The sequence below is a fragment of the Castanea sativa genome, chromosome 12 (assembly GCF_040712315.1).
Source record: "Castanea sativa cultivar Marrone di Chiusa Pesio chromosome 12, ASM4071231v1".
NCBI lineage: Eukaryota > Viridiplantae > Streptophyta > Magnoliopsida > Fagales > Fagaceae > Castanea > Castanea sativa.
Window position 1 is genome coordinate 48,591,867 of NC_134024.1, and position 52,272 is coordinate 48,644,138.

The window sequence follows — 52,272 nt, forward strand, 5'->3', positions numbered from 1 at the left end:
GATAATACCTTGTAGAAAAGAAAACAAATTGGATTATAGTAAATAGAATTTTACCTATTCATTGACGTATTATTTCTATATCTTCTTATGCTTCACTGTTTTTTCCTTTTTTGTCTTTTTAGAGTCGGTGGGCAAATGGACATCCCACTATAAATTGTCGCATAAAGTCTTCTCTTCTTTATTTATTGTCAAACAAACTTTTGCTTTTTTGACATGGACTTGGGCTCCATTTGCGCAAACCTCCATATGCACAGAAAAATACTTAGAAGCTATCCAAAAAAAAGGAAAATGGAAAATGCTAGGAAAGCACCTGGAAGGTAAGGGAAACTTGCACACGGAATCTAATACAAAATGCACTTACTTCATATCACAATTTATTAAAATTGAACAATAATGTCACTTTGTAATCTGGGATACTTAATTGAACAATAATATCTTTATTTTTTAAAATATTATTAAAAATAATAAAAATTTTAAAGAAATTATTAATAGATGTGATAATGAATATGATTGGTACTAGTTCAACAAGATAATAAATAAATATTAAAAAAAAATTTTGTGATCGGTAATTTGTAAAATTTCTTCTTCTATTTTCTTTGACCATCAAGCCCAACTTTAGCTGCTTTTTCCACGTGGGCTCCATATGTGCAGACCTCCATATGCATAAGAAAATACCTAGAATCTAAAAAAAATAAATAAATAAAAAAACATAAAAATGGAAAACACTCAATTTTGTATGAGGAACCACATTCTCATCTTTCATTTTTTATAGAGTTTGGAAACTCTAATGCTCTTTTGAGTCAATTTGTAAGGACTTAGCTTCTTTAATATATGCATTTGTTTACCCAAAAAATAAAAAATTGCACATTCAATTTCAAGATTTCTTAAAATAATTTATGCGAGTTGTAGAAGAAAAAATGATAAGTTCATATAAAAAGTTGTGAACAAAACATCTCCACCCTACCATTTACAATCAACTACTTAAACATGTTCTAAAGTTGAGTATACAATTGAATGTATTCTTGGATTAATATGAATGAATTACTTGTGAATTTTGATCCCTCCATCTTATTGTGTCCATTCAAAATACAAGTTATTTCAGGATGATATAAAATAAAATATAAAATGGATTACATGTGAATTTTGGTCATTCACATTGTAGTTATAATTTCTTCAATATAAAATTTTACATTTGAATACAAATAAGTAATCTGCTTAGTCTTTACGATGAAGTCTCTACCCTCTCTTTGTAAAATTACACATGACCATTTCTAAAGACAATGGTTATGGCAATTGGGCCAGGAGTAGATGCAATTATGCTGCAGTGCCAATATGTGGGGTTTTAATATGATAAGTATTGTGTAGAAAAGACAACGTATTAAACTATATTAAGGAGAATTTAATTATATTCATTGAAGTAGCTTTCCTATATATTTCCAATAATTGTACCCTTAATTTTAGGGCAATTCACACACACACACACACACACACATGCTGTTGTATTATAGGCCCTTCCATGTCCAAGTCCTATATTTAAAATATTTGCCTTATTACTTGTTGATATTATATCATATCAACATCTAATGTCCATGACACTGGTAGGAATACATTATCTAGTGTTTCTATTCAAACATTTTTGTCCATGCTCTGTGTATCCATCAAGTGCCAATTAAGTTCAAAATGTTGTTACAACACACTAAACTAGTCATTGTGGAGACATTTGAAATTTTTTTTTAATTAATCTACGTCAATATTAGTTTTTTCTTAATTACTCTTCCATTTCTTTTTCCAGCCTCTCTCTCTCTCTCTCTCTCTCTCTCTCTCTCTCTCTCTCTCTCTCCATTGCCAAATTGTTTTTCTCATTTCTCCTTTCTCACGTTAAGGTCCAAACAAGTTTTTAAATATTCACATGTAAGTACCGTAGTTGGTTAAGTAGTGAAGTTTCACATTGAATAATCATAACTAGAGTGAATGATTAATATGACATAATTGGGCTTGAACTCATTGGCTTAAGATTTTAGGTTAAATGATGTCCTAATATGTTGTGTTATCTTACTGATCAATTGGAATCTCCCCAACAATGAGCAACTTAAGAACCTATAAAAAACATTGAAGAATGTGAAGCATGGGGACTCAAGATGCAATGTGAAGTGTGGGGACTCAAGATGCAACATTAATCAACACTCATGCATAGAAAGGTTTGATGTGGCCCACAAAAGCTATATTCTTACTCTAATTGAGTGATTGCTTTGAAGTTAATAGTTTATAATTCCATTTTTGTTGGGAAATTGTCTCAACATCCAATTCTGAGCTGGAAAGTTAATTGGATTTCCTAGTTGAAGAATGAAAAAATAAATTGATTATTTTCAAGTTGTCTTGGTGTGGAAGACAAGGCTATTCCTTGAAATGAGATTTTTGCTTGGGAGATAATGCAAGGGGAGAAACAACAAAATTTGGGTGTTATTGACAACAAATATTGTAAAGCGCACAAATTAATGAGAATTTGTGGGACTTTGATTAATTTTGCAAAGTGAAAGCAAAAAGAAAAAAAGAGAACTCGCAATGTGCATAGTAGCGAAGAAAGAATAAGGTTTTGTGGTATGTGCACTCAAAAAGAAAAATAGTGTGAGAGAAAAAAAAGAGTGATTTTTTTCTTTAGCTGTGAGACATACATAAGGTTAATAAATTTGGAATTTTATAATTGATTTTACAATTCTAAATTTTATTTAGAGTATTTCTTGTGGTTTTTTGCCTTTAAGGATAAATGGATTTTTCATGTAAATTCTTGTGTTTGTGTGTGATTGGTATTTTGTCTTGGTAATTTTGATGATAATATTGAGTAATTGATTGTCTTCATTTCCTAAGTACTTCCTAAAATTTATGCTATTTGGCAAAAAAGGCCTTTTCTTCTTCCTCTTCCTCTTCTACTCTTTTTATTTTTAAGCTTTACTTACTTTTATGTTTCCTTTTAGCGGTCCTAGTCAAAAAGACCTATCTTTTCTTTCTTGAAAAAATTGTATGTCATTACTTGAAAATTTCTAAAGGTTGGATAAAACTTGTTATTTATTTTAAAAATTTGCTAAATAGCATAATATTAGGAAAAATTTGCTAAATATCACTGACTAAACTTATTTAGTTAAGTAGTTTTTTTTTTTTTTTTGAAACTCGAGTTTATCAAACTCGAGTTCCAAGTGAAACTCAAGTTTACCAATCTCTAGTCCCAAAAAAAAAAAAATGCTACATAACTAAATAAGTTTGACTCAGTGCTTTTTTCCTAAATATTTCCTAAAATTATGCTATTTGGCAAAAATGGCCTTTTCTTCTTCCTCTTCTTCTCTTTTTTATTTTTAAGCTTTACTTACTTTTATGTTTCCTTTTAGCAGTCCAAGTAAAAAAGACCTGCCTTTATTTGATGTCCACCACCAACCCTTCCCTAGTCCCCACCCTCGAAAGAAAAGAAGAAAGTGGGATGAAGGTGCTAATGTGTGAAGACAATGACATATGCAACCATTGAACATATTAAAAATTATAGCGTTAAGTGTCTGGTCTGGGTGCTTCTCCTTACTCCTTAAGGCTCAGAGACTAAAAGATTGTTGCATTCTTGCATCCACACACACCCAAAAACAAAAACAAAAAAAATAAAAAAAATGGTCTTGTTATTTATTTGTGTGTGTGGATAATTCAGGAATTTTTGATGATATGAAACAAAACAATACAAAAACACTTGAAACACTAAAGGTCTGTTTAGATACCGCTTATTTTGCTGAAAACAATAAAAAATAAATAAAAAGTTATTGTTCACATGCCTAATGCACTGTTCATGGACAATGAACAGTACAAGAGGCGCTCAGCTGAAGAAAAAAAAAATGTGGCTGCAGACGCACTACCCAAACAATACCTAAGACTTAAACTATTCCATCAGAAGGGCATCTACCCTAACATAAACTCCCTACTCAAGATAAAAACAGTGTTAACATTATTCCAACCCAGTTCTACACAATCTAACACAAAGACACGAGTCTTCAAACTGAACTACAACATCATACTGAATTTGCAGCTAATCAGACCCAATATCTTGCTTTTGCAAACAAACCAATCACAAACCTAGAAACTAGCAAACTTGTAGGCAGAAGTCATGAAGGATGGAATGAAGTATACCCCAGTTAGAATGGAGAACTTGTTTAGGATAGAGTTACAGCCACTTCATTTAAACATCATTGTAAACTTGACATCTTTTCTCACACTCTTCGCTATACTTTCCTTTGTTTTGATTTCTCCTCCATGAACTCTTGCTTTACACAGAAACCATAATGATAGACAGTAGCCCAAACCACTCTGCATAAGGAACTTCTGAGGCTCATTCATTTGATACGGGCAAACCCACATGGGTGACTATTTGGCCCAAGCGCATGGCCATTGCCAATAAAAGGCATTTTTGAGATTACCAGAGATATTAGCAGTACAACATTTAATCATATTTCATTCTGACACTCCTACCCAAGTATCCTATGTACTTTCTGCCTACTTGGCTGAAATTTCATCAGCAAATGTTACAAAACTGAAGCTGTCTGATAAGTTTTTCTTTCATCCTGAAGCAAAGTGCATCATGATATTAGTTTTCTAAGAAGCCAACAACATATGGGCAAAACCCAAAAAGGATGTGATAAATGCTAATGTATAACAACTATATACAGCATACGCAATTACAGTAAAAAATAGATTTCCATGATGTGCAAATAGCATTGTTAAACAACCATGCAAAACATAGTAATTGCCGATGTAGAACAAGGTCAGGAAGTAGCACCAATTCCCAACTATTGAAATTGGTTACACCACTCTTTGTTTCATAGCGAAGTACAGAATTCTAGTTATCTATAATATGTGGCCCGCAATACATGTAAAACAAGAATTCTTAATTGAAATATTAAAAGTAAGCAAAAGTGACAGTTTTATGCTATTTAATTTATGAATCACTTGAGAAGAAATAATGGAGACCTGTAATTCACTTTTATTAAAAAAAAATTTACAATATAATTGGCACCTTAGACTTTAAAACATTAAATTCATCTAGCATTTTAGCAGCCCTGTGAAGAACCAAATGCAAGTTGTATTACAACTAGTTGTCTATTCAATGAGAAGCACATTCAAGAACACAACCGTCAGTATTTATAGCCTATCAATAGCAATGGTTTTGAAACCTAGATTGTTCAACGAACCGTAAAAGGAAGAGGTTCAAGGTTTTTAAGGTTTGATCGAGTTCCGACTGAGGGTGGACCGTAATGATGTCATAATTAGTTTCATAATTAATTAATATGAAATTAAATAAAATAACTATGAAAATGTTAACAATCTTAACAAAAACAGTATTTAAAGATGTTAAAAGTATATCTTGATTAAAGATTAGATGATATTTCTCATAATTTACTCCAAAGATTAAATAAATATCCCCATATTATTTAAAATATTCAATTAAATTTGCAATATACTAATGTAATTAGCCAAAACTAATGCATTTAAAGTTTATTTCATTCATTCGTACTTCACACAGTTGAAACTATAAGTTAAATTACATCGTATTATATTTATATACATTCAAAGGCCTTAAAAAAAGAAGGATTAATTTCCCAACAACAAATGTCTTAGGAAAATCAATCCAAATGAACAAGTAGGTTCAAATGCAAACCTGTATTAATCTAAAAAAATGCAAACCAAAGGTGGGCTTACATACAAAATATTATGTTGTGTGTGGTTCTTCCACTATCTTTGTGGAAATTCAGAATTAACATGTGGAAGAATCTTGATGTTAATTCATATAGAAAGTGAATCACATACCTGTATTTGACCTTTATTCCCAGCAGTGATATTTGAGATCGTCCAACAGGCTTTTTTCTTGATTTTTTTTTTTTGGGTGATTTTGTGTAAGAATTTGATAGAAAACAAGAGAGCACTTGGTTGTCAATTACAAACTGGAAAATACATAGCAAAGTTACTTTGTTGCCATGTATAGGGAAGAAACACAGCACTTTCATTCAAAATGTATACATGAGAGAGAGAGAGAGAGAGAGAGAGAGGGCAATATGGCCTGTTTATTAATTAATATGGTATTTCCAATACATGCTTATCAAAGAAAAAATTTTATTTTCTTGCTTATCCTAGTTCAACTACAGGAATCTAAAATACAATGGCATGTATAGGCAACAGAGCAAGTCTCCACCATTATCACAGATCACATACTCAAAGTAATACTAAAAAGTGGAGACACAATTATGCAGAGCAAAGGTCCAAAAATAAAAAAAAGGCTACTCTTTTCTAGATTACAGGTGCTATGCATATGGGTGGAGAATTAGCAGAAACTGTACAGAGCCTAAAGTATCGGTATGTTCATCATTTGAAGGGACAGGTTAATAGTCAAAGAAAGGGAGTAGTTGCAGCTCTACTCTAAAAATTCATATTATATTTTACCAAGAGAGAGAGAGGGAAACCAGGCAAGCAACTTCCAAAAGGAAGTTCAGAAAAATCAACTATAGAATTATAAGAGGTTAATAGAAAGAAAGTTAAGAAACCCATATCAAATCCTATCCAAAGCTCAGAAAAAGAAAATCAAATGACAAACACTAAATAGCTCTTGACATATAAATTCTGGATTTCCATAAAGAAAACATAGAAGATGTCCACATTTGATTAGAGTGGATATTATTATTTTTACATGATTTGTATCTTGCAGATGTTATTAAGTCACATAACAATAAATATGGAATCTGTGAACTATTAGAAAAGAAGATATGAGGGTTTTGTCCACAGATCTACCAGACCTTACTTTCTTCCTTGAGCATTCTTTCAAAAATTTTCATTCCATTATTTATTTTTTCAATTTTAAATTAAAAAATCCAAAAAAAACTGAAAGGAACAAATTTAAAGAGTACCCAGTTGGGCACTTCACAATTCCCATTATTTTATTTGTATTTATTAGAGGCAGGGAGAGAGAGATGAGAGAACCATGACACTTCTGAACAAATTGCAAATGAACAACTAATCAAGCCATTCTATATGCCATATCTTGCCACAAGTATTTTCCAACCAGTAACAACAATAACGCGAGAATTCTTATAATTCTTAAAACGCAATAGAAGAATATTTAATGGAACAATAAGTTAATAGTCTTTTGTACATTGTAAGGATATACCTTCATAGATAACTCTAAAGATGAAAAAAAAAAAAAAAAAATTCCCATTGCTATCAAGATATGAATTACAGGTTTCTCTATTTAGAATTCAATCCCCATTTAATTTCCAACATTGAAGAGCCATTGTGATTTTGTAACCTTGGACTTAACAGTTTTAACTTGAAAATGCATAATTATGTACACAATACAAACACTGAATTTCCAACAACTACATCTCAACCTCAAACAAGAAAAACTTTAAACCCAAACACATATTCTTCAACTACTAAAGAAGTAGCACAAAGAGGTGATGGAACAAAAAAAACCACAATCAGAAGCAGAAAGTCATTAATATAGCAAAGCTTTGCATAGGTTTACCGCTATAATACCATGAAATAAGTGAAAGCCTGAAACAAAACTCACATTCATTAATATAGCAAAGCTTTACATCGCAAACAGACACCCAGCCTGAGGCCCCACCATGTTTGTCCTCTCAACCAGCTGACCGAACAACATCACAACCTTCTTCTCCATCTCTCAAAACCACTCAAGTACAACAAATTCACAACCTAAAATTCAAGAAAGCTCTCAGCCTACTCCCACTTCTACTCAATCTCCATCTCTCACAACCACTCAGGTACAACCAACTCGTGCTACAAATTCACAACCTAAAATTCAAGAAAGCTCTCAACCTACTCTCACTTCTACTCAATCTCCATCTCTCATAACCACTCAGGTACAACCAACAGGTCCAACTAATTCACAACCTACAGTTCAAGAAATCTCTCAGTCTATTCCCACTTCTACTCAAACCCCATCATCCGTATCTGAGCAAGAACCAAAGCCAGTAGTTGTCTCAGCCACCATCACAAGAACCTCAACCAAAGGCATAACCTTAACCTATACATACCCCGTTTAATGCAATAATAATAAAAAAAAAAAAAAAAAAAAACCATCAAACGATGCAAACCGCAATTCAAACTCCAATCTTCTTCCATGGTTTCCAAAAGGTGATCAAAAAACACAATCATAACCCCATCCCTTCAAATCTTTAGTTATTTACTGTACCACTTAATGGGCCCTGCTAGCCCATCTTTTGCTTCTCTCTCATGGAATTCACCTTCTCAAGCCTCCAACCATCATGGAGCCTAGCTATGAAGCTATCAGCCTCGATGTTCACATCAGGGCTGGGGTAGAACACGGACCAACCAACACCAATACCAGCACCAACAACAAAACCATCATGAAATTCAATCCCATAGCCCTCATGACACTAACACAAGAATTCTTATAATTCATAAGTTCCTTATGCACAAAGGAACATGAAGCAATATTAGCTAATTCACAAAAATAAATGGCAAGCACCAATGCCAAAACTCTATAAACAACAAAGTGTTTTTATTTGTTGCAATGAAGTTTTCAAGAGAAAAAGACATTATTGATTGTAAATCTTAATTTGCTTTAAATTATTATAAAAAAAAAAAAAAAAAGCAGAGAGATGCTTCAACAAGGAATTGAAAATTTGATACCAAAGCATTATACCAAAATTTTCCAGTCAATGCAATGACTTCAAGTATGCCTTCGAACTATTCAATCTCAATTGTAAACAATACACCAAATATAAACACATAAACAAACAGAGTATGAACATTTGTTAAACACTTTAATAGTTGATGAATTTGAAAGGAGAGTGAAATACAGAAGGAAACCCTAAGTTTCGAGAACTTGAATCTGAAGCAAAGCGAAATCAATTTGATGGCAAGGATAGCCATAACTCTGTTTAGCTTTTATTAACATTTTTTAGTGACCGTGGATAAAAATATGTTGAAAAAACTCAAAGTTGTTTGTAGTGCAAATTGCCAATAACAATATATAACAATAATATACAGCATTTGCAATTATAATACAAAATCAATTTCCATGACACAAATCAGCTACTTTTACCTTAGAGAGATACACGTCCAAAACATTATCAACTCTAGCTTCAATTGCAAAGCCATTCCGCCGTAGATCGTCGTATATCGTCGACCAACGAAGATCAATCAAGAGAGAGAGAGGGAAAGCGATAAAGCTTTCTGCAAGAGACAGAGCAAGCGGAAAAGAGAGAGAGAACGGAGAGAATGTTGTAGATCAAAAACAGATTGGTTGAGTTCCATTTACCTTTTAACCCAAACAACCAAGCCCGAATAGACATGACCCAGCAACCCAACCTATCACAATAAAGCCCAGATTGAAATTTAACCCAACTCAAGCCAAGCCCACAGCATAAATATACCAACAGCCTAACCCAAAAATAATTCTACTATATAAAATTCCCAAACCCAATATCAGAATTTCCTAACTAATAATAATAATATTAATAAACCCCATGAGCGCATAAATAATTAGAAAATTTCTCCAAACTCCTTGACATCACATAAATATTTAATTTTAGATATGTTTTCAAGCTTTTTTTTTTTTTTTTGTTATATAATTTTTAAACCTAAAATAAACATAAATTATGTCTAAAAATATTTAAATTATACATAAAAATAAATATTAAATAATCAATTAATATTTATTTGGTCCTGCCATTGGGAAAAGTGGATATGAAATAGGTTTGTTTTTTTGGTTCATGATTATTGAATTTTTAGTTAGAACACCTCAATGTTGTCCTAGTTGATACCCACTATTCTTCTCTTTCAGTTTTCTGGAAAAGATATTATTATTTTGTTTACTAATTTTTTTTGTGAGATTAAATATTACTCATCTGGGGTTTGGTAATGCCTCAATTAAATTGGGCGTTAGTGACTTCACACAACAAATGCAATAGGGAGAACAAAAAATGAAAGATAAATGCAAATAAGCAATTGAAAATAAAGGAACTCACTTTCATCAAAGGAAGAAGTGATTATAGTAAATTTTGAGCCCAAGTGTAGATCGATTGCAAAAATACTTGAAAATCTATGCTTTGATAAGGGAAAAATCTTTGGTTTTTTTATTTTTTGGAGGTATGACATTTACTATGTGATTAAAATTTAAAATAGTATCTCTTCAAATTTTTTTAATTTTCATAATCTCTTCATAAACATTAATAAAAAGCAAAGATTAAATTTTTTTTTTTTGATACACAAAGATTAAAAACTTGAAATAAATAATTTTGAACATATTGGGCACCATACCCCAGAGGTACCGTTGAAGAACCTTTTGATGACTAGATATAGATACAAGAAAATGGCTGTACTTTTGATGATGTTTAATGTTCTCTCTCATTTTTTAATATGATTTTCTGCAAAATCATCTAATTAGAGTTGCCAAGTTTTTTCATGAAATCCCCAAGTACAGGAATAGTTTATCTTCAGTTGCATAGCATGTTCAGGGCCAAGAGCCTTATAACTCATGCCATAACTTGCTCCATTTTATTAAGAGACCAGCCTCTCCCCCATATATATAGCATGTCTAGGTGTTATATTATGTATTGTGCATCCTAGCTTCTCCAGACAATTAATTGACATTTGATATTTTATTTCTTTGTCTAAGTTCTTGATGTTGGAAAATTAAAGGAAAGTTAATGGAAATAAGAAAGGAAGAAAGAGGTTTAGTGACATGAAAAGATCATTTTTTTTTTAAGAATGGTATTTGTCTCCACTCAGAGAAGTTTGCTAATGGGTTTGCAAGAAAATTATCTCCTAAATTAAATTAAACAAGATTCTACAAGTAGCAAGATTGGAGAATTATGTGAATTCTTTATTTGGAGAGAAAAATTAAAAAGAGAAAACTTAAATATGGTAGTTTATTTATTAGCAACTAAGAGTTGCCAAAGAAAATAGACATTTAAAGGTCACTTTTGCTTAAACAAACACGCTAAAATGTTGCCAAAACTCGTTTTGCAAAATTTTCTAGAAAACATGTTTTATTGCAGTTGTTGCTTGAGCGAACTACCCTTCTAACTTGAGTAAGTTCTTCAATAATAGAAACAAATTTCACACTAAGAATCTCACCTTTCCCTCACTTAAGCAAGGTTTAGACAGAAAGTTTGCTTGTCCTTTGCAGCAATCAAACCTAATATCGCTTGAGAAAAACTAAATTTTGCTTGAGAAAAACTAAATCTTGCTTGAGCAAGACACTGAAATTCAATTTAATTTAATTTTTTTAAATACTCTATTTTAATTACAACCTTCTGTGTACAAGTTCAATGTGGTAAAGGGTTGGAAATATCTGTGCAAGATAGATTGTACAACTCTTTCATGTGATTATATAATTAGCATGCATTTGACAACAAACAGAAGAAAAATACAAACTCTATCACACTAACTTTATCATGGTCCAACCCGACAGATGTGAAGCAAACTAGTTAGGTTACAAGGGAAAAAGTATATGGTTCATAATCAATGACAATGCTTTTCTTCAGTCTACCAATCCAATGATGGCCCTTGCCAGCAACACTAACAACTGCTCTGACTTCAGGCCTCCCTATTGCAAACCAGCAGAAAGAAAGAAGACAAATTAATAGACAAATGTGGGTCTAGAAATGGACTTGCATACAATTACAAACATCAAGTTTAGATTGATTTGAACTTAAATGCATATTGACTCAGCCAGAACCACTTCTTCTTAATTAAAGTGACACATATGACATCAATCATAAGTCCAAGATCATGTAGGATAGAATGCAGACTTTGGAAGATTTGATCTACAAGAAAGTTAAACAGAGCAAATACATCAATTTCATTATAATAAATTTTTGGTTACTGTTAAAAAGTATTCATCCTTCAAAATTTTGGATTTTATTTTTACATATTTAAGATTATACATACTCAATATATATATATATATATATATATATATATATATATATATATATATATATATATATATATATATATATATATATTTATACAAAAGATTTTATAAGAATTTTTTTATCTGGCCCTTACATGGATCTGCCAATACAGACCATTGCCGCAAATTCTGGAAGTGAGACTAAGTTTACTGAAAGAATTCCAACAAGCTGACATGCAAGGCCAACTGCAATAAGCCCAGCAGGTGGTCCTGATATGGTGGGGGCTAATGAACGAAGAATATAGGAACTTTTACTTTGTAGCATGTAACAGAAAAGGGCTGTAATGCTATGGTGTGGAACAGAGTATAACAGTTAAACAACAAATAATTAATGTAAAACAACAAATAATTTATCACCCAATTTTCGGCTCAATGCTAATAAAAGCAATTGATGCGATGACCTAAGGTCCAAATAAAAAAAAGCCCCCAAATTTCAACATATGGGGTTTTTTCTATCAATGTAATAGTAATAATTAAGCTCAAATATTAGCCAACAAATAAAATAATATTTTTTTATCAAATAAAATACAAACAAAAAAGAGAGAAAAATGCAACGTCCACAACATTTTTCGCAACACTTTTACAACAAATTTTAAGTAGCAAGTTGTTATTGATGGCAAAAAAATAATTTTAGTGTTGAGTTCAAATTAGAACCAGTAACAACTTAATATCTAGGATTTGTTGTGAAAAATATTGTGAATGTAACACTTCTAAAAAAAAAGAACAATACACAAAAAAATTCACAACATTTTTCACAATAGTTGAGTTGGCAAATTTTTACTAGTTTTTATCTAGGTCCACCATTAACATCACTCTTTTACTTACTGCTATCAATCTGTAACATCAACAGGTGTAAAAAAATTGGTCAAATTTTTGTGTCTATAGACTTTCAAAAAAAAATTTTTGTGGTTCATGTTAATTAGTTGTAATTTTGCATCTAAAACAAGATAATCAATTTTCGTTTTAGGCCCCCAAATACATCAAGCCACCCCTACCCATTTTACAAGTTAAAGCCTCCACCCTAGTCTATAAAAATTAAATTGAAGAAGCAAAATTAAAACTCTCACGAATAAATGGTTGATGTAGTGGGAAAAAGAAATCACATGGCTAGTGAAAATGGCCCAAATTTACTTCATTCCATTTGATTTAATAGTTAACGAATTTGAAGGGAGGGTGAAATACAGAAGGAAACCCTCAGTTTTGAGAGCTAGATAAAAAAAGAGTAAATTTATTGAATCTGAAGAAAAGCAAAATCAATTTGATGGCAAGGATAGCCATAAATCTATTTGGTTGCCGAGAAAAATAGAAAGGTTTTCTTAGCAACCAAATAAGAAAAGCAAAGTAATTGCGGAGAGAGAGAACTGATTCGTACCTAATCAGAGGAGTTGAAACCACCGCGTATTAAAGTAGAAAATTAAAGCTTTTATTAACATTTTGTAGTGACCGTGGATAAAAATATGTTGAAAAAACTCAAGTTGTTTGTAGTGCAAGTAGCCAATATCACATGGGCAAAATTGGAAAAGGATATACTAATACTAATATATAACAATAACATACAACATATTCAATTATAATACAAAATCAATTTCCATGATGTGCAAATAGAAACATTTAAAATACTTGCAATAAATTAGTACCAAGAAAAGTTATTACTTTGCAATATGCAGCCCTGAATGAATTTGGCAGAATATCTCATCTCTTTTCCAATTGGTGCTACCACTAAGTTTTTCATCATATGTTCATTTTCCGTCTTGTAGTCATATCTCAACATCTTGATTTCAGCTATTACTAGTGCGGCACAATATTGAGCTTGGTATATAGATAAGGTGGTAAAAGCATTATTAATCTGCAAGCAAACCCATTTAAAACCTTGAGCAAACCCAAACTGGTTTAACAACACATCTAATTACATGTTGCATGGCCATGGGATGAAGTTGTCAAGAAAAAAAGATGTGGTAACCATTCTCAATTAAACTAGATACAAATCAGGTAATTTTACCTTAGAAAGATACACATCCAAAACATGGCCAAACTGACAGAAATGCGACCACACATTATCAACTCTAGCTTCAATTTCAAAGCCATTCCGCCGTAGATTGTCGTATATCATCGACCAACGAAGATCAATCAAGAGAGAGAGGGCGAGATTGAGAGAGGGAAAGCGATTGAGCTTTCTTCCATGGACAGAGCAAGCGGGAGAGAGAGAGAGAGAGAGAGAGAATGGAGAGAATGTTGTCGATCAAAAAAGATTTGTCCAATTTCATTTAGCTTTACCCAAACAACCAAGCCTGAATAGACATGAGCCAGCAACCCAACCTATAACAATAAAGCCCAGATTGAAATTTAACCCAACTCAAGCCTAGCCCATAACAAAAATATACCAGCAGCCTAACCCAAAAATAATTCTACTATATAAAATTCCAAAACCCAAAATCAGAATTTCCTAACTAATAATAATAATAATAATAATAATAATAATAATAATAATAATAATAATAATAATAATAAACCCCGTGAGCACATAAATAATTTGAAAATTACTCCAAAACTCCTTGATACCACATAAATATTTAATTTTAGAAATTTTTTCAAGCAAATTTTTTCTTGTTACATAATTTTTAAACCTAAAATAAACATAAATTATGTCTAAAAATAAATTATACATAAAAATAAATATTAAGTAATTAATTAATAGCCGTACCCCAGACATGTCGTATCCTAATTTTTTAAGAATTGTTGTACCCCGTACCCATACTCGAGTTTGTGCAACTTAGCCATCCTCCTCCTCCTCCTCCTCCATTGCTTTTGTTGAGCGCCAACAACTTGGTTGTGTTGGAAATAAAACCAATTGTGTCCTGCATAAAGTAAACCTCTAGCCTTCAATTTCTATTCCACCAGGGAAGATCAAAAGCTATGGGGAAGTGAAGTATCAATGTCCGGGATAGTTTAGATTTAGAAATGAGTTTTCAAGGAAAGTGGGTTTAGATTGGTTAACTATCAAGACATTAGGTATCACTATTGTAACAATAATGAGCGTTTGAGTGTTAGAGGTTTAAATGATGAGAGTGTAAAGAGAATAACACAATATTTACATGAAAAACCCTTCTGCATAAGCAAGAAGAGTGAAAAACCACAGGTGAGGCAGGGAATCCCTTACACAATCAGCCATCAAGCAAGAGTTCCACTTGAATTTCTTGATGTTGCCTAGCATTTCAATGAGCACATCTAGAAGCCACTTGAGCATATACCATTCCCCCTATCCATTATTCCATGACTAAAATAAGAAAAGGGAATTGTACCCTTTGCATAATCTCAGAACTCTGGCATTCTTTCACAAAACAAGGAAGAAAATACATTGAATCTGATCTAATGAACTCACAGCCTCTATTAGCCACTACAATCAATTATATTATACATGTAATTGTTTGTAATGTATGTAGCCACAAGTGATGTACTAAAATGAATTGCAATTGCAAAATGGCTGCTCTTCAGGCCATTTTTGTAAATGGTCTGTGTAGGGACAGAGGGGTCAAGATATGTCCTTGGGCCTGATTCGAGGGTATTAACTTGTCTGTATAGTGTCTTGAAAGCCCACAAGCCTACTATTGTTGATGAGGTTGATGAGAATGGTCCGAGGAGGGGCATCTCCTTGGCTAAGTCAAGTGAAGTTGTATGATGCACCATGATGTATGGAAGGAAATTCTGGAAGGTCTGGTGGATGAAGATGTGTTCCATAAGAATACAGAGAGAAGGAGTGAATGAGAAATATCTTAGGGAAAGCTGCTACCACCGCATTAAAGACTCTGCACCTACCTCTCTGGCCGCATTAATGGGGAAATGACATCTGAACAGTGGTGATCAACCTTACAGCTATTGTTTGAAGACTTCCAAAGGGCGATGGATGGGACAAGTATTTGGGTCATTGATCTGGTCCAAACGTGGAAGATGGAGGGAAGAAGGAGAATGATATAAAAGGAAAAGAAAGGCATTCTAAGAGGGGGGGGGGATCGAAAAAGAAAGAGAAATAGATTGTATACATCACCTAGAATTGTACTTTGTCTTTAGAACAAGGAAAGGCAATACAAGTCATCCTCGGCTTACGTCCGAGGAGAGTTTCTTTGGCATAAACAATTCGTTGCATGTGAATCACAGGTATAGCCCATCATCGTTGTTATCCAATATCCAGAAAACCTAGGTTTCAAGCCCACGCTCTACAAATTTCATTGTATTGGGTTTTTTGGGCCTGTTCCCTTCACACTGTTGGGTTCGGGTGCAATTGTGGCCTTACAATTGGCGCTGTCTGTGGGGGATCTTATGTTTGAGGAATTGGAACATTATGGGGACCTCAAGTCCGCATCATACAGGAGCAAGGACGAGAAGGTAGCATGCATACCAGGCATACTGATGGGAGTCGTTTGCGAGGTGGAAGTAGAATTCCTTACGAGCAACATGCTAAGGCCATGCAGAAGGAGATTAACCACCTGAAGAAGAAGTTGTGCCACTACAGACGAAGGCGAACGCCCTTTTTTCTAACTCTTCTTCTAAGGATAGCCATGGTAGTGGCTATAGGTCCAGATCAAGAACTCCTTCTGATAATCTTCATGGTCATAAGTACAAGGAGTCTTCCTCTAAGGGTTTGGGAAATGATGAGTAGGGCGTTACATGAAATTTCCAAGTCGCCTTTCACACGTAGGGTAGAGAAGGAGAAACTTCCACGGTGGTTCACCCAACCCACGTTTACCATTTATAATGGCCGAACAGACCCTGTGGAGCACATGAGTCATTTCAATCAAAGGATGACTGTACACTCTAAAAATGAAACTTTGATGTGCAAAGTTTTCCCTTCTAGCTGGGGACCTGTTGCGATGAGATGGTTTAATGGCCTGAAGGCAGGTTTTATTGATTCCTTCATGGAACTCACTTAGGCATTTGGGTTCCGCTTCATCACCTACAGTAGAGTTCCTCGGCTTCTGGATTCATTATTGTCCATTGCCATGAGGGAAGGGGAAACCCTGAAGACATACTCTGACAGATATTGGGAGATGTTTAATGAGATCGATGGTGACTTTGATGAGGTGGCGATCAATACTTTTAAGGTTGGTCTGCCAACCGAGCATGATTTAAGGAAATCTCTGACCAAAAAGCCTGTAAGGAGTGTACATCGGCTCATGAATCGAATAGACAAGTATAAACGGGTTGAGGAAGATCAACAGTAGGGTAAGGGAACGATGAAGGTTATCCCTCAAGAGAGGAGGGATTTCAAGTCGGACAGATACAACAATAACAGGCCCCGAAAAGATTTCGCTGGGCAATCTGGTCCTATTGTTCCACATGTGGTTAACACTATTCCGAGAACCGGTGTATCAGCTGTTGGAGAAAATCCGGAATGAACCATACTTCAAATGGCCCAACAAGATGGCTGGGGATCATACGAGGTGAAATCAGAATCTCCATTGCCACTATCATCAAGACGCAGGTCATACTATTGAGAATTTTAGGACTCTATGGAATCATTTGGAGCAGTTGGTTAAGAAGGGTAAGTTGAAGCAGTTTTTGTATCATCCCAATGAGCAAGGAAGCCATTCAGGTTCGGTGAGTCAAGGGAATAATTCATCAAGGCCTCCTCTGGGAACGATCAATGTTATTTTTGCTGCTCCTGGCAGAACTGGTTCTGGTCCTACCAAGGTGATGTCTGTGTCACGAACTCTTGCCGAGGAGGCTAACTCTGGGCTGAAGAGGCTAACTCTGGGCTGAAGAGGCTTCGGGGAAATACTCCACCTATTTTAGGTTTCTCGGAAGAAGACAAGATTGGGACTATCCAACCGCATGATGATGCATTGGTAGTCACGCTTAGGATAGAGGGCTATGATATGAAAAAGGTAATGGTTGGACAGGATAGTGGTGCAGATATTATGTACCCTGACTTATTCAAGGGGCTCAACTTAAAACTTGAAGATCTTACGGCTTATGATTCGCCACTAATAAGCTTCGAGGGAAAAGCTGTCATAGGGAAAAGATGTGAGTTTGGTTTAAGGTTAGATTAAGTGTAGTTGTAATCCACATTGTTGATAGTGAATTTTTTTAGCATTGCTCGTGGACATAGGCTTGGAATTGGCCAAATTACACTAAATATTGTTATTTTGTGGTTGTTTTATATTATTTTTCGTGTAAATGTGCTTTTGCTAGCCCCAAATAACAACTATTGGTAATTAATTAATTATTGTTGTGATCACAATCAAGGAAGGCGAATAGTTTTTACATAGGAAGAATAACAAACGATGAAATACTATATTTTAGAACTTAAAAATGTAGAGAAGATAATATAATGAATTATAATATGTGACATATATTATACAGTAGTCACAGACCCAAACAATGAGTGTGAATAAATAATTATTTTATATAGTAATATATGTATAATTTATTCTCTAAAATTTGTTGAAAATAATTGTTCTCTCTAAAAATTAAACAATTTCTATTCAATCCAATTAGGTCTACTTCGGTCCAATTTGGTCCATTCAATCCAATTCTCTCCACTTGCTCAATTAGGCTATTATAGACTAATTAAGCCTTAAGTTGATTCTTTTTGTAGGTTGTCTTTTCAAGTTTAGCTCAAAAATTCTTTTCTTTTTTTTTTTCTTAATTTTTGGGTTGAAAAGTATGAAATTTTGAGTTAAAAAATACAAAGAAAATAGACATTAGAAATTAGAAATATGAGCCCTAAAAATGATAAATATTCAAAATTCTTATTCAGTCCACACTGGTTCTATTCAGTCCAAATTTGGTCACATTCGATCCATATGATCCTAATCGGTCCAGTTGATCCTATTTAGTCCACTTTATCAACCAAAGTTTTGTTCAGTCCACTTTAGTCCTTTCAGTCTTCTTCTGTCCACATTGGTTTTATTCAGTCCATTCTATCCACTTTAGTCTTATTCGGTTTACTTTGGTCTCATTCGGTCCATTCATTCCACTTTGGTCCTATTTGGTCTTATTCGGTCCAAATTAGTCTTATTTTGTCCATTTTGGTTCACTTTAGTTCTATTCAGTCCATACTGGTTCAATTTGTCATATTCGGTCCATTTTGGTAATATTCCGTCCATACAGTCCTAATCGATCCATTTTGTCCTATTTAGTGACTCTATCCACTAAAGTTCACTTCGGTCCATTAAATCTTATTCAATCCACATTGGGTCTATTCGGTCCACATTAGTCCAATTTTGTCCACTTTGATCTTATTCGGTCCACATTGGTCCTATTCGAAATGATACTGGCCTGTTTGGTTAGAGGATTTTTGTTTTTGTTTTCAAAACAGCATGAAAATAATTGAAATTAAAACTAGTTTTCAGGTAATAAATTTTACATTATGTGTTTAGCTCTTACTTTTAAAACAATTTTCAAAATACTAACAAATAAAAAAAAAAAAAAAATTGTTTGAGAGACCATTTCTATTTTTGGAATTTAAAAAAAATTAAAAAGTAATATGTGGAATCTGTAGATTACTTTTGATTTTATTTTATATAATGATAAGAGAATAGAGCTCATTTACCTTTTTTTTTTTTTAATAATGATAAATTTCAAATTTGAAATGTGACAATATTTTTGTAATAAAAATAAGCTTTTTAATTTAAGAGATAGAAGAGTTTAGAAAAATTTGTTGGGTCCACTAGTTTCAATTTATTACTCTTAGCAAACATGCTAGATTTAGTTCTATATTTCCAATGTACTAGAATGGTACCCCTTTTTGCACTTTTTAAATGAAATTTAGTTACTTATAAAAAAGGGCAGAAAATTATTTTCATCTTTGCAATATAATCAATGTTTTTCATCTCTAAAATTTAAAAATTTCTATTTATGTCCTTGAAAATTTAAAATACCTGTGATTTTGTCATTTCGTCCACTTTTGTTAAGGTTTTTATTACTGTGGCTAACAAAATACATGTTCTAGGGTTGGAGATAGAAAATGAACCAAATTTCAGAGACAAAATGTAATTTAGGTTTTATTTTTTACCCTGAAATATCATCAAGGTTATAATTTCATCCCTTTTGTCAAACATGTTGGCAAAAAACTTAATGAGAGTGGACGGAAGGATGAAATGTAGAACAATTTAAATTAAGGATTAAAATATAGCATGAGCTATATTCCAAGGGTTTTGCTTACCTCCGAAACTTTTTTAACTGGAGATCTCTTTTTGTTTTAAATACACATTAACAAGTGGTAGTGGGTTTTAATCTCCACCTTTAATTTAATTAGTGGGTGATGTGACAATTTCTTATTAAAATAAAAAGAAATTCAGTTAAAAAAGTATTAAAGGTAAGCCAAACCCATATTCCAAGGACAAGATGCATGGTTATTTTAACTGGAAAAGAAAAAGAAACAGGTCTAGTACTAATGCTTTGTTCTTAACTATTATAAGATTAGTAAAGCTTCTAATTTCTAACCAAAACAATTAAAGCATAACAATTTGGTTTTTTCTTAATAGGCGAAAACAATATTTTGGTTCCTACATTTTGAGGTCACAGTCAATTTGGTCCCTACATTTTAGTAGTAGTCAATTTGGTCCTTGTGTTGTAGTCAATTTGGTTCCTATCGTTAACGGAATGCTTATGTGGCAAATAATGTGCACTGCTCCCATACTTAAACCTGACATGACTAATAAAAAATCCTGAAGCTGGCTTTTGCTCTGTGTGAATAGCACACAGTTCAGTGGCTAAAATTCTTCACCATTGCAGGGAAATGCAGAGGAATTCAAAGGTGACACTGAATTTCACCAAAAAAAAAATTGCAAGAATTACAGGGAAAAATCACAAATTCTTGGCATAGTAATTCATGAAAAGTGGTAGTATGAATTAGAGTTTTGCAGGAAAAGGAGGAGAAATAAATAAAGTGAAAAAAATAGGAAAAAAAAATTTACATATGTAATTAAATATTGTGAATTTGATTAATAATTAATATTTTAATTGCAATATTCGAAGTATACATTTTGGTTAATAAAATGGTTCACGTCCGTCTTGGAAATTCAATAAAGGTGATTTAATAAATGAAGTTACTGTCTACTGCTTACTTTTGGACGATTGCAATCCTCAAAATTCATGAGGTTTACATACCTAAAATCTTGTTTGAATAATGCTGGTTGTTTTCTTTCGCCATTCGCTAAGTGATTGAATAATGCAGTTTCATTACATCTTTTGATGTAATTTCTTAACATCCATAAAACAAAAGTTGTGGTTAGAGGCAACTGTTCTTAGTTTTGAGCGTTGTTTGCCAATTTGAGCTTCTCTGGTTTTGTACAATCACCAATCAGAGCATGGCACATGTTTTGGAGCACACTGTTCTTATTGACCAAAATACAGTGAGCAATAAGCTGATTGTAAATTTTCCTTCTTTAGGAAGAAATGCTTCTCTTGTGGTGATGTCTGCTTTAATTTCCTTTCAGATTGGTCCGACCAGTGTTTTCTGAAAGCTTGAATTTGATTTGCAGGTTTTACCCTATTTCTTGGAAAGAAAGAGTAGGAGGGTAGAAAGAAATATGAAAACCTCTAACCTCAAAACATCTACTCCTTGATGGCTTCCAACAAACCTTATCAGGGCCAACCCTCTGCACTTTGGAAGAGTAAACAATGTCCATAAACCGGTCAAAAGATTCTTCCTCCCAATCCTGAGGTGAATGACGAAAATGAAAATTCCAATGAATCCTCCCACTAGACCAACACATAACCTCTTCCACTGAAGAGTCTCTTGCCTTACTAAGATAGTAAAGATCTGGAAAAGCGTCTTTGACACCACACCACACATGCTTCCAAAACTTGACTCTAGTACCATCACCCACATCATACCGCAAGAGTTTAGAGAAGTTCAACCAACCACTTCTAACCACTTCTAATAAATCTCTAGAGGCTAACACCATATGCACTTGTCACCTTTTTCGTGCACCAACCACCCCAAACATTCCCATATTTCGCCAAAGCTAAAGCTGAAAAAATTGAGGCTAACACCATATGCACTTGTACTTAAGGTCTTGGTTCTTCACTTAGCCAGAAATATCCCTGTTGATTGTCAAAAAGATTTATGGAATAAAGCAGTTGAGAATTGCTGCTAGATCCACATTTTTGTATTGATGGTATAGTAATGATCTGTTGATTGCTAGAGAAAGAAACTTTGTCCAGAAATAGAGTAGGCAAGAGAGTAAAGAATCATAAAAGCAAAAAAATAAAAAAAAGAGAAAAAGGAAAACAAAAAAGTAAAAAAAATCTTGGGAATTAAGAAACTGTATTTTTATCTGATGAAATAGCACAAGATATTGATTCCATTCTTAGGCCGTGAGTCTGCATGCTGGTTAGTCATTTGCTGGAATCAATGAAATACTTCACCTTGGGGTTGTGGCCAGACCCCAACTTCTCGTGTCCATAGACAGTCCTGTCTTGGAACGGAGTACATCAGGCCAGTTTTCATTATTGTTATTGATTCCGTTCCGTTCCGGCCGGAACGGCCGGAATTTTTCGTTCTGGTATGCAAACCGGTACCAGGATACCCAACGTTCCACCTCGGGCCAAATTTCGGGCCATTCCGGTCCATTCCGGCCATTCTGGTCCATTCCGGCCAATTCCGGCCGAGATGTGAATTCCGGCCGGTACATGATTTGGCCTATGGAAAAAAAAAAAAAAAAAAAAAAATTTGATGGCTAATATTATGTTATAAATTTTGTTGGCTTATTAGTTATTAATTATTATGGGCTTATGTAATGAGTAATGACTTGTTATAAATCTTCTTATTGTTTGATGTTGTATTGAGGTTTAAAACATAAAAGTTAAGACTAAATATTTTGTATTATTTGATGTTTAGTTATTGTCTTGTAAATTTTCTTATTGTGTGATGTTAAATAGATGTTATATTGATGTTTAAGACTTAAGAGTTAAGACTAAATGATTTGTATTATTTGAAATTTAGTTATTTATTTATTAGAATGGACAATTTTATGTTTTACAAGAATATATATAATTTAATTTTTAGGAACCCGAAACACCTTAAAACGGTACGCCGAAATCGGCCGGTACCGAAATATTCCATTCCACTGGACAAACCGAAACGGGGTCCGAAACGGTATTAATAACAATGGTTTTCATCCTAAAAAGCCAATGTACTATCCTCTCTTGATAATGTTCTATTGGTGTTTCTAATTCTTTTGTTTATACGTAATTCCTTAGGGCTTAATGTGGAGCAGTTGGAGAGAGGAATGTATGCACTTTTGAGGGAAACAAATTATTGATAGTGCAGCTGAAGTTACTATTTTTGAACTCCCTATATGAGCTGCCAATGAGCTCTTGATCAATGGGCACCTCTTCCCCTTGCAAGTCTAGGTGGAGGGTGAGGTCGTAGGTTCAAGACCCACTAGGTCCGTGTGTAACTTACCAATAATAATAATAAAAAGAAATCCCTATATGAGTGGACATTGGCTATGAGTCCTTTCTCTTCCCTGAACTTTATTGAATTCCTATCTCATTTGAATTTTAGATGATAGTTTACTTATATTTATTACCTTTTGGCTCTTCTGTTCTATACTTCCAATGTACATAATGGTACCCCTTTTTGCACTTTTTAAATGAAATTTATTTACTTATAAAAAAAAGGCACAAAATTCTTTTCATGTTTGAAATATAACCAATTTTTTTCATCTCTAAAATTTAAAAAGTTCTATTTATGTCCTTGAAAATTTAAAGTGCTCATGATTTTGCCATTTTGTCCACTTTTGTTAAGGTTTTTGTTACCGTGGCCAACAGTATACATGTTTTAGAGATGAAAATAGAAAATAAACTAAATTTCAGATACAAAACGAATATAATTTAGGTTTTATTTTTGACCCTGAAATACCATCAAGGTTCTAATTTTATCCCTTCTGTCAAACATGTTGGCAAAAAACTTAATGATAGTGGACGGACGGATGAAATGCAGAACATTTTAAATTTTAAGGATGATAGCATGGGCTATATTCCAAGGATGAGACATATTTTAACTGGAAAAGAAAAAGAAACAGGTCTAGTACTAATGCTTTGTTCCTAAACTATTATAAGATTAGTAAAGCTTCTAATTTCTAACCAAAACAATTAAAGCATACAATTTGGTTTTTTCTTTTTAATTGCGGAAACGCTGGGTTTGAAATTGGTCTCAAGTTCCTAGGGTAGTATTGTTGAAGCTATATATATGGGTTTTGCTTCTAGGGATTTGCTGGCATTGGTCAAAAGCTACAAGGGGTCAATGACATAGGAAGTGTGTTTAGTGAGCCTTTTGGTTGGAGTGTATCTGCAGTAGCAACAGCTTGTGCCTCCCGTGAAATTTATAGTAAATCCTAGGAATATTCCTTCCCCATAGTACAGTGGTTTCAATGTTGTCGAGTATGGGATCTTGACTAGCCTGGCTCTCTTAATGTGATTCATTTATAAGTTCTGCTTGGTGATGTATTTAATTGGTTGGAATTGGCTTTATGCTTAATCCTTTTACTTATCCATCCAAGCTTGGTTTTTGTTTGAATCTTTGTGAATAGTGAATTGTTTGGTATCTTTGTCCGTGGAATGTTAAGTGAACCACGTATACCATGTGTTTTGTTTCTTCTGTGTTCCTAGTTTGTTGAATTCTCTTGATTTCCATGCTTTTTCTGGCAGGACATGGGTGTTTTTGTTCTATGTTTTAGAAATTTAGTTAATATTAAATGTATGATTTGGAAATAGAGGCCAGAAGCCGTAACCTGACTAACTTAAGTTATGAATTTGACCATGTAATGCTCCCTTGTACTTGCAAGTTATGTTATGTAATGACACGTGCAGTATGCTATCATGTATTAATGAAATTGTTTTAGATTAAATGACCAAATTCACCATTTTGTACTAGTTTAATTATTTAAGCAATTGGTAATTTATCATGGTATCATTGGGTTATGCCGTGCGGGGTTGTGGATCTTATAGCAAGTTGGTCAGGCAGGAGTTGTAGACTCAAAACTAAGTTGCTCTGGAGTATGATCCCTCATTTTGTTATGTGGGTCATATGGAGGGAGAGGAATACACGTACTTTTGAAGGGGATGAAAGGTGAATTCATGAGTTGAAGCTTTTCATCCTTTAGACTTTGTTAGAATGGGCAAATGCTTTGGGTTTCGTTACCTTCATGTCTCTACCTGACATGCTTGATATTTGTACCTTCATTACTGTTTTGATTTTTTCTTTGTTGCCTCCTAGCACACTGCCTGTGTGCCCTGTCCTTTTTTTCTTTTTGACATTTTTCAATTTGAATAAAGTTTGTTACTTATCAAATTTTTTTTATCATGGTATCAAAACAAGAGGTTTTGGATTCAAATCCTGTCTCCACCTTAAATCCCATTTATAGAATTCCCATGTGTTTGGCCCCATTTAATAAGGCTAGTTTAGGCCACATGGAAGGGGGAGTGTTAGATTAAATGATTAATTCACCATTTCCTAACAGTTTAAGTTTTTAACGCAACTGATAATTGATCAGAAATGGTGATGTAACCATGACTACATGACGTTATACTTCGTATTTTCCACTTTTGTAGGCTGTGTTCCTGTGTTGCATCAACTTGAAGTGTGAATAAATGGAGAAGCTTGAGTTAAGCTTAAAACCCTATGAGATAATCAAACTCTCTTTTATTTTATATACTTAAAGCAAGCCAAAAATAAGCTTCTCAAGTAAATATATGATTGTTTTATATTCACTTCAAGCAAATATCACTGCACTAAATTAACAATTGATTTTATTTTTGAGAGCAAATTAATGAGTAATTTAGGATCAATTTATTCCTTATAATTATTTGAACTTTCTAAAAAAGAAAAAAGAAGTTGTTTGGATGTTCTGCTTATATTATGGAATGTGTTTGGTTTTGCCACATTCTTGTGTTTTCTGCTTTCTGTTTAATGGCTATGACAGTAGAGATTTGAACATAAAAACATCAGTCATAATTATAGCACAAGTACCATTAAATTCTTATTTCCGCTCGCCTCCCCTGCCTCCCCCCGCCAAAAAAAATCTTTTCTCAACTATGTAAATTTGATTGCTATTTCTTAGTATTATCTGCTGTTCCCCAATTATTATATAAATTATCTGTCACACTTTTTTTTTTTTTTTCTTTCTTTCTCTCGGACACTGAAATTCAAAGAGGAACTATTATTTCTATGATTGTCTTGAACTACTTCTATGTACCTGTAATTCTTTCTTCTCCAAAGCATTAATGTTCTTTCATAAATGTGTTTTAGTCATGGTCATGATAGCCAGAGTGTATGAATAATTGGATCTAGGCTATATAAGTGATTAGGAGGGGTCTCAATTGTAATTTGACTAGTTCTTATAGGATATAGCACAGATGTTAATATTTTCCTAGAATAGTGACACATGGTAGCAGGATGAACCTAGTAATGCTATGTGGCTTGGTTGCATTACAACGTGACGTGAGCCCTGACTAGAATGCCATGGATTTTAAGTGGGGGGAGATCATGATATCCTAGATTGTTTGAATTGTCTGGATTGATTTGTATCAGTGTGTGTTGTGTGGCCGTGTGGTGAGTCCCCTATTGGGCATGTGCTAGGTAGATTTATATAAGCGATTATGAGGAGCCCTTTTTGTGATGCTCTAAAATAAATGCTAATACATTGTTATTCTAACATCTTAGCAAGATCGCCACACATGTTGTTTGGGAGGAGTCAACCAAAAATTTTTTATCAGCCCATTACACGGTCATGCAGTGGGTGTTGAATCCATGACCTCATTCATTAAATGTTCCTTCGAAGGATTCCACCAGAAATTTCATACCCTTTTTTTTTTGGTTGATAATTACCTTATAAAGGAAAAGTTATTTATCTTACTTCCATCAGTTTGATGTGAGGGTTCTGCAGTCACAATATGAAAGGCCAATAAACATTTACAAGAATGTAAATGCTAAATGTTAGTTTGATGCTATTCGTTCATCTGCATGTCTTTATACAAGGCATATGTGTGCATATATGTATATGTCTAAGGAGTCAATAGTCATTTGGTGCAAAAAAAATTGATAGTGAAGATGCTACCCTACATGTGCAATCTTAATGATCTCAAAAATATATATAGTAAAGTAGGAGCTAGGTGGGGTGTCTTGTTTGACATTCTAATATTATAGAAGCTATACAGGGAGGGACTAGCCCCTTCTACTTGTGAGGATTTAAATTAGGTGGCCACCTATATGACCATATGCTCATCTAGATTACAAATTGATTGTTGGTGGCTTCTGATTTATGCAAACTATTACTTGGCTTTCGAAAATGACTAGTTTCAATGACGTTACTATCTACTTCTTACTTTTGGATGATTGCATTCCTCAAAATTGATGAGGTTTACATACCTAAAATCTTGTTTGAATAATGCTGGGTGTTTTCTTTCGCCATTGGCTAAGTGATTGAATAATGCAGTTTCATTACATCTTTTAATGTAGTTTCTTAACATCCATAAATTGTGGTTAGAGGCAACTGTTCTTAGTTTTGAGTGCTGTTTGCCAATTTGAGCTTCTCTGGTTTTGTACAATCACCAATCAGAGCATGGCACATGTTTTGGAGCACACTGTTCTTATTGACCAAAATACAGTGAGCGATAAGCTGATTGTAAATTTTCCTTCATTAGCAAGAAATGCTTCTCTTGTGGTGATGTCTGCTTTAATTTCCTTTCAGATTGGTCCGACCAGTGTTTTCTGAAAGCTTGAATTTGATTTGCAGGTTTTACCCTATTTCTAGGATTCATAATTGACCGTATGCATCATTATCTCCAAAAGCTTATTGGATTGAGGAGTAGCGTGGGAGCTTCAAAAGAGGAAGTTGAAAGGCTTCAGATGGAAAAGACGGAACTCAAAGAAAAAGAAGAGAAAGCTTCCGAGGAGATAAAGCGGCTGCAAGAAGAAATAGCTTCTCTATCAGAGAATTTGAAGAAGGTGAAGCTAGAATCTGAAGAGAAAGATAAGAGAGTTGAATCTGCTGAAAGCCATGTTGCTGCCCTTCAAAAACAAGCCGCAGACCTACTTCTTGAATACGACCGTCTATTAGAAGACAACCAAAATCTTCAGACTCAGGCTATGGGATATAGATAGGACTTAATTTTAAAAGACACCAAGGTTTAGTCTTGGCAGTTAATTTTGGTCACTAGTGACGTTGATGAAAGGTCCCATGTTTCAAGGAAATGGTCTTTATTTATTCGGCCCTGCCATTGGGAAAAGTGGATGGAATAGGTTTGTGTTTTGGTCCACTGTTACTGAAATTTTAGTTAGTCCACCTCAATGTTGTTTTAGTTGACAGCCACTATTCTACTCTTTCAGTTTTCTGGAACAGATATCATAATTTTGTTTACTAATTTTTTCTGTGAGATAAATGTTACTAATTTGCGGTTTGGTTATGTATCAGTTAAAAGGGTGCTAGTGATTTAATACAACAAATGCAAATAGAAAGAACAAAAAATGAAAGATAAATGTAATTAAACAATTGAAAAGAGTGAATTCACTTGCATCAATGGAAGAAGTGATTATGGTAGATTTTGTGCTTGGACCTATCGGTATCCAAGTGTAGAATGCAAAAAGTACTTGAAAATCTATGCCACCAGACTTATTCCTTTGATAAGAGAAACATCTTTGGGTTTTTTTTTTTTTTTTTTGGTTGTGTTTTTTGAGGGTATGATATATTTTCAAATGTTTAAATTTTTATCACATCTTTATAAATATATATTTAAAAAAAAAAATTAAGACTAAGAACTTGAAATAACGATTTTGAACAAATTGGGCACCCTACCTCTCATAGGTACTATCGAAGAGCCTTCTGATGAGTAGATGGAAATACAAGAAAATAATTGTTTTGATGATGCTTAAAGCTTAATGTGTTCTCTCTCTCATTTTTGTAATATGATTTTCTGCAAAATCATCTTATCAAAGTTGTGGTTACTAACGTACTATCATGAAACTATGAAAAATATGAGTAGTTTATCTTCAGTTATATAGTATATATTAGGGCCGAAAGCCATATAACTCCCTTAACTTCTCTTAGGAGACCAAGATGTTTATAGCATATTAGCATGTCTAGGTGTCATGTATCATGCTTCCTAGCATCTCAAGACAACAAGATTCTACAAATAACAAAATTGGGGAATTTTGTGAATTTCATTATATGGAGAGCAAAATTTGACCCCTAAAATATGGTTGTTTATTTATAAGCAATGAAGAGTTGTAATAATAATAATAAAAAAAAAACAAATTTGAAAGGTGACTTATACCTTCATTGCCAAAGAAAATGCACATTTGAAAGGTCACTTATGCTGAAACATATACTCTAAAATGTTGCCAAGGCTCCCTTGTTTTTCTACAAATTTTCTAGTAAACTTGTTTTTTTTTTTTTGCAATTGTTTCTTGAGTGAACAACCCTTCTGACTCGAGTAAATTCTTCAATAATAGAAAAAAAAAAAAAAAAATTTCAGACTAAAAGTCTCACTTATCTCTCACTCAACCAAGATCTTTACAGAAAGTTGCTTGTCCTTTGCTGGAGCAGAACTTAAATCACTTGAGCAAAACTAAATTTTGCTAGAGAAAATTTAAATCTTGATCAAGTCAGATTTTGAAAAATTCAATTTAATTTTACATTAAAATACTCCTATTCTTCTAATTACAGCCATGTATAACTTCAATGTGGTAAAGGGTAGGGAATATCTGTCCTAAGATAGATTATAGTATTATACAACTCTTTCAAGTAATTACATAATTAGCATGCATTTGACAACAAACAGAAGAAAAATACAAACTAAATCAAACTAAATTTATCTTGGTCCATCCAAACAGATTTGATTACAAGGGAAGAAGTATATTGTTCATAATCAAAGACAATGCTTTCTGTGCGTCCAGTCCTTGCCAGCAACACCAATAACTATTACAACTTCAGTCCTCCCTATTGCAAACCAGCAGAAAGAAATAACACAAGTTAATAAACAAAAGTGGCTCTAGAAATGGACTTATATCTAATTACAAACATCAAGTTTAGATTGAATAAAAACTCAAATGCATATTGACTCAAGCAACCAATGTTTAGTCCAAGGTAATATAGGATACTAAGGATAGTATGTAGACTTTGGAAATTTTGATTGAAAAGAAAGTTAAACAGAGCAAATACATCAATTTGGATATGATAAATTTTTGGTAACTACTAGAAGTATTTGTCCATCAAAATTTTGAAAAAAATTCTAAATTCTAAATACTTAATATATATATATATATATACGCACACACACATAAGATTTTATTAGAATTTTGCCCCCTGGCCCTAACATAGATCTGCCAACGCAGACGCCATTGTAGGAAATTCTGGAAGCAGGACTGAGTTTGCTGAAAGACTCCCAGCAAGCCAACATGCGAGGCTAGCTGTGATAAACCCAACTGGTTGTCCTGATATGATGGGGCTAATGAACTAAGAATATGGGCAGTTTTAGTTTGTAGCATGTCACAAAGAAGGGCTGTAACGCTATGGTGTGCAGCATGGTATATTAGTTCAACAATCAGTAGCCTAATGTTATATTCACACATGTAATCTTTCCTCAATACTATCAATCATCAATTAATAAAGAAGCCATGTAGTGCCTTACTGTTTGCTTGAACTCTGTGTATTATCATGCTGTTATGAGATGAAGCCCACACTTCTGCACTGCCAAGCCCAGGCAACAGCTTGCAGCTTTCAGCTTCAATTTAATAGCCACATCCATTCACCTAGATGGAACAACATGATATTGATTTCCAAGTGACAGGCAAATAAGAGATGAAAGTTTCTAATTCCAAACTGTCATCAAGAAATACCTTAGGCTCTATTTTTCTTAATACAACAAACTTAAAAATAAATCAAACAAAAAAATTGGGTCCCTTTCCCTTGCCCCTGTTTCTTAATACATTATTCTTATTCATCAAACCAAAAAGTTGCATTAGTTTAACTATTGATTTAATTGCGTCTTTACTTCACATATGTATTCAAATATAACAGCATAATGAATCAAGGTCTATTGTATTCAACAAGAAAACTTTGCAAATAATTTCATCGCCTGAATCTACCCATTTCTATAAAAACTAATTAGAAGAAGCAAAAGGAAAAATATCTTGAATCTACCTTTGAAATGATTGATGAAGTGAGGAAAAAAATAACACAAATACATGGTTGGCCTGAGAGAAGGCAACCTCTGGTGAAAAACAACCCTAATTTTCTTCTTTCCTTTTGAATACCAAGAGAGCAACAAGAGTATCTACTTTACCCCACAAAATTAATAATCATGAGTGTGCTATCTGTTGCACATATCTTCTTTGATCCAGACAATGCCACAGTTTCTCCTCACCAATAAACTACAAAGTCCAACAACTTCATCGTATCCAGTATGGGGAAACTAGCAGAAATAAGAATCACAAATTACTGAACTGAAATGAAAGCATATATGCCAATGAATTTAAAAACGAAAAACGAAATACAAAGCTACAGAAAAAAAATCTATAAAAGGGAGAAAGATATCAGTGACTTACAAAAAATTCAGCTATATAGATTCATCAAAGCCACCGCTTTCACTAGGATTTCTCTTCCTCTCAATCAATGTTACATTACCCATGTGTGCTTAAATTCCCAATCCAATTTCCCAAATGTGGAATGAATTTTTCATTTAGATTAGAGGTACCTTCTCCATTAGTTCCATTCTCATCCTTATCATACTCATCATGGCTTTCACTAAGTTTTGGTATCTTTTGCTGAATCTTCCAAATCATTTTCATAAGGAGTGATGCTACAGCTGCTGTTGCTGCTGCACCCACGCATAGTTTGGTTCAGATCTTCAATGTCTTGCTCGTATGCCAACGGGCCCCACATTTTGTAACCTCTAATCCTGGACCTTCAATTTCAAATCCAATCTCAATTTGACCAAATCCATTAGCATCCATGAACAAATGATTCATGGTTCACCCTTTTCCAATGTTAGTAATACTAGTGGCTAGAGGTAGAGGATTCCCTGCCTCATGTATGGTTTTTCACTCCTCTTGCTTATGCAGAATGGACATGAGCATGATCTGAAGGAGAGGCAGTGTCAACAGCAATCAGCAACACCACCCCCCCCCCCCCCCCGGCGCCCTAAAACAAAAACAATTGACAGCTTAAGAGCCAATATATTAGCATAACATTGTAAATATTTTCTAATTTACAACACAGATATCAATAATGACAGCAAGCAGAACCATTCGATGTCCTGTAAAATGGAGCACCAAACCAGAAAACACAAAGATGCTTGGGAAATTAATTGTAGTTATAATATATATATATATATATATATATATATATATATATGCAACAAAGTTTCTTTGGCTTTTTCATTGATGCAGGAGCATCAAAAGGTCTGGTTTCAATTACAGCAGTAGCAACAATAATCCAGCAGGAAGGTTAGTTCAGCAATACATTCAGTCAGCCAGCAGCCTAGCCTAATGAAACTTGTTATTTGCAGCAGCCAGCTGGTGATCACTTAAGGAGATTAACTGAGTGTCTGAGTCTTTGCCAATTCATGTGGAAGCAGTTGGAAGGAGCTTGGAGGGCTGGAAGTCTCAGCTGTAACAGTCAAGTTAGAGGCAAGTTATTTAGGCTTGTAATCAAACAGTAGGCTAAAGGTTGCTAGAGAGCAGCAAACATTGAGAACCTTTTGTAATATGTTAGTTAGGATGTTAAGTGGTTATTTAGTCTAGTTCAATAGTAGCTATGATCAGATCAGGTTGATTTTTTGGCTGCACTCTGATACAGCCTGTATAAATAGACATTTAACCTTCTGTTGTAATCAGTAAGTTTTGAAGTTAATGAAATATGTAGCCTTGAGTGCTATTTGAGAGAGCTAGGTGTTTTTTGCATAGGTGCTGTCCACCTATAAGCTCCTCTAATCAACTTGCATCCTAATTAATCAACCAAGCCAAAATAGCCACCCTACTTATCATTCATTTACTGAAGTATGTTCAATAAACCATGAAAGAACCAAAACATTAAGAATATTAAGAACAGTAGTTTTACTAGCATCAAGGCTAGTATAAAGCTTCTCATTATGTATATATTTTTTACCTACTAGAAAAAATCATTGTTTAAGTTTAAGAAAATTAAAGAATAAAAAGGGCTCATTTAAATCTTGAGGATATATTTTCCAGTGCAGGTTGACATACAGAGAACAACATAAATCATTCACATGAGACCAATCAATCCAAATTGGGATATTGTCCCATAAAATGTTTGTGGACACTATCACACAGATCGTATACACAAGTAGTATGCTTCTCTCACACAGATCATGTACAAAAACGGTATGCTTCTCTCATTTGTTACTTCCTCTGACCATTCAAAATGAAGTGAAGTGCTAGTAATTATGTATTCTAAATTCATTTTCTTTTATGTCCATGCAAATCTAATTCAACTATAACCTACAAATAACAATGATCTCAAACCTCTTTAAGTTTTCAATGTTTATCCAAAAGAATAGAAAATATATAAATATAGGCAATATTAATCTATCTAGTTTGGTTACCCATTTTGCAATAAAATTTCCCATTCTATTAAACTTCTTATCTTAGATAACCAACATCCATATCCTACCAATGATTAATTGATAAGGCAGAGTGCTGGAGTCTATGATCTAAAATCAAATTGTGATGTCCATAACAGAAGAGCACACATATATGATCTAATCAAAACAGAAAATAACAGATCATGTAGGACAGTTTTCAACTTTGAAAAATTTGATTGACAAGAAAATTGAACTGAGCAAACGCAAATTTCATTATATATATATATATAGGCATTGCGAGAGTAACAAGAGTGCAGATTTTACTCACCAACCTAATTGAACAAAAATGATGAGCACACAATTTGTTGCACTCTTCTTGTCTGCCAGTAGTTTGACAATTTTTCCTCCCGAACAAAGTCCAGTAACTTCATCAAAGCTACCAGGTTCACTGGGATTCCTCTTCAGCACAAATAGAACTACCTTCTGTGCAAAAATTCCCAATCCAATTTTCAATTAGATTAGGGTGCTCTATCCACTTTTTGAAAAAGCCACAACCAGTTTTTTGTTTGTAGCATGTCACAGAGAGCTGTAAAATCTTACCATTCTACTCAAAAAAAAAAAAAAAAACTGTTTTTAATAAGTCTATTGACAGAAGACTAGGAGGTGGATGACATAACATTAACTTAAGAATAGCTCAAAAGTCACAAAGGAAGCAGTGTAAGTAGAGGAAAAATTATTCTTGTTTTCCCCTTTCCCCTAAGCATGGGATCAACGGATATCTTCAGTCTTTCAAGTTATAATTCTCGATTACAACTTCTAGTTCTACTGGGTCTTATTACACCATTACAGTTTTGCTTATTTCTTTCCCTAATATGAATTATAAAATAATAAATGAGACCCCATTTGTAAGATAAAGAAGCCATGCAGTGCCTTACTGTTTGCTAGAACTCTGCATATCATCATGCTATTATGACTTATGAGACAATGCTCACACTTCTTTACTACAAAGCTTGGGCAAATACTGGCAACTGAAAGCTTCAATGCAACTGCATTGATTCAACCAATCTGAAAGTGATGCACACCCTATAATATGATATATAGGACACCTACATCCATTCACCTAGATGGAACAGCATTACATCAGTTTCCTAGTGACAGACAAGTAAGACGATGAAAAGTTTCTAATTCCAAATTGTCAACAAGAAATACCTTAGGCTCTATATTTCTTAATACAACAAACATGAAAATAAAACAAGGGTTCTTTAAATGGACAGAAATTTTTGGAACCACAATGCAAATGCTCTTAACTCTTTAAGCCATATTAGTTACTGATATGGACAAAAAAAATATTTTGAAAACAGAATCAGATTTTATAGACAAAAATTAAACCAAAAATTAAAACAATGCCACACTTGAATAGAAAAAAAGTGTAATTTTTAGAAGTTTAGAATAGCTCATATTCTATCCAAATTGTAAATGAGTAGACCCCAAGCCTCCAGCAAAAACCAATCTCACTCTCCCTCCCTCCCTCCCATCATGATTACCATCCACAAACAAAAAACAACATGTTCACTCCACCATCATGGCCCGCTCTTTAACACCCCAACCCCAACTCCTCCTCTCCCACCACCACCCTCCTCCTCCTCTCCACCTCAACCCCATAATCACCCGCTGCTCCCTCCTCCTCTCCACCATTTCACTAGCCTCTCCTCCACTTGACACCACCATCACCGACCATATCTTCATGGACTTCAGCCTCTGCCCCACCACTTTCCTCCCCAACACCAACCCAACTCTCTCCCCTGACCCCTCCACTCCTCTCTGCACCAAATCCTTCCTCTTAGGCCGCCTCATTCTTGGCTTCTATGGCCACCTCATCCCTCTCACTGTCTCCAACTTCAAGTCTATGTGTTCCTCCCCTTCCTCTTCCTCATACAAGAACACCCTCGTCCACAAAATCTTTCCACTAATATGGCTTAAGAGTTAAGAGCATTCGCATCGTAACATTATTCTTATTCATTAAAAAATCAAAAATCAAAATGAAATAAATGGGGTGAGTTTTCTCTTTATGGCATTTACTACATTTTTCCAATTCCAGTATTGTTGTAAAATCAAATGGAAAGAAGTAAATTTGGGCCATTTTTCACCAAAGAGTTCAGTCTTTTCTCAGGCCAGCCATGTGATTTCTTTTTCCCACAACATAAGTGAACAAAAAATAAAAAAATGCAGATGGTTGAAATAAAAAAATGCAGATGGTTGAACTCAAATGAAAGCATATGCCAATGAGTTTAAAAAAGAAATATATAGCTACAAAAAAAAGATCCGTAAAAGGGAGAAAGATATCAGTGACTTACAAAAAATTAAGAGGAAAAAGATTATCAGCTGTACAGATTCATCAAAGCCACAACTTTCACTGGGATTTCTCTTCCTCTCAATCAAAGTTACATTGTCCTTGTGTGCTTAAATTCCCAATCCAATTTCCCAAACGTGGAATGAATCTTTCAATTAGATTAGAGGTACCTTCTCTGCTGGTTCCATTCTCATCCCTATCATACCCATCATGGCTTTCACTCAGTTTTGGTATTTTTTTGCTGAATCTTCCAAATCATCCTCATAAGGAGTGATGCTACAGATGTTGCTGCTGCTGCACCCACGCATAATTTGGTTCAGATCTTCATTGTCTTGCTCGTATACCCAGCAGGCCCCGCATTTTGTAACCTCTAATCCTGGACCTTCGGTTTCACATCCAATCTCAATTTGACCCAATCCATTAGCATCTACTTGACTCCGATTTTCTTTCAATTTCTGATTGAATGATTTATAGGGATAGTAACCCAGGTAAAGATTATACGATTCAATCTTACCAAATTGTTCCGAAAAAGGAAATCCACCGAGTATCGATTTGCTTTCATCTCCGTTGGCTTTCAAGTACCACCAAAGCCTATGCGTATATATATAACCTCTAATAGTCTCATCACCTAACGGAAGTTGGTGAAGTGGATGATGTTGGCGGAGTACAAAAACTGCACACATAGCAACTCCTTTCAATTTATCTGAAGGCACTTGCAAATTCACTGAAGTCCCCACACTTCGATGCCTAAACCATTTCGGAATTGCTCTTCCAGGAATTGTAATAAAATAACTGGATTCATCTCCTTGAAACATACAAAATTACAAAATCATTATATTTAGAACCTCACAAGCGAGAGAGAGAGAGAGAGAGAGAGAGAGAGAGAAGAGAGAGAGACCTTAAATTGAATGTGGCGTCTTAGCGTTGTTAATAACATGTCACCGTAGTCTTCATTGTTAATCAATTTAACACAATTGAGAAGACAGAGGAACGGATAAGAACCATCTTCCGGTCTTAATGGTAATATTTCCAGTGAGGTACAACCACATGCAGCAATAACCCCAATATTTAATGGAAGCTCTGGCAAAGATCGAAGATGTATGCAACCACACAGAAGAAGAGTCTCCATGTTAGATAGTCGAGTGGTACTCTCAGGAAGACAAACAAAATTATTTCCCCTAAGATCTAATTCTGTTAAAGAGGACAAACAACCAAGACCCTCAGGGATTGCTTGAAGATTGCAATAACTTAGATTCAATTCGGTCAAAGACCCTAAATTAGAAAGAGAACGCCCTAACATACCCGAGGGGTCTACTCTTCTTTTTCGCATTGAAGGAAAACTGATGAGTTTATTTGATGATGCGGATGATAAGCCTTCACATCCACGAAGAGATAGTACTTTGAGATTTTTTAAGAAAACAAACGAAGAAGGTAATTCTGTTATAGCAGTTTCACTAACATCTAGCTCCTCAAGACCTTTAATATTCCCCAAATTCTCTGGTAGTTCATTAATTTTTGAGCAGCCAGATAAGGTGAGAATTTTTAGAGACATCAAACAACAACAAACATTTGGAAGACTTGAAAGGTTTTTGCAGTCTCTTAAATCTAATTTAGTAAGGCCAGTTAAGTGCACCACTGACAGTGGTAGTTCTTTTATGGCAGTCTCGTTCAAATAAAGTTCTAACAAACTTGACATATTTCCCTCAACTTCTGGAAATTTCTTTAGGCTTGAACAACCTGAAAGAATAAAAATTTTAAGAGATTCCAAGTTGATCTTGGGTGGAAGGCTCTCAAGGCATTTGCAACCACTTAGATCCAATCGAATAAGCCATTTGAGATTTTCAAGAGATGCATGAATCTTAGATAGTCTTATACAACGTTGAAGAATCAACTGCTTCAAATTTGGGACTTTATTGAAGTCCAAGGTCTTGATCAAGTTTTGAGAGTCACTGAGATCTATAAGCTTTAATTCATCAAAAATCTGTTATAAATAAATAAATAATTAGATAAAGTCAAGCCTTAATGAAAAGGAATATAATACACATTTGCATAAGTAATAATCTTACCAAATTTCCTTTCCATAGTTGTTTGATGCTGCTACAATGCATTCTCAATTCAACAAGTTTGTCCGGTTGGAAATTGGTTGGTAAGCATTTTAAATGATATCCATGCCATACAATAACACGTAACTCATTAGAAAGATAACTGAGACCTTCTGGAAATTGCACCTTACCCCTATTGAGGTCTTTTGGAAGTTGCATAGTACCATTTATGAAGTCTTGTGGAAATTTCTCATTACCAATTTTAAGCAATCTCAAATTTTTCATCTTTGAGAAAGCTTCAGCACGCAAGTGTTCCATTTTTTGAATAGGAAATTTTAGCATTAGGCCTTCAATTGCCTCTGTTCCCTAATAAATAAAACAATGAATTTAGAATAATTAGTAAATTCTTAGAAAATTTTATAGTAACATATAGACTTCTTGAAGTTCAGGTTTATACTAGTCTAACTTACAGTATTATTCTTCAATACACGAATGACATCCTCATAAATCCACAACCTACTACGTCTACCAGGCTCTGTAGGGGATTCACGACGAATGATTTCTTGACCCATATCTTGCAGCAAATCATGCATCCCTAAAGCACCATTTTCACTAATGGTTATGAGAGATTTTTTCATAAGAACACCAATATTGTAATCTGGATGGTAACCAAAACTTTGTAAAACATCTCTTATGCAATCTTTGTTCTCTCCTTTGAAAAAACATGCAATATCTAAAAACAATCCTTTCTGCGTATGTGTAAGCCCATAAAAACTTATTTGAAGTAGAACCATAATATTTTCATCAAATTCTGATTTTAGATTATTTAGGGCACTTTTCCATTCATCCATTGTTTTATCAAACAACAAAGAACCTAAAACTTTAAGAGCTAAAGGAAGGCCTTTAGCATAATTCACAAAGTCCTTAGACAAATTTACAAAATTTTCTTCAGGATGAGGTTTATGGAAAGCTTTCCAACTAAAAAGCTTCAAAGCATCATTGTCACTCAACCCCTTGGATGTATATATATCTTTCACACCACAACTTATTAATATTTGGCTATCTCTGCTTGTTACAATGATTCTACTCCCCGCACCAAACCAATCATGTTTCCCTGCTAATGCTCCTAATTGTTGTTCTCCATCCACATCATCAAGAACAATAAAAACCTTTTTATTATGTAGTGTATTCCTTATAACATTGATTCCCTCATAAACATTCCATATTTTTATTTCACTTTCCATGAGGATCTTAGAAAGAAGTTGTTTTTGTAAAGAAACTAGACCTTGATTTTTAGTTTCTTCTCTAACATTAGCAATAAAGCTACTAGCTTCAAAGTTTCCTGAAATTCTTCTATAAATTTCTTGTGCTAGAGTTGTTTTGCCCATTCCACCCATCCCACATATCCCAACAAAGCGAACACCACCCAACCCTTCACCTAAGTATGAACCCAACATTTCCTCCACACACGAGTCCATTCCAACAAGGTCCTCACAAACACTTGAGAATTTATAATACAACTCAGTGCATATCCTTCCAATGATTTCTTGGATAACTTTTGATTCATACCTACAAAGAAAATTGCAAAACAATAATTTTGATGAAGCAAAGCTAGCCACATCTAAAGATAAAACATTCAGCATATAATCATAATCTTAGCTTCGTTCAGCCACATTGAGAATGCCTAATTATATTTAGTCCTCTTTGTTTTACATTTCTTGGAATGCTATTTTCAGGCGCCCTTTTTTCATAAGAATAAAAAAAATAAAACAATTGAAGTATTAACAATATAATTCGACTTTTCTCCTAACCACTTGCTTTGGACATTTTTACTTGCTTATTTTTTTCTTCATATAAAAAAAAAAAATGATGTATTAACTGTATAATTCTACTTTTCGCCTAACCACTTGCTTTTGATATTTTTACTTGCTTATCAAGACAATTCTGCCAAAAACATAAAGTAGCAATTCGAATGAAAACATTACGGGTGGGCGGGTAGCTTATATAAAGCAAAGCTATGTAGAATCCATAAGTTACATGTAGAATGAGGATTACCAAGTTCGTGACTTTTTGCTCATATTGGGTAATTTAGGGACTACCATGCCAAACTATGCAAATCCAAAGTCCAATTTGAGATTATAATTTCCAAAGTTTGTAATATACATGGGACAAAGAAATTCATTGCAAGATGTATTATGGGGGAAATTTTAGAGATATTAGGGGTCAAATTTGTTGCAAGGCCCAAGTCTGTGTAATTTTGTACTTGCATGACACTGATTTAGTACTACTAGGATTAGAATAGGGTTAGTCTAGGTTATTTTAAAAATAGTTGAATACTGACGAAGTAAAAGAAAAAAAAACAAAGGAAAGAAATGATAAATAAATTCAAAAAAGAAAAGAAAAGAAAAGTTGACAAAAAATAGCATTATTTTAAAGAAACTCTTACTTATCCTTTAAATCCCATCCAGCAAGATCGGCAACTTTTGTTAGAGCAGCTTTCCAATTTTCTATATTTCTCATGTTATCCTTGAAGCTCTCTCTGTGTTTATCAAAAGCTTCTGCAAAAGTCCCCCTATGATTCCGCACATCACTAGGATCTACATAGTGAAAAACAGGTAGAACTATCAATCCGGTCTTTTTCATGCACTCAACGATTTTTGTTAGTTCAATCAAGCACCACTTTGAAGAAGCGTAGTCCCTTGATAAAATAATGACAGCAAACCTTGATTCTTCTATTGCTTTCAAGAGTTCTGGGGCAATTGATGTTCCTCGCTTAAGTTTTTCATCGTCCTTAAAAGTGGATATGCCTTTTTGTTTCAAAGCTGTATATAGATGATCTGTAAATGTTTTACGGGTGTCCTCGCCTCTAAAACTAAGAAATACATCGTATTTCCCTCCTTTGGAAGAAGAAGAAGAAGAAGAACAACAACAACAACAAGATGATGGAAGAAGAGCCATAAAAGAAATGGAAGAGCTTGAATAGTGAGGTTAGAGATTTAGGAAATTGCAGGTGTGACTGAAAAAAACTCAAAAAAGCCTCTTGCAATAACAGTGAGAAGATGGGTCAAAAGTTTTTATATTCTATGACCCATTAACTCATTTTTTGTTAGAGTTGGTGGGCAAGTGGGCATCCATCTGAGTGAGTGAAATTTCTCAATTTCTTCTTCTTTTGCTGCTTTTTTCACGTGGGCATGGGCTCCATCTGAGTAGACCTCCGTATGCAAAGGAAAATACCTGGAAGAGGAGGACCACTTGCACGCGGAGTCTAATAGAAATCCCACTCACTCAATATCACATTTTATTAAAATAGAGTCTACAGTGAGTAGTGAAAAAAAAAGGTGGTTTTTTTTAAAAAAAAAAGAAGAAAAAAAAGGTGATAAGTTGATGAAAAAATAGTGAACAAGTTTCTTTGAATAGATTACCTGTGAATGTCAAAACCTCTATAGGTTATTTTTTGTTAAATAATGGTTTTTTTTTTTTCAAAAATAAAGGACAAAATCGCTACAATTCCTAATAAAAAAAGTTAACAAGATTATATATTTTGAAAATCTAACTACTAGAGTATATATTTTTTATGTTTTTAACAATTATATCAAATTTCATGTCAATCAGATGCACAATATAATAGACCATAAAGGATGAAGTTCCACAATGGTCAATCTTCCAAGCACACCTTAAATACTGTACTTAGTTTAAAATCTCTTTATTAAATTAACGCATAGGGAAGAATGTGGTTGTTAACTTGTAGTAAGAGTGAGTAGATGGGTCAACAGTTCATTTTCTAGGACCCATCAATTAAGTTGTCGCATTCGCATAAACTCTTTCTTCTTTATTTAAAAGAAAAAGAAGACACTTAAACATATTGAGGAGGAAGACAAGGGCCAATATCACAATTTTTCAAAATGGTCTACCGTGAGTCGTGGAAGAAAGGGCGATAAGTTGACATAAAAAATGGTGAATAAGTTTTTACCTTATCAACAACTTAAACTTATTGTAAAATTAAATTTTTACTTATATTTATTTGAATGGATTATTTGTCAATGCCAGTCCCTCTCTAGGTTATTTTTGCTAAATAATACTCTTTAAAAAATAATAATAATAAAGGACAAAGTTTATTTGTAGCCAATGGCTACAACTCTTATTGAAAAAATTAACATGTTTATATATTTTGAAAATCTATCTGCTAGAGTGCTTATTCTTTATGTTTTTAATATACAAATTAAATTTCATGTTAATCAGATGTTATTTATTAGTTGATCTATAAATTTATTTTTAATGCATAATTTTAGATTACAAAAACTTAAAATTTAAACATTTAATTGATGATATAACTATTGATTTTTAATCTTTTGAAAATTTTGCAAATATAAAGAACATAAGAAGAAAATGTTATCTAATGGCACATTAATCAAAATTCATATCTAATAAAAAAATAATTAGTAGAGTTAGAGTATTTGGCAAACTTTGTCCTAAAATAAAAGGAAATTGTTAGCAAGACAAAACTATAAAGATGAAATGATATATGTACTTCTTTATCAAATAAGACATCTTTGGAGTCATTAAGTACACAACAACTGTAGAGCATTTAAGTTCATGTGTTTCAGACATTATCCGATCTACTAAATCTGTAAACGGACCAAGCAATACCATGGCGTTAAGTGGAAGACCAATTTGTGTACAGATACACAACATAGAATACATACAACAAAGGGTGAAGTTTCACAATAGTCAATCTTCCAAACGACACTTTAAACACTGTACTTAGTTTAAAATCTCTTTATTAAATTAACACATAGGGAAGTATGTGGTTGTTTACTTGTATTAAAAGTGAGCAGATGGGTCAACAGTTCATTTTCAAGGACCCATCAATTAATTTTTTTTATTAGTCGTTGGCCAGGGCATCCCACTATAAGCTATCATGTCACAATTTAATATTTATAATTGAGAAGATGGGTTAATAGTCGCATAAAGTGTTTCTTCTTTATTTAATATTTATTGCCAAACCAACTTTTTGTTTTTTTTTTTTTGTTTCTTAGTTTTTTTTTTTTCAATTTTCACGTAGATGTGGGCTCCATCTGCGCAAATCTCCATATGCATAGGGAAATGCTTGGAAGCTATCCAAATTCCAAAACAAAAAAATACAAAAGGAAATCAGAAAATGCTAAGGAAAACACAAGGTAAAGCCCCTTGCACACGTCACAATTTATTAAAATTGAACAATAATGTCACTTTGTAGTATTGGGATACTTAGCTCCATTTAGTACATGTGTTTAAAAATTAAAAATTATTATTTAAAAATATTTATAAAAATATATATGGATAAAAATGTATAAAAATATGTGTAACATTGTTTAAAAATTAAAAATAATTTAAAAATACAAACCAAACACCTCTTAATTTAAAAATAATATTTTTTTTTTAAATAATTCAAATTTTATTAACTATTAATAAATATGATAGAATATGATTGTTACTGGTTCATGTAAGATTATGCTTCATGTACTTTCTTCTTCCGTTTTCATTGACCGCCAAATATAACTTTAGCTGCCTTTTCTCTGTGTGGACTCCATTTATGCTTTCTTCTTCTGTTTTCTTTGACCGCCAAATATAACTTTAGCTGCTTTTTCTCTGTGTGGACTCCATTTATGCAGACTTCGATATAGGAAAAAACTTGAAATTCGGAAAGAAATTTTTTTTATTTTTTATTTTAGTTGAAATTTAAAATTTAATATGATTTTACTAAAATTTAAATTAACTACTTATAGTTTGAATTCTATAATAAAAATATTTTACTTGATCTTATGTATTTTTTTTTAATTTAAAAAAAAAAGTGACGTAAAAATTCACTTTCTTCAATACACGAGGGGTCAAAAGTTCATTTTCTTTGACCTACCAATTAATTAATTTATTTTAGTCGGTGGGCACAGTGGATATCCCGCATAAATGGTTGCATAAAAATTAAAAAGTCTTTCTTCTTTGCTAATATGCACAGGAAAATACTTTGAAGCTTATCCAAAAACTAAAAAAAAAAAAAAAAAAAACGAAAAATGCTAGGAACACACCTAGAAGGTGTGGGCTACTTGTAGACGGAATCTAATACAAAATGCGCTCACTCACAATATCACAATTTATTAAAATTGAACAATATTGTCACTTTGTAATTTGGGATACTTAATTGAATTATAATATCTTTATTTATTAAAAACTATTAAAAATAATACAAATTTTATTTAAAAAAATTATTAAAAAATATGATAATAAATATGAATAAACTACTCCAATAAGATAATAAATAAGTATTTGAAATAAAAATTTTAGATTAATTTGTTAGATTATCCTTCCTTTTTTTTTTTTTTTTTTTTCTGTTTTCTTTGACCACCAAACCCAACTTTAGCTGCTTTTTCTCTGTGTGGGCTCCATCTATGCAGACCTCCATATGCATAGAAAAATAGCTAGAATCCCCTCCCAAAAAAAGAAGAAGAGGAAAACTGTCATTTTGTACGAGGAACCCCGTCATCTTTCATTTTTTTTGGCAAATTACAACTTACTCGTATGCTATTTAGTTGAAATTTAAGTTATTTATTTGTAGTTTAAAATTTAACACTTCACCTACTTGAGGTTTGATTGAAATTTAAATTCCGGCTAAACCACATATGAGTAACTTGTAGTTTGAAATTTAACACTTTGCCCATCTAATGTTCGACTGAAATTTAAATTGCCTATCTATAGTTTGAAATTCCATGATAAAAATGTTCCATTAGATCCTTCTTTATCTTGTATTTTTATTTTTATTTTTTTTTTGGAAGAAATAGACATAAAAGTAGAGCAAAATTAGATATTTAGCTTTTTTTTTTTAACAGAGGTGTGTTACGAAATTTTAACTGAGCTAACCTCATGTGGGTAAAATGTCATTTTTCAAACCACAAGCAGGCAATTTAAATTTTGGCCAAACTATAGGTAGGTAAGTTGTAATTTGCCCTTCATTTTTAATAGAGTTTGGAAACTCTAATGCTGTTCTGAGTTGGTTTATAAGAACTTAGTTTCTTTAATATATGCGTTTGTTTACCAGAAAAATAAAAAATTGCACTCTTAATTTCAAGATTTATTAAAATAATTTGTGTGAGTTGTAAAAGAAAAAAAATATGATAAGTTCATATAAAAAGTTGTGAATAGAAAGTCTCCACCCTACCATTTATAGTTAACCAATTAAACATGTTATTATATTGAGTATACAATTGAATGTATTCTTAGATTTATATGAATGAATTACTTGTGAATTGTGATCCCTCCATCTCATCGTGTTCATTCAAAATACAAGATGATATAAAATAAAAATAAAAATAAAATAGATTACATGTGAATTTTGGTCATCCACATTGTAGCTATAATTTCTTCAATACAAGATTTTACAGTTGAAGTCTTCACAATCAAGTCTGCCCCCTCTCTCGGTGTAAAATTACACATGACCATTTCTAAAGACAATGGTGATAACAACTGGGAGTAGATGCAATTATGCCATTATGCAACTGGGACTAAGTTTCTCTAGCAAGGCTTTGGTTGGTGATATATGCAATCGTTTACCTGCTTTGCACGTCCTGAAAAAGTAGTCAAAACAAGTGAATTTCCAGGTGACCAGCTATGAACTTTTTTTTTGGTTGAAGACCAGCTATGAAATTTCCCACTTGCTTTTGTTTTGTCTATCAAGTTGGCCATTTTCACACCATAAAGTCTGGTTTTTTCGTTCTTGTTCTGACCGTCCCAGGCAAGTTAAGTCAGTGACATTTCACATTTGTCACTGTTTTTTGGACTTTCAAACCCAACTAAATTTGCTGTTGTTTCACTTGGGTTCCACGACCTTTTGTTTCTTTATTTTATTTTTACTATCAAACCAGCAACTTTTGTAGCTATTTTCACGTGGGCTCCATTTGTGCAGACTTCCATGTGCTTGCACAGGAAAATACCCGAAAGCTATCCAAAATAAAAGAAAAAGAAAACACTTACACATATGGAAGAGGAAGACAAGGGCCACTTTCACAATTGCACTCACTCAAAATATCACAATTTATCAAAATGGTCTACCGTTAGTCGTGAAAAAAAGGGTGATAAGTTGATGTAAAAAAATGGTGAACAAGTTTCCACCTATTGACCACTTAAATATATTGTAAAATTGAATTTATACTTATATTTATTTGAATGGATTACTTGTGAATGCTAGTCCCTCTCTATGTTATTTTTGTTAAATAATACTCTTTTAAACAAAATAAAGGACAAAGTTTGTTTGTAGCTAATGGCTACAACTCCAACTGAAAAAAATAACATGTTTATATATGTTGGAAATCTAATTGTTGGAGTGCCTGTTCTTCATGTTCTTAACATGTATATTAAATTGTATATTAATAAGATGTTATTTACTATTCAATTTATAAATTTATTTTTAATGCATAATTTTAAAATACAAAAACTTAAAATTTAAATATTTGATTGATAATATAGTTATTGATCTTTATTCTTTTGAAAATTTTGCAAACATGAAGCATATAAGAAAAAAAATATAATCCAACAGTGCATTATTCAAAATTCACATCTAATAGTCTTTGGCGAGCTTTGTCCTAAAATAAAAAGGAAATGGTTAGCAAGACAAAGCTATAAAGATGAAATGATATATGTACTTCTCTATTAATCAAGTGCCCATCCACTCTATAGCTATAATTTCTTCAATACAATAAGGCAGTAATGCTATTATATCAATAAGTGTGGTGATCTTAATAATATAATACATCATAGAAAAGAAGACAAAGTGGATTATAGTAAATTGGAAAACATGGGGAAGTGGAGGGCCCGTGCATATGGAATCTAACTTTTTTTTTTTTTTCCTTAAAAAAAAAAAAAAACTGTATGAGGAACCCTTCCTCACGTGGAAGATGGGTCAAAAGTTGATTTTATAGGATCCATCAATTAATTTTTTATTAGAGTGGGCATTCCACTATAAATTGTGGCATAGAAGTCTTTCTTCTTTATCAAACCAACTTTTGCTTTTTTCACAGGAAAATACCTCTATATGCACAGCAAAATACCTTGAAGCTGAAAAAAAAAAAAAAAACAAAAACAAAAGGAAAACGGAAAATGCTAGGAAAACACCTGGAAGATAGAGGCCACTTGCACACGGAATCTAATACAAAATGCACTCACTCAATATCACAATTTATTAAAATTGAACAGTAATTTCACTTTGTAAGTGGGGATACTTAATTGAACAAAAATATCTTAATTTTTTTCAAAAAATTTTTAAAAAAATAATACAAATTTTATACAAAAAATATTTATTAATAGATATGATATTGAATATGATTGTTACTAGTTCAAGATAATAAATAAATATTAAAAAATTTGTATCTTTTATACTCCTTTTGAATAAACTGTGTCATAGAGTTAAATAATACAATATTAAAATATAAATAGAGGAAATTCTCTGGTAAGACGTAGCTTGTTGATCTTTGTAACAAATTGGTCATGAGTGATACCTATGAGCCAGCATCACGAGGATGGAGAGATAATTTTATATGTTAACATGGGTTATTATGGTTGTTCTACCAAAATTACTATATTTTGAAAGAAACTCAAGCTTCTCACAATATATCAGCATATAATGGAAGTGAAGACAATTAGGCAATACTTCATACATGTAGATATAACTCTTAAAACTCAATTACAAAAACCAAGCAACATGACTTACAATCATTTGAAGTACAACCAATTAATTTTCAATTTCAAAGCAGTTATAGCTTTTGTATACCAGCTGCCTAATATTTTTTTCCCTTTCTATAGCTAATAAATATAAGTTACGTATGAAAAAAGAAAACTTGGGAGCAAAATAACAGACCAATCAAATTTAAACACAAATGCATTGATTTAGGTTAATGCGAAGATAATTTAATACAAAACTAAGGTCATAGGTTGTGCTACGATAAGATAATATTGGGTAAGCTTTGTTGCATATGGTATACAAGTGAGATGATAAGATAATTTAACGTCAATTTGTACTAATATCACAAGACAATGGGAACATAAAGCTGTAAAACTATAGATTGCCTAATTTGTTTTACAGCTTTTAACATCATCTTGAGGTGGTTGGCTATTTCAATCTTTTTGACAGCATGAATATCAGATAATTTAATTTGAAAGAATGTCCACTTGCTCAACCTACCCTGATTGAATTTCATTTTCTAGCTGCTCAATACCTAAGGATCTTCTGAAGAGCAAAATATGACAAAGCCAAATCAATTAGAACATCTTGTTCTGCGATTTTGCTACCATAGCAGAAACCAATTAGTCACCAAGCCGCAGAAACACACCATCCAATTAACAGAAAATTTGGAAACACAACAAAAGCATACCATCTAATGCATGATAGAAACTAACACTAAAAGTGAGGTCAAACAATAATTGCTCATCAAACCAATGCCTATAAAATATTAGTTTCCAGCTTATTAGTGAAGGAGGGAAGGAACTTAGGAAATCATCAACCTTTACTTCTCATTTCTATGGAAGAATTTTACCAAAACTTAGCAAATTCATGTTTTTGCAGGCTAGGAAGGTAAAATTTTACAAATAGTTAAGTCTTTCAGCAAGAAATGAGAGAATTAAATAGCAAAAAAAATTATTTTGCATGAACAGAGGACGAATATTGAACATAGAAACCAAAAATTTCAGTATCCTTATCAAATACAGGAACTGTTCACAGTACCTTCACCATTATTACATTTTCCAATTCACCATACTCACTCATGTACTGCCTAAATCCTTCCCAGAACCTGTAAAAAACCACATCAAGAAAAGGATATATTATTAACAAGAAGAGCATGTCCTAAGGTTTGAAGATACAAATATTATCAATTTTTGGACTTCACTCATCATAACAGCTCGGCTCAGAAATAACAAAAGAGAATGGCACATAAAAGAAATTAAAGTATATGCCAATGAATGATGTATATATATATATATTTGATCAGCTTGTATTCCGGCAATCTATCATGCCAGCCAAGGTTTGTCTTGTTCCATTTGAGCGGCGAGTGTGTCATGTGCACCATGATCAATGAAAGGAGCAATATGGTGACTTACAAAAAATTCAGAGAAGAAAGTTTATTAGCCTTCTGGATTTGCCAAAGCTACCATTTTCACTGGTATTTCTCATAATCACAGTCACTTTGTGTGCTTAAACTCCTGATCAAATTTCCCAAACTTGGCATGAATCTTTCATTATTATTAGGAAGCTATATCGTATTTGGGTAAGGTAGGTAATTAGAGCTACCTTCTTCACTAGCATATCCTGCTACATCTGTTATGTCTATGCTGAATGCTGGTGTGGTTGTATTTGATGTCCTAGTAAGAGTCAAGATGTAATTAGGACAAGCTAGGATTTGTGATGAGACTTTTGTTCTTCTTTTAATTTATCTATATCATGTCTAGTTATTCTGTTGTAGATACAAGTATATTGTGCGTGGCTTTGTACTGCGTCTTTACTTAATAATATATTTTCATTCATCCAAAAAAGAAAAACTGGGTACAATATCATGTAGGCATGCAACTTTGGAAAATTTGATTGACAAGAAACTTAAATAGAGGAAATATGTAAATTTGGTATAAATTTCTGCTAACTGTTGAGGTATTCATCCACAGAAATTTGGAAGAGAAAAAAATGAGGCAGTGCTGATGTGAGTTGAAGTTACCCATGGTAAAGTCAAATCACAAAGAAAAGAGGAAATAAATGAGCTATTTTAAATAAATCTTTGACAGAGGACTAGAGGGTGGATGACACACCAGTAAAATAGAAATGAAGAGCTCAAAAATATTGAAGGTAGCAGTGCAAGCAGAGGAGAGGTTATTCTACAACTCAGTTTCCCTTGTCTTCAAGAATGGGATCGATGGTATTCTCTTTAGTATGAAATATCCATCACAACTACTAGTTCTACTGGGTCTTGCTTCACCATTACAATTTTGCCTATTTCTTTCTCAATAATCAAACATCAATTGACAAACAAGACCCTAATTATTTGATAAAAATGCCATGTAGTGACGAAGCCCATGCTTCTACACTGTCAAGCTTGGGCAACAGCTAGCATTTGAAGCTTCAATGCAACTGTATTGATTCAACCAATCTGGAAATGACCCACATATTATATAGGAGAACCATGTCAATTCACCAGGATGGAACAACATGACATTGGTTTCCAAATGACTAATAAGATGATTCTAATTCCAAATTTTCAAGGATGGTAGCTGGATGCTCATAGACTGAAAAAGAAGTGTGTAGATAAAGGTTGTAGCTAGTGCACAAAACTTGGAAGAGGTCATGGTAGACAACCTTAACACAATTAATGATATTCAATCAATAGCAGAGAATCAATCTACTGCAAATTTCAAAGAAAGAAATCAATATTGTTGCTTTATGTAATTAACTCAACAAAGATAACCTGTCATACAGAGACAGATCAAGAGTTGACAACATTTCATTTCTAGAATCAGATTTTCAATGAAAACAGAAAATAATGGTATTAATTCAGTCTCTTATTTTGGGACCCAGAAAAACAAGAAGGCCTGCATCAGAAGGAGCCTAATTTAACTATTACAGGCCCAATTTCAGGGCAAACTCAGCAAAAACTCCAAATACCTAAAAGCAAAATTTTCCACATATTTCTAATCAAGAAAACAGAACAAAATCAGCAAAATTTGTAACTACCTTAGAGATCATCAACAATATGATCAAAAAAAAAAAAAATTGATCAGGTTTCAGAATTTGGAAAATTTCAAAGTCCAGGTCTATATATTGTACTACAAGACCAATCATTTAAAGGCTACAATCCCACACACATATCCGGGAGCAAAATCCTTTCCAAGTCTTTCAACATATAAGGTAAATTTCATTGCTAGAATAACAATCAAATTACCTTAGACATAAAAGACCAAGTTGCATAGGCTTAAATATTAATTAATTGACTCTTTACTTCACCTACACACACACACACATGTATATAAGATAGGTTCAAGTTAAAATTTTTTTAAAACATATATTTTCATGAAATCTAATGGTGAAAAGCTACAATTCATGTCCTTAAACGAGCTCCCTGCCAAAAATATACATATTTTTCCAAAATTTAACATATTCTCTCTCTAATACCAAAAGTTATCACCTTCTCTCTCTAAGCTCACCACCACCCTCTGCACTGGCTTTGCTGAGTGCCACCAACTTGGTTGTGTTGGCCATAAAACCAATTGGGTCCAGCATAAAGTAAACCTATGGCCTTCAATTTCAATGCCACCAGAGAAGATAAAAAAGAATAGGGAAACTACTATCCATACATTTGGTTGTCATTATTGTAACAATGGGCATTTGAGTGGTAGAGGTTTAAATGAGGAGAATGTAAACAGAATAACACAATATTTACATGAAAAACCCTTTTGAAGGAGCAAGGAGAGTGAAAAACCACAGGTGAGGCAGGAAATCCTCTACCTCTAGCCACTAGTATTACTGATATTGTAAAAAGGGTGAAAAATAAAGTATCTCAGAGTGGTGAATTGTGCTCTTTATGGAGGTCAATCCCCCTCCCCAAGGGAGGATATGGACCCCTTACAAATGCTGAATCCTTATTGGCTGTGAATACAGTACAAAAACATTTTCTAAAGCAGAGGAACGGTGAAAATAACCCTTAACATTCCAAAAATGACAAAAGGTATGGACAATCAGCCATCAAGCAATAGTTCCACAAGAACTTCTTGATGTTGCCCAGCATTTCAATGAGCATGTTTAGAGGCCACTTGAGCATATGTCATTCTCACTTTATCCTTTAGTCCATGGCTACAAGAAGGAAAGGGAATTGTACCCTTTGCATAAGCTCAGAACTCTAGCATTCTTTCCCCAAAACAGGGAATATACACTGAATCTAATCTAAAGAGCTCACAACCTCAATTAGCCACTACAATCAATTATATTAAACATATATGTATTTGTATGTATGAAGTCACAAGTGATGTACTAAAACGAATTACAATTGGAAAATGGCTGCTCTTCATACCATTTCTGTAATGGTCTATATTATCAACTAAATACTAGAACATGTGAACCATATCCAGAAATAATAAACATATGAAATTCCCTAAGTTGTGGTTATACTCCCAGTTTTGCTTTTGTTAGAGAATCCATGTTCTAAAAGTCAAACCAAATAATATCCTCAAAAATTTTGAATTTTCACGCGGCAGAAGTAAAAGCCACCATATTATGAGATGAAAAAAATGTATCCCCTTTGACACTAGAAAGCAAGAGAAAAAAATAATAATTAAGAGTTCAAAATGAT

At 33.2% G+C, this 52,272-nt stretch overlaps 1 protein-coding gene, 2 long non-coding RNA genes and 1 pseudogene across 3 annotated transcripts; 1 reads left to right on the forward strand and 3 right to left on the reverse strand.

The window, feature by feature from the left end:
* Positions 1–3,736: 3,736 nt before the first annotated feature.
* Positions 3,737–9,292, reverse strand: LOC142619082 (uncharacterized). The gene is made up of 3 exons (XR_012841437.1): positions 9,107–9,292; positions 5,833–5,966; positions 3,737–4,589 (listed from the first exon to the last, which is right to left on the reverse strand). It is a non-coding gene; the product is annotated as an uncharacterized LOC142619082 (long non-coding RNA).
* An 8,573-nt stretch (positions 9,293–17,865) lies between these two features.
* On the forward strand, positions 17,866–28,094 carry LOC142620822 (uncharacterized). Its single transcript, XM_075794125.1, has 2 exons — positions 17,866–18,001; positions 27,727–28,094. The coding sequence occupies exons 1-2, from the start codon at positions 17,866–17,868 to the stop codon at positions 28,092–28,094; spliced, it is 504 nt and encodes a 167-aa protein (XP_075650240.1).
* A 1,483-nt stretch (positions 28,095–29,577) lies between these two features.
* LOC142619076 (uncharacterized) lies at positions 29,578–31,555 on the reverse strand. Its single transcript, XR_012841417.1, has 4 exons — positions 31,536–31,555; positions 31,132–31,402; positions 30,620–30,740; positions 29,578–29,928 (listed from the first exon to the last, which is right to left on the reverse strand). It is a non-coding gene; the product is annotated as an uncharacterized LOC142619076 (long non-coding RNA).
* Positions 31,556–32,307: 752 nt separating this feature from the next.
* Positions 32,308–41,028, reverse strand: LOC142619065 (TMV resistance protein N-like; annotated as a pseudogene).
* Between the last annotated feature and the right edge of the window lie 11,244 nt (positions 41,029–52,272).

What these genes read in the sequence shown, in the direction of transcription:
- LOC142620822 (XM_075794125.1), top strand. Translation starts at nt 17,866, where the DNA reads ATGGTTGGACAGGATAGTGGTGCAGATATTATGTACCCTGACTTATTC. An exon ending in AGCTGTCATAGGGAAAAGAT is followed by an intron (nt 18,002 to 27,726) that starts GTGAGTTTGGTT and finishes TTTGATTTGCAG; the next exon opens with GTTTTACCCTATTTCTAGGA.